A 72,089-nucleotide genomic window follows, 5' to 3' on the forward strand; every position below is an offset into this window, starting at 1 on the left:
ACCTCTCCAGCCTTGGCTTTGTTAATTTTAATCCGGATGTGCCTGTGCCTTAGGCAAAATCATACACATTTAGATGAGCATGATTATGATGGAACAGTCAATGGCAAAGGACTCCTTAAAAGAGAAACTCTCAGTGCATCTCGGGGTAATAACCTACCGCACATATCTTCGAGTAACTGACCGGTGGTCAGCGCATGACATACGCTGCACTGTTAATGAATGTCGCTTCCCTTCCTTCCCACCACTCCTGATACCATTCCTCCGTGAATCCTAGGGAATTTCGAAGCTTATGCTGTGCAGTGCTATTGGCATAGCAGCCTCTTGTAACATTTCCCACCTGGGACGTCAAATACATTGTGGAGTTTCTCAACCAAACCTTTCTGAACTGAAAGCATAACCTCTACTACTTATATCTCCATTTAACGTGCCGTTTTCTCCTAAGTTGGTTTCCAGTAGACGGCAAACTGATCTCTGGGTCCATCTATATTATTTTGAAACAGTCTCTTTCACATTCGTGATGCTGATAGGCTACAGGAGGCGGACTGTTATCTGTGGGCTTCTCTGCTGCTCGCTGCCCATTGTTTCACGTACAAGGAATAAAAACATCTGCTCCGTTACGTCTACACAAAGGCAAAAGGAAGATTAGAGCTGCCACCTGAGCCATTGTTCCCTATTCTGCTCATTTTCATGTTGCCTGACCTCCTTATGAATATAATAATTATTCTTGGATTTCTTCGAGCTGTCGCTGCACTGAAACAGATCCCAGCATCAGCCCTGCGTTCTGCTTACATTCAGGACCAGGGCTCTGATGAACTGCTCAGTTCCAGGAGAGGAGTTTCCATGGAAACTCTGACAAAGGGAAAGCAAAATAATCTTCTGGCACACAAGAATTCTGCCTTTCTTTGTGCTTACAGCATCCATGTCCCTTGAGCAGATCAGCTGGTTAGTGCTACCCTGACTCTCTAGGAATTCCTGCTTAAAATATATACATATAACATTTCTACAGATCTGAAAAATAGAATTTGATGAGGGTGATAAAAAGTTATTTGTCAAGAAGGCTCGAGTCATTTATTCATTCTTTACAATATGACTTAAAGGAACCAAAGCATATATTTAAGTAGCCACTGACTTTATATGCGTGGGCTTGATCTTCCAATCCTAAAATCCCTGAAATAGATCTTAAGAAAAAAAGCTTAGTGCAAAACAAAGGGATCAACAATACGACACAGTTCGGTGTTTTAAGACAAAGTGTTCCCTGAAAATACAGATCATGGGAGAATAAAAATTGAATGAGCTCTTGTAAGCTTGTGGGTCATACATCTGGAGCAATAAAAGCCGTGTGCATTCCTTTGGAAAGTGAGGTCTCTCTCGCTGGTTTGCAGGCTGCCTCATTTGTCCGTGTACCTTCTGTGGTACCAGACCTGTGCTCTGAAGCTGTCTGGGGGCAGGTCTGATTCAGGGGAGGGATACACCATCTCTCGAAGAGTTATCCAGCATTATGCATAACTATTGACGCGCTAATGCATTTACCATACGACACTTCTTGTCGCATTTCATTGCAACCATGTTCAGAAAAAAAAGAGTCCCTCTTTGATGTGTTCTTCCTGTTAAGGGGCTTTGAGTGGGTATAGAACACACCCAGACACCAAGTGCTCAGCACAAAGGAGGCGTACGACCTTAGAGGGACAATGGAGAGTGGGGGTGTCACTGCCTCTGGATGACAAAGGCAGAAATGGGTTTTTAAGGAGAAAGAGGGAAGTCTGTTATAGCATGAATTGATAAATCCTGATTGGACATGTAGCCAAATCATGAAATTTGATTTTTGGACCCTGTTGTTCCATCTCAGAAATGAATCAGTGGCCGGAAAAAGGGAATAGACCCAGGGCCTTAGCTTTAGGAATATAATCTACCGGTTTAGCAAGGAAAATAGAAGCCGCGTTTGCTATGCTTGAGACTGTGAGAGAGCTCCTCACTCCCTGCAATAGCTTCTTAATAATAGCCCATGTATTATAGACACAAGGGTTTCTGGTCTGTCAGATCCAAAAATGAAACAAAACAAATGGGAAAAAAACCACACATAGTAAAACAATGATTGACAATACTGCATATTGTTAAAGTGTGATGTTGAGACTTGATTTTTTTTTTTTTGATGAGAGTCTAGAGAAGAGACCTGTCATTCAACTTAGCACTGAATGTCTGTGTGGGGCAGGTTAGGTAGAGTCTGCAAAACAAGATGTGCTCATCAAGAGTCTTCAAGGATGTGAGATGTGAATTGTAATGAGAGTTCTTCCCCCCCCAGCCTGGCCCCAGTGCCACATCAACCCCAAATAACACACAAAGACTCTATTAGTTACAATGCTGTCGCCCAATGTCCAGGGCTTCTCATTGGCTCGTTCTGTCTTAAGTATTAACCCATGGCTTGTCTTTCGGAGGACAGCATCCTAATGCGTCTTCTCTTCCTGGGGATTACCTGGCAACTCTCCACTCTTGACTACATTTCCCAGAATTCTCCTCGACTCCTAGTCCCACCTATCTTGCTTCCCTATTGGCCAACAGTGCTTTATTTATACTAATCAGACAGACGTATACACAGACGGACATCCCCCCATCAGTGAATAGGGCAGACAGGCGGATAAATACATTCAGAAAGAGGAAACGTGAAAACACAGGGAGCTGGAAGAGGACTTGCTTAGGCACCATGTGTAGGCTTCAATGCAGACAGTACTGGAAGGGAGCATGGAGGTGGAAGAACGCTGAAGCCAAGGCCTTGGGTGGCGTTATGCGAAGCTAAGGAGTTTGTTTTGTTGAAATGTGGGTAAGCCACTGAGTGATTTCCACAGGACAAGAAATATTAAATCCTGTTACTGTGATGGACGAGGGTTCAGGAGGGAGAAGTCACCAATAACAGGGAGATCAACTCAAAGAACAAAGGGATAATGCTGATAAGGAATGTTTGTGGCTCTGGGTGGTGGTGGCGCATGCCTTTAATTCCAGCACTTGGGAATCCGAGGCAGGTGGATCTCAGAGTTTGAGGCCAGCCTGGTCTACAGAATGAGTTCCAGAACAGCCAAAGATACACAGAGAAACCCAAAGACCAAAGACCAAGAAAGAAAAAAGAAAAGGAAATAAAAGTTTGTGGCCCTTATGATAGCAGTCGTAGGCAGACTTGAGGACTGGTGGGAGTGGAAACCAACTATTCGGGTGGGTTAATTTAAAGACGTGAAAAGGCTGAAGTGAACTTTAGGTACTGGGGAAATGGCAACAAGTTTAAATGAAACTGGTTTTCTTAGGTTTGGAAACATTCCCTCTACGGCTCATATTAAAAGTATGGTCAGAAGCCCCTGACACTATTAGGAGGGGTCCTCTAGGAGGCAGGGTCTGTGAACAAATGTAGAACTTTGGGAGTGAGTGTTCCCTTGAAGTGGTCCAGCCTTGTGTGACTCCTGCCACCTTAGGTCACGCTCCGTGACATCACAGGGACAAACAAGCAGACTGAAATCTCTGAAGCTGAGAGTTTAAACAAGCCTCCCCTCCTTTTGACTGTTTATCTCAAGTATTTCTGACAATGAGAGAAAGCTAACCCACGGTACAAGAGAACTAAAACAGGAACTCATTGAGTTGAAGGCTGTGGCTTTAATTTCGCACTGCCCAGCTTTTCGGCAGCCGTCTCTCAGGGAAACTTCTTTATGTTTTGAAGTTAAGTGTCTTGAGATGGTTTAATGTGGTCGTTTACAAGATAAAATGAACCAATGTTTATCAAACATCTATGCATTTGCTCAGCCTATGTTCTTAGAGCATTCATCCTGTGTATGAGGATAAGGGATCAGAAGCGCGGGAGGCCTTGTTCTTGCCTTTGTAGACCGTCTAATGGATGTGAGAGGCCACTACAAGCTAGCTGCACTATGAGCAGGTTCATTACAGATTTAGAAAACTGCTTTGATGCGACAATGACGACAGAACTGAGAGGCCTTTCTGGTATTTAGCTAGAGTAAGCCCCTAGAGCCACAGGAGTGGCCAGGCCCTTCCCCTGAGGACCTCCAATTGCAAGGTCCCACCCACAGGACTCTCTAACTGCCCTAAATGCTGGACCCTGCCCCCACCCTAGAGAGTAAACAGCCCAGTCTCTGGACGTGAAATCTCACCAATCTCCACCCTGCAAAGTTCCATCCCCTTCGCCAAGAAACTCTATATAAGACCTGAATCCTGTTCCGTTTTCTGCTGTTTCTTGCCTGAGCAGAGGCAGTGACCCTCCTGGTTTTTTCCCTTCACAAAAATCTTTTGTGTGAAGTTTGTTGTGCTGTGTGACTTTGTGGTACTCCTTGGGTCCCAACTGCCAAGCTACCTCTCTGTGGGATGCTCCTTTACACTGTGTGAATAAGTGTCATTGTTATTGGTTTAATAAAGAAGCTGACTGGCCAATAGCTGGTCAGGTAGACGTTAGGCTGGAGAGTCAGCCTGAGAGGATGCTTGGAAGAAGAGTCTGGGAGTCTCTGTCAGATGCGGACAGGCAAGATGGGCACGCTGTGCTGAGAAAAGGTACCTAGTCATGTGGCCAAGTGTAGACAGAAACATGGGTTACTTTAAAATGTAAGCATTAGCTAGTAACAAGCCTGAGCTATTGGCCGAGTATAATTAATATCAAGCCTCTGAGTGGTTATTTGGAAGCGATGGCAGGAACAGAGAGAAACTCCACATATACCTTTCCATCTGATCTGTAATGCTTTCAGCTGTGAAAGGCCAGAACTCATAAGGGAGCCTGGGACAGCTAATAGGGCATGGAGGAAACTTCCGAGGTCAAGACAACAATAAACATAGAGCCTCTGAAGGGAGCGAGGGCTGAAGGGTAGTTCACAGTCAGCAACACTTTGTATATATTAAGCTCACAAGAAATAATAGATGGTATGTTGTAAAGGTGCCATGCTTTTGATGATGTACCGTGAAATACAAACTTCACAGAGTATCCGTTTTATTTATGTACCTTCTTAGTTAAGAATGCAAATATATTGCAAATGAGGAGTTCTCCAACGCAATGTTAAGGTTTATGGCTTTAAACCTTGGTCACAGGGCATTTATAATTAATGTTCCCCACCCCAGTTCTGGAAATACATTTTCTTCTTAAAATTTGTTAGAACCTGATGCACCATTAATAGGAGGTATGCCTTCCAGGGTGGGAGATTGATAAGAACCTTTTTAAAGTTTGAAATCCAAATAAGCATTTACAGAACTCTATTAGCCCTCATGCTTTTAGTTGCAACCTATCTTGTTAGTCATTCAGACATTTTTTGTGTGTGTGTACAGTGATAGAAGATATTTCATCCAACCAGGCAGTTCTATCTGAGGTTTAGGGTCCACATAAGTCCCAGGATAGCTATGAATGTGACCCAGTCAATACATTTGTAGATGACAATGTCATGTCACACTGTAAAAAAATTGGATGCCCCCTGGGTCTGGGAGTGTAAAGCTCAGGGGGCAATCATCTCAAACAATAAACCAAACAAATATTTCCTTCAATATAAATCATGTTAAGTATGTAAAAATTTATAAACAGAGTTAGGGGTATAGTTCAGTTGTAGAGTTTACTGCTTCTCAGAACCTCAGACTTTTGTGAATAATAAATGCTCCATAGAGAAATTGCTATCTTCTCCATCTTCATGTTCAAGGACCGTTTCTGAGAGTTTAATCTATTACAAGTAAAGATTATCATCATCTTTTGCCCAGAAGGGCACCTGAATTTGATATGAATCTTCCTAACATTCACTACTCATCTTAAAATAGAATGGACATTAAAAGTGAGCTGCAAATATACGGGAGCTCTAAATCAAACACCCAAAACATAGAAACATTGCATTTTTTCTAGTGCATTCTTTACTGACGTGTTAGGACATGTTGCTATAAGCTAACAGTTTAGCCATCGAAGGAACCGAGTGAAGATGAAATAACTAGGCAGACACTAGAACTACACAAAACAAGCATAGGACTACAGAGTGAATTGAATGGCAGTCTCCATGTTTGTCCAGCGAACCCTAAACAAAGAGCCAATGGAGATAAACAGTCTATTTAAGTGTGGCTGGAAAAACTCTCCCTCAGCCAGCCAGCAGCTGGCATGACTGTTGTCTTTCAAAGGGCATTAAATAGATGTCAAATAATTGAGTCACGGAGAAACAGGGATGACATGACCTACATTCTCGTTAACAATTTTTGAAACTTCTTCCTGGCCTGTTCAACAGTTGATACTTAATATGACTAATATTACATCAAAGGAAAGCAACAAGAAGTCGGTGTTTAAACAGGGTTCAGATTGTGATTTCCCTGGGAGATTGGCAGTGGTCCTTTTAAGCCAGGCAGAGTGCATTTCCTTGAAATTGCCCTGATAAGAACCCGAATGACCATGTATTACTGACGAGAGAAATACAAAGTTCACTGCAGACAATGTGGTACAAAGGTTGTCATATCCTAGGACAGACAGTGCCTTCCAAATTTCCCTTCCTGCCTGAGTAACCAAGGAAGCGTATCCTCACAGTTTAAAGGAACCCTATCCTCTCACTTTAAAGGAACCCTTGATGAGCAAGCTGTTCTTTGCCAGCATCAAAGCTGGTTGCCTAGTCTTCTCGTATCCCAGCTCCTGCTTCCTCATCTCCCCCTGGCTTCCACCCAGGTTTCATAAACTTATGCATTAATTAGAGTCCGCCAGCCTGCCAAAGTAATTTACCTTTGTTTTCCCTTGGATATGCCTTTGCCTCTTGGACTCAACTCTGTATCTTTGAGACCAACTTCATTCATTTGCCACATTTTAGCCTGGCCTGTGCTCCACCCTAACGTCGGAGAATTACAGTATGTCACGTAATATCACTGCAAAGAGGAGGATTTTAATACTAGAGGTCCTAATGCCAAATCCCAACACCCCTTCAAGTTAAAAATGTCCTCAGCAGAGTCTCGGGATTTTACAGGAGTTTTGAGGCCAGCGCTGTGGCTGCTCAGCTGCTCTGTTCTTTTTAAATCTGGAGCTCCAGCAAGAAACCCAGAGACTGCCCTGACTGTAATATAAATACTTCCATGCCGCTCATTACAGATGGACATTAATTAAGAACCGGAAAAGCAGCAGCCAGAGAGACAGCTTAGCCATTGAGAGCACCTGCTGCTCTTCCAGAGGACCCTGGCTTGAGTTTCAGCACCACACAGTGGCTCACAACTAAGTGTTGCTCCGGGTCCAGGGGACCCAGCTCTCTTTGTTGGCCTCTGTGGGCCAATGCACACACATGGTGCACAGGCATGCGTGAGAAATTGAGAGGCAGGGAACAGATATTGATGGGCAATAGCAGGGACAGGGCTTTAGGGAGGAGGTAGCATCCACGCAGGTAACACGGGGCGCGTCAGGGAGCTGCCTGCTCGGGAGATGCTCTACTGAGAAACTGAGGCGAATGACAGTTTAGACAGGAGCTGAGCAGTACTTTATCTGACATCAAACTGGATCTGCTTCCTCCAATAACTCCCATTTTCACAGTAACTACTGGGGGAGGAGGCAATGAGTCAGATTCTTTCCCCCTCCCCTGTGGAAGGAGGCCGAACTGGATCCGAGTCACATGCTTGGGGAATCACTATCTTGACTGATAGAAGAATGACTTTACAACTGTCTGGTTTTGATTCCAGAAGGCAAATGTCTACAGTTGACAGCTACGTTACTAGCTTTGGAATAGAGGCCTTCAACTTAACAGCTGGATGATGACGAACCAACCACTGGCCTTTTAAAAACTCCAGCCCCCAAAGGATGGACTACAATGTAACAAACATGAATTCTGGTTCCTATCATATTCACTGAAACTCCTTAGATTTATTATAAAATCACCGTTTTAAAGTAAAATTAAGCAGCTCACGTCAAGAAGACAAACCCGGGAATCTGGAGAATAGTGTTCATGTTTAGGTGTCAGGCTCTGCCCTGGGTCACAAGTACATTCCCATTCTTAGTCATTGGGAAGTCAGTAGTCACCAAGGATGGACTGCACACAATTGCTTTCTGTGCTTACTCTTGGTAATTTGGTGAATTTGCGAGAAGTTGAAAGCTTCAGTTTGGAATGAGGATTAGAGGAATGTACTCATAAGAAGCCAGCCACACCACCTTCAGGGGGCTCTCAACTGTTTACCATGCCACAGTCTGCTTCTTTATTAGATATAGACATTGAGTATTTTTTGCTAGTAAAGAGTTTATGTCCCCAGTTTGATTCTTCTTGACATCACTGGAGACACTAAAATGGCATAAAATCGGGATGTGACCTCTTGAGTTGATGTAGTTCATCTATTCCGTATCGATCCTTCTCCCGAACATTTTATTCCCTTTCTGTGCTCAGGTGACAAATGGGCAAAGGGGCGCTGTGCAAATGCTGCTGCCTTCCTGCCTGGAGACACCTAGCCTTTGGAGCCACAACCAAACCGTGGAGGGCTTTAACCTAGAGCCAAGACCCAGGGCCTGCGCGGCCTTCACCGAGGACACCTCTTCTGCTTTTTTATGGCATAAAAAATGTAATATGTAAAACAAAATGCAAATGAGATGGACTATAATAAAATGAAATTCCATCTCCGACGGTTTTGAGCATCTTTAGATCATAATAGTAGAGTCTAGATTTGGAAGCCTTGGGAAGATGTTTATGCTACTTGGAGGGGAAAAAAATCAGGAATAACAAATGGCGAAGAGGGAGAGAATGATTTGAGCAAGGAGGAGCATCGTGTGGAAGGCTACGAGTGGGAGTGTGAGAGAGAGAACAAGGTGTCTAGTGTGTTCCAAGCTCCAAAGTCGAGCCTGGAAAAGTCCAGCTAAATCGAGGAGTGGTTTCCCGTGCAGCTTCTTCAGCACAGGGATGGCTCCCGAGGGCTTCTTGCATAAGCAGGTACACAGAAATCCTCTCCATACAAATGTTCTGTGTGGCTACACAGAGGGACAGTACACGGTGTTTTTAGTATATCCAGTTGCAAATAACACTATACAACTCTGAGAACGGAAAAGATTTAAAATAGACTAAACACACTAATCCAAATCACTCTGTGCCTTGCTAAATGGGGACTCTAGTCACAGCTGGGGATCTCAGCTGTGTTCGAGGGCTGCTCTGTGATCTTGAAGTTTCCACTCTGAAGTCCCATATGGCTGAAGAACAAAGCGCACAGCAGTGGGCTCCTGTGTTTTGTATCTTAAAATCTGTGCTATGTTTCTGACGGAGAGGTCACAATGCAGATTTTATTTTATTTTAATTAAAGAAATCAGCACATAGCCCTTGTGTGTATTTACAGGGTACAGTGTGGTAATTCAAAGTGTTTCTTGTGTGATAATCAAATCATGACATCTACTATTTCTAACATTTATACATGTATTACTTTTTGTAGGGAGAAAATTCAAAATACTCTCCTAGGAGCCTGGAGGGATGATTTACTGCTCAAGAGCACTTGCTGCTCTTCTGGGGGATCTAGATACAGCTCCCAGAGCCTATAAATGCCTGTAACTCAAATTGCACATGGTGTACATACACACACGCAGGCAAACTGCTCATGTGCATAAAAGTAAAAATCAATCTTTAAAAACCTCTCAGATATTTAGAAAGGCATATAAATATTATATATGCTGGCTACTGAGAACCTTTTATTCTGTGGCATTGGGTAAGACTTGAGACTTGATAGAAAAGAAATACCTTTCGCCAACTGACAAAACAAGTAAGATATATTGAGAGAGTTGTGTTGTTGTGTGACATCATAGAAAGCGTAATCTAGCTTTGAAAACAAGTGAAGGCAGCTGCTTGAATGTGACCTTTCTGCTTAACGGCTGGCGTGGTTAAAAGTCCCTGAGACTCAGCATTCCTGTGAGTAAGCGGTGAACTTAGAACTTACACTTTCAGACTAAACAAAATAGTGCAGACAAACAATGCATGTTGCAGAATATAGCAATTAGAGCAAGATACCCCTGGCTCTGCCTTGTGTTCCTCAGAAACCACACCTACGCACACACCAGTAGCACAGCAAATGGCACAGAGGAACAGGAATCAAAAAGAGCAGAAGTACTGAGCAGGGGACAGAGAAGAAAGATTCTATGTGGCATTTCTTAGGCTAGTGATTGAAAGAACGTAGTTCTCCAGATATGTTACAGATTTTTGAGTTACACACATACTAAATAAGTTGTCATCACTCAGGGAGTTTATGCAGTCTCTATAATCTGTAAACTGTTTATTTTTATTAAATTTATTTTTTTACTTATATCTGTGTGTGTGTGTGTGTGCGCGCACACGTGTGTGCGCGCGCATGCTCATGTGCATGTATGTTCTCTCGTGAGTACACATGCATGTACCATGGAGGTCAGAGGGTAACTTTCAGGAGCTGTTTCCCTCCTACCCTTCTTCGAGTTCCAGGGATTGAACTCAGATCTTTGGGCTTGGCAGCAAGCACTTTTACCTGCTGAGTCATTTCACCTGCTCTAGCTTATATGTGATGTTTTTTGTGAGTCTATACTGAAGGGACAAAAAGACTACCTTGTATTTGAAGAGGCTCTATGCAGATAGACAGTTTTACTTTTTTTTTTTTTTTTTTTGGTTTTTCGAGACAGGGTTTCTCTGTGGCTTTGGAGGATGTCCTGAACTAGCTCTTGTAGACCAGGCTGGCCTCGAACTCACAGAGATCCGCCTGCCTCTGCCTCCCAAGTGCTGGGGAAATTTTTACTTTTTTTAAAAAAGCAAAACTCTAATCCCAAGGATTCTCACAAAACATACTACAAATGAAGGTATGAATAAATAATCTTGTATGGTACCTCAAAAGTTCAGCTCTGAAAAATGCTTCTAAGCTGCCAGGAAGTTGGCATTCTGAAATCTCAGATTTTCAAATAACATTACAAACAACAGTTGTGTATTAACCAATAATAATCACATGAGGACTTTAAGAGCTGAGGAAGGAAAACTTTCTTGACATCAGATGTTGTAGTCACTGCCGCGAGTGAATGAAGACTGGCTGGTTTTTTTTTTTTTTTTTAAAAACCCTAGTTCAGTTGAAAGGTACATTTTTAGATCATTACCCATCGGCCTGTGGTCACGGCAGCATCGGAACTCAGCTCGTTGATCTGGAGCTGCATACAGGATCCTAGCTACTATGTAGGAGTTTCTCTTTAGATAGATTTTAAGTCTTAGTTTGATCAAGTGTGACAAGCTGTATGAGGACTTACTAGCTGGGAGCTTTAGATGCAGTGCTTTAGACCCCAAGTCACAGGAGTGCTTGTTATATTCAAAGTCTCATTGGTATCGGAACTACGGGGGCGGTGGGTGTGTGATGACTATGAGGAGCGGCAACACTGCAGAGCTCACTAAACACTCCGCGGCAGCACAGTTGTAAATTAGATTCCAGGGTGCAAGGCAGATACTTTCTGCTCACGGCAAGAGGAAGAACTCCTTTTCTCCCTTAGGGGTGACAGGCTGTGAAACTATGTAAAGAAAATCATATATGCAGATAAAGACATCTCCAGTCAGGGGATGAGGACAGCAGCTAATCTAAGGACACATGAAGTGGTTTTTATTTCTTATAAAATTTAAGTCAGTGTGCCTTGACAGAGATAGAGAGACTGAGTTCTAGCATTAACCTTCACCTCTGCTCCGTTTACTTTTTACTCTCCCACACATCACTGGTTTGAAAATTATATTTCCTTTTACATGGCGGGGGGAGCATTCAGTAATTGGATCCCAATGTTCTCTTAAAGAAGGACTTCACTTTGCAGTAAAACAAACAAGTGTGAACATGCACCTTTTGGTGGGCCTTACCGTAGAAGTGAAGGAATTCGGGAAGACAACTGTTAGTAGGCACTGTAATACTCACGATCTTTTATTCTTTTTCTTTCTTCTTTCTTTGGGGGGTGTGTGTAAAACCTTTATCATTCTTTTCTTAATTTATTTTACACCCCGACAGCAGCCTCCAGGTGAGGCATTCTCCTCCTCCACCTCTGACACGTTTCCTCTAGAGCTCTTTATGATGTCCTTGTCCAAATAGCATGGATTGAAACAGTTACAGTAGACACGCATGTTTACTTGTTTCATTCCAAGTAATAAGAAAGGTGAAACAGACTAGGCCCCAGTAAACCCACAAGGACCCCTGTTCAAGAAACCATTGTCATTATGTCAATATTGATTGTTTGGTTTTAATTAGGAGCTACACACAAAGCTTCAGATCTCCAAGACTGATCCGGAAAGAACCACAGATGCATTCAGCTTCCTTCTGGCATGCTGGCTGTTACATTTTTGTTTTTCAGTTAACCATCCATGCAATTCCTATTATCATACCCAATGCTGCTCTCTTAGAGACATCTTGCTGGTTCAACAATTATTAAATGTTGCTTCATGGTAGCTATGACCACCTGGCTAGTCTGTGTTTTCCAGTTGGCAGATGGAAAGGGAGGGATGCTGGGTGAACAGGCAATGATAGAATAGTTTGACCTGCCATGGCATCCTGCCATGGTTCTTTTCAACCCCTCTCTTCTTTTGCTGGAATCTTCTGGCTCCCCTCCAGTCATCCATCACTGAACAGATAGTTTGGCAGTGAATGGAAAGGGTAGAAACTGTAGTGGAATTCAAGATTCAGCAGACAGACTCCAGCTTCTGTATACACTAGCTCCCAGGCTGTTTCAGTTGAAGACCTCTGCTCTCCCAGCCAACGTCTTGCAGGGTTTGCTCCTCCCTAGGTAGACATTTTTATTCTAATTGCAGAAGTCAGTTAACTTTCTCAGTAAACAAACACATTCTAAGGGAATTTTAAAAGGCGCGTGTCATTTCATTTCTGCTCTTAGGATAAGTGCAACACCCGCATATGGCCATATTTAGAGCAAGCAGGACTTGCGAGGGTACAGCTGGTCCTAGTCCATATTTCCCTGCAGTGAGATGTGGCTGTGCTTCTGTTTAGTCTGCCAAGTTACATTGCCAAGAGCAATGGCCAGTGTTTTCAGAGAAGGTTGACCTAATGACACTTGCCTTCTCGGAGCATTAGACTGAGATTGAATCTGTGCTTTTCCTTTTTAGATTTATTCACGGTATATGTATGGGTGTTTTGATCCCGTGTATGTATGTGCATGACATGTGCCCAGTGCCTCTGGAAGCCATAAAGAAAGCATCAGGTTGTTTGGAACTGGAGTTACAGAGGGTTGTGAGCCTCCAAGTGGGTGCTGGGAACTGAACCCAGGTTCTTTGCAAGAAGTGCTCTTAAACCCAGATCCTTCTCTTCATGGCCCTAAACTGTGCCTTTAAAGAAATACATTCTTTGGCTTTTTGCTGCATACATTAGCATTATTTCCTGCCTCTTTGATTATTCATTGCTATAATTATCAAGCTGTTCCTATTTGTTGACTGAATATCCTGCAGCTTCCAGGCTTCACATTCCAATATGCAAGAGCTATCATAATATATGAGCCAGACGATAAAGTAGGAAATATTGTAATCTATCTTCATGAAGAAGGCTTTAGACACAGAAAGTTCCCAGATCTCTTCATCAGAGTGCCAGCAGGTAGTGTATTATTCAGCTTTCATTGAAAAAAAAAAGTTGTGGACCTGTGGTTCTGGAGAATTAAACTATATATTAAATTAAGTATTGCTGTATAATCCTAGGAAGCATAGTTTTTGTTTCATCAGTTCTTGCTTATGCTACTTGCATGAATAATTTGATTGATTTTTACTTTATCTGCAACTGACTGGAACCAGTCAGTCCTAAATCTATCTGTGAGGTACCTTGTACAGGACAAAATGTTATTTTTCCTCAGTGCCGTCTCATTTGATTACAATTGCAGCCGGGCCTGGCCACATTCCATCCATAATTAATCGTCGCTTTGGTTTCCAGTTGCGGGAGGCGACTGTGCACTGCTTACACCCTCAGATAAGGCTTGCTGCGCCAGCTGGCAAGAGAATGGGGTCTTTCACACTGTGCTTAAGGGGCGCGGGGGCTGAGCCTGTCGGGGGCACTCGTTCAACCAAACCGTGCCAGAGAAGGTCCAACCTGCTGACAGTCTCGCTGGTCCCTCCGGCTTCCGAGGAAACACCGTTTACAAAGAGGTTTCATCTCATGATCTTCAGATGGGTGACAGAAAGTACCGTTGGCAATGATAGGAAAATGAATTCTTTCAGGGCTTTATTGAAGAGGCTGGATCACCCCCTCCCTCCTGGATACTGAGCTGACATCTCATCACCGTGACTGTTTTGTGGTAACACTGGAACACTGTTTACTTCATGGGGGTATAGCTGGACATTCTTCTTGGGGGAAGGGTAGTGCGTGTGCCAGATAAAAAGGACTGTTATCTATCCAAGCCCAATACCGAGGCTTACTTTTGAGTAGCGGGGCATGTTACTGTTGCAAAGAGATAGAGGTCACGATTTAGTTCCTAAAAAGGAACAAAGTTTTGCTGTAAAACATAGCCTTGTCTGTTCTGGCATTCATCGTGCATGGGAGCTGTCCTTGAACTTGCAGCAATCCTCCTACCTCAGCCTCCTTGGTAAGATTTAAATAATGCATCACTTAATTCACTTTCTGCAGAGCTTCCTTAGAAATGAACAACATGGCTGGTATCATCATGCATGCATCGTTACAGAACCTTATAAAGCACTATAACTTGAATCCATTTCTGATTACTCAGACAGAATTGAAGGCAGACTTTGAAACTTACCTGGCTGTGGCAGCCATGCATGTGACTCAGAGTGGAGTGGGTATGACACAAAGATCACACATTTACGACGTATTACACATAACGTAATGTCCTAGGAGGGGAAGTCCTGGCAAATTGCTGGCACATGGAGAAAATAAAGAAGGGAGGGAAACGGGTTGAATGATGCCGTTGGAAAAGATCCTTCTTCCATCAAGAGAAACTGAATATTTGTGTTTTTATCTGGATCTAGTTCTTACACCACCAATTGCAAAAAGTTTGATTAAAAAGATTAGCAACTAGATGTGCTGATTTGTGTCTGAAGCCCCAGCACTTGGGAAGCTGAGGCAGGTTACAAGGAAAGACTTTGTCTCAAAAACAAGTCAAAATAAAACCAGACCAAACCAGACCAGACTAGACTATGTCAGGGCAGAAGAGATCAGACCAAAACAAAACAAGACACAAAAAAATAACGAATGAAATTGTTTGTTAAAAGTCTAAGTATGATGGCATTGAAAGCAACAGTGATTCATTTGAGCAGATTAACGTGTTTGTCTTTTCAATACAACTGTCCTCAGAGAGTGAACCTGGTGTCAGTTAATACTGGAAGCAGATGGAATGCATTCACTTGATAAGCTGTGTCATTTTCTTGTACTCCTTCCCAAATTGCAGCCCTTGTCATATACCATGAGATGTGCAATAAGAGGGAAATGATTATTATAACCTGACACCTCCATTTACTCTGCTGCCTAGTGGATGATGCTAAAATGATTACAGTTGAAAAACTGTGTAACACTATTCGCCCAACAATGTATTCTGTAGTGTGATCACATTAAACCTAGATTTGGAATGCAAAAAATATCTTGCATTGCATATAACTGTGAAGAGAATTAAAAGCACACTTTTGTGGGAGAGGTAATGTGGATTAATTGTCATGAGCCTATAGAACATTTGCTAGCCTTTTTGTTTTTGTTTGTTTTGTTTTGAGTCAGGCACTCATTCTGTAATCTATGATGGCGGAGGACTCACCATATAGCTCAAGCTGGCCTTGAACTTGCGATATCTTCCTGATTTAGCCTTTAAGTGCTGGAATTACAGGTGTGAGCCACTGTGACTGCCATGCTTCTTTGAGGATGTAGAAAATAATGACAAAACTTTAGGATTTACTATTCAGGAGAGAAAAATAATATACTGACACAGGCATGAACATTATTTGATGTACATGCAATGTCATTTATTTTCTTTAAGCTAGATTTAATTTGATGTCAAACCCTTTCTTTTTTCTTTTTTATTATTTAATTTTAAATAGCTTGTTTTACATGTCATTCCCAGTTCCCTCTCCCTCCCCTCCTCCTGCACCCCTCCACCATCCCCCCCCAGCCTCCCACCCTATTGCCAATTCCTTCCAAATTGGGGATATCTAGAGGCTGTCATTTCACTTAGAGTAGGGTCCAGGCACTCCCCTAAGAGTCTAGACTGAGAGAGCATCCCTCTTTGTGTTATGGACACACGATGTCTGTTTGTATTCCAGGGATAAACACTAATCCCCTGTTCAGGGCCCCATAGGTTACCCAGGCCTCCTCACTGACTCTCACATTCAGGGGGTCCGGATCAGTCCCATGCTGGCCTCCCCACTGTCAGTCTGGGGTCCAAGAGCTCTCCCCTGTTCAGATCAGCTGTCTCTGCTGGTTTTGCCAGCCCATTCTTTGCCAATTTGCTCATCGCTTCTCTCTCTCTGTCTCTGGGTTCCATGGGTTCAGTTCAGTGTTTAACTGTGCAAACCCTTTCTTTAAAGTGAAATATAGCTGACAACTCATGCATAAATTGAAAGTGTTAGTGTGTGGACTTAACTTGGTGTGCACTGTGAGTATATCTCTAATTTTTTAAATACAAGGCACATAGTGTGCGGTGAGTACAAGCATCATCTCGGGAATGACGGTAAGGCTGCCTTGGGACATTTACAACTAGTGTTGTTGCAAAACTGGCTTGGGATATTTACAACTAGTGCTGTGTCAAGCATGGCTTCACGGTGTTTAAACAGTGGCACAGAGAAAGCAAGGAACTGGAGAAAAGCTGTTTTATTAGAAACTGTTGTGAAAGTCCTAGGAGGGAACAGGCTGCAGGTGCTTTTAAAGAGGAGCAGAGTGGGGTGTGGGGAGGGTGGAGGGAGGGGAGGGAGGTAAGGGGAGAGGTCAGTACCCGTCAAGGCTTCAGGATATGGGAAATTAGCTTTTGTTGCTGGAAGAGAAGCAGAAACACAGAAGAGGCCACAATTAGAGGAGTGTAGACACTTCTAAACAGTGAAGTATGCGAGCAACAGCGTGGGACGGGAGGGTATTTCTACCTGTGGGACTCTGTGGAAGCATGGTTACGTCCTCTTGTACTGGGTAACCTTTGAAGACATTTTGTGATAACTGAGAAAATATAGAATGGTCTAGAATATTGTATAATTCACTTAGGTTAAAGTTGATGCCTTAGGGCTAGAGGAGGAGGTGGTGTTATGCAGGTAAAATGTCTTTATTTTGGGAAGAATAACTCTGAAGAGAGGCAAAGTATCCAGAGCACAGTGCTTTCCTCAAATGGATGGCAAGAGAGGCAGGTTGCTCTGTGGTGGGCGACGAGGGAGTCATGAAAAATGTCACAACCTTGAATGCAAGTGACGGGTTTATGGCTTGTTTGTTTGTAATACTCTTTTAAAGTTTTATTGAGCTTATACATTTTAAATTCAAAGTGCACAACACCATCTCTCACAAACTAGCAGGTGACAAAATAGTGTCAGAGAAGATGCAAGATGAGCTCACACGGGTTTAAATGCTTCCTCTTAGGACAAATGAAAGTGTAGCAAATATGACAGAGATACAAGTGTGTTGCTGATTTCCATACATTCTTAATTTAGAGAGCATTTGGGAAGGCAGTGTTTACTGACACACCTGGAACAAGCATACAAAGCCTATAATTTAGGAAAAGGCTAGCCTATCTGGATATACGTTGGGTTCAAGAGTAGATACTACAGGGTTTAGGCATTTGTTTAACTCTGTAAAGCTGTGATTCTTTGCCTGTCTAAAACACCTGATGATCTAAAAAAGAGCTGAATGGCCAATAGCGAGCTGGGGGAAAGGCTAGGCAGAGCTGGTAGGCAAAGAGAATAAACACAGGAAAACATCTGGGTGGGGAGATGAAGGCTCAAGATATATTAAGGAAAGGAGGACATCAGGGGTCAGCCACCCAGCCAGACCCAGAGTAAGAGTGAAAGTAAGATATACAGAGGTGAGAAAGGAAAAAGCCCAGAGGCAAAAGGTAGTGGGGGAAATTTAAGTTAGGAAAGTGGCAAGAAACAAGTCAAGGCCGGATGTTTATAAGTAAGGAAAAGTCTCCGTGTGTGATTTATTTGGGAGCTGGGTGGCAGGCTCTCAGAGGGTAATAAGACTACAAAGCAACCAATAACAAAATATGACCAATCCTGGGGCTTAATGAACAGCCAGCCAGTCTAGTGCAGTTGGTGAGCTCCAGGGTCAGTGAGACCTTGACTCAAAAATTAAGTGGACAGCGATAGAATACACTTGACCTGTGGCATCTGTGTGTGCATTCATGAATGAGTGCATCTCCCCACACAGGTACACACACACACACACACACACACACACACACACACACACACACACAGCTCCATCTGTGCTTGAAATAGAACACTTCTATCTCCTAGACAGTGTGTGTATATATGTTGTATGTGTGTGCATGTGTACATGTGCACGCACAGACATGTTTGGGTTTGGCCATGTCTGTGGAGGCAAAAGGACAGTTTTGAGTGTCATTTCTCAGATGTTGTCTACCCACTTTTTTGAGGCATGATCTCTGATTAAGCTGGTACTCACCGAGTAGAGAACATCAGGGATTCTCCTGTCCTCCCCTTCTTCCCGTCCCCACCCCATCCCCAAACCCTGCATTTGCAGGCATGGCTCTGGGATTTGGTTTTTAAATAAGGTTTCTGGAAGACTGAACTCAGGTCCTCAAGCCTGTAAAACAAGTGCTTTACTGACTGAGCTACCGACCTAGGTCCAACAATTTCTCCTTAAAATGTAAATTAAGCAGTTGTCAGGTCAAATATAAGCGAGTAGGTAACTAGGCAGAGAGTTCAGATGACTGACACAGAACACATTCGATCTGAACTCAGAGATTTGGACTTCTAAAAGGACTTCTCCAAGGACACAGAAGTGTGTGCTGACACCTTCAGCAGATTCAGTAGCTAAGTTGATTTGCTCGAGTTTAAAGAGTGTCTCAGTTTGTAACAATGAAATGAACTTTGACCATGAAGTGTATGATGTGGTAATGTCCTTGCTCTGGGGGAAATGAGGGGCCAAAGGTACTGGGGGTGTTTTCCTTCCGAATAGAACTCAGGAGACTCAAGCAGGGAAAAGAATAGCTGAGGACAAGAGCAGAGTGGCCAAGACTGATATCTGTGACCTCTAAGAATGTGGAGGCTGTAGCCTGTTTTCTAGAAGTTTCCTCAGCCTGGTTTTACTTCACCTCTCTCTGTTTCCAGTGTTGTACAAAACATTATAAGCATGCTAGCTTTGAGTTGCTTTAAATTAAGCAGGAAATGCATGTCTGCTGTATACTTTCTGTCTAGGCACATACATTTATGCAAAACAGGAGATGTTAGGTTGACAGACAACAGAGTCACTGACTACTCACGATTGCATTCCCCGTTAGCACCAGAGATTATGATTCCGTGGGTATCAGCTGGAGACTGAGAATATGTTTTTTAGGGATCTATTTCTGTTTAGGGTGCTGGGGATGAAGGGGAAGTTCACAAGGGTCTCACGCCAACAAGGCAAGCGTGTTGTGATTGAGCTATCCCAATAGCTCAGGAATCTGTATTGAAACAATTGCCTTTGCAAAGTTCTTATAAGAAACAGGCCTGCCTACTCTTTGACTCACCAGGGGCTCTCTGCAGAAGATGGTTTCATAGACCCCGCAGTTCCAGTCACCAGCTCTCTCTTCACTCCCTCACCGTGGAGAACCAGCCAATTCCGAAGCTACTTGCCTTTTTCTAATGTGACACTTTTGCTTTGCTCAGAGAGACTGTGCTCTGCATGTACAGCTCCTTAGCAAGTCAAAGGTTCAACCTTATCCTAGGTATGTTGGAGGAGCGTTCTCTTCCCAGCACGTGTCAAGAGAATCTGCTTTCTGCTTTGTATTTTTCTCGTGTTTCTTTCTAGAGCTGAAACATAGTTCCGAGCCACCTTGGCAAACTGGTCCTCTGAACCCAGCTGGATTTCCTTTCCTTGTCCGGATTCCACGAACTTTCTGCTCTACTGTGGGCTGCCCAGGGCTGGCCTTGGCACCTTTTGTTTTATGTGGCAAAGTTTTTATGAGGTTATGCAGAAATGAGAGAAACAAGGGCAGTATTCATAAGCCAGCTCAGGGCTATTACAGGGTTTCAGATATGGGTTTATTTTCTGGAATCACATTTATAAGTTATGAAGCACTGAAAATAAAACTCAAGGGATTTGCTAAAAGAAAATGCCTCACATTTGAAGAGTCACTTAGATTGCTATTCACATGTGTTTGGTTTTGATAGGTGTCTCCTATCATGGCTTGGTCTCACCCATGGTCTGCTGGGAAATGGAATCTCTCAGAGGTGGAGCCTACTACTTGGAGGAATTATGCCATTGCAGACTTCCCTTGAAAAAGATATGGGACACAATCCCTTTCCTGCCTCAGTTTCCTGACTATCAGGATAAACAGAATTCTCCTACTGCAGGTCCCCGCTGTGATGCTGTGATGAATTGTGTCACCACAGGCACAAGGGACCAGTGGCTATGAGCAGAAGACTCTGAAACATGAGCCAGAACCAACTTTTCTTCCTTTTGGGTAGACTATTTCAGATGCAGCATTACAATAATGGAAAGTTGGTGGACACAGTGTGGAAAGCAGGAAGAGCATGGAGCATGGTGGCCCACATCTGTGATTCCAGAACTCAGCATGCTAAGGCAGGAGGATTGCTGCGAGTTCAAGCAGCCTTGGGGTAAAAATGGGCAACAAAATGAGAACCTGATTCAACCTGTCCTCCTGTTCCTAACCCCCATTCCAAAAAACAAACAACTCCCCAAACAAAACAACAAAATGAAAAGAATAAAAAACCCAAAGCATTATTTATTTATATAATTCACTCTATCGACCAGCCTGGCCTAGAACTCACAGAGATCTGCCTCTTCCTCCCAAGTGCTGGGATTAAAGGTGGGCACCATCACTGCCTGGCTACACCCCAAAGCATATTAGAGCAGATATATTTCACCAACACCGAAAACTTTTGTCCTGTGAAGGATCCTGTCAAGAGAATGAAAAGATAAATCACAGAGTGAGAGTGAATGGGTGTTTGACAAGGAACTTATCTAGAGAATGTACACTTTCAAGATGTTTTAAAACCCCTACATTGATGAAAAGTCACAATCCAGCTCAGAGAATGAACCAAGATAAGATACACATTCTATCAGAGGCTGTGAAAACAGCAACGCTGAGTTTCTCTCTAGCCAGTAGAGAAATATGTCTGTCACCACACTTCAGAAGAGTTCACCTGAAATCTGGTGGCTGCAGCATATGCTGGGAAGACTGGGGTAACCAAATCACTCACACATAGCTTCTGGGAGGCAGTCAATGACACTCTGGAAAATAACTGGTCAAGTTCTTATAAAGCCAAGAGTGACTCTAGCCAGAGAAATGAAAACTTATACATTCATGCAGATATTTACACATGACTGTTTATTGCCGTAGCCAAACACTATAAATTGTCCAAATGCCCTTTGGCATGAGTGTGAACTGTGATATAGTCATACCAAGGAGTACTAGTGAACAATAAGAATGAATATACTATTGATCATTTGTATGAACCTTGAGGAAATTACATGAAATGGAAGTAAGCTAATTTTCAACAGCTTTATTCCGGCTAATTCTACTTAAAAAACCAATGCTAAATAATATCACAGACAGGGAGAACAGATTACTAGTTGTTAGTGTTGAAGAGTGGGCAGTAAGCATGATTCCCCATGTAGGAGTGCTGCAGTTAATTTCAATGTCTTAAAAGTTATTACAGTTCATGGAGTTGAATTTTGTTAAAATGTGTTTGATTTGGGTAATTAGACAGGTAGTTTAAAAATAGTTTATGACTTCCTTAAATACCATAATTCCAAAACAATTGTAATGTAGACAATCCGATGCCAGTCTCAGGGAAAGTCTCGGGAAGTCCCACCCCTGTGGGTGGTGATACTGCCAGTTATTGGCTGGGGGTGCGGGCAGCAGAGTTGGTTTTCTCCAATGGTGTGGCTTCATGAGCACTCAGTGACAAAGTGCTTGCTGACAACACACAAAGCCTTGAGTAGGGGGTCACAGGAACTGAAACATAGAGATCTTATAACATAGATCAATTTTAAATCCTTCTACTTTTTATTTTTACTTTAAATAGAATTTAAAATGTACTTGGTAGAACAGAAAAAGCAGGAAAGCGTTGATCTTGTTCATGTAAAACATAATCCTCTATTAATATATTTGATTAACATTCCAGAAATACATCTCTTATAATGAACGGGGCACAGCTGTGTTTGAATTTCACTTTTATGCATAGGGACTTTTGTAAAAAGGAAGGCTAGTGTCGCTTCCTGTCACACAGAGTGTGTATTAAAAGGACACACATTTTCTTATTCTTCTTGATGTTTTTGGTTAGAATTCCCAATGCCTGGCTTTTCTTGGGCCAAATCAGAATGAAAACATCCCATTCTGGCAGATTTTCTGACAGTGTCTTGAACTTCAGTGTGCAAATGGAATTGATCTCTGGTTCACAATTTAAATGTCACAGTTTATAAACTCATTAAGAACGGTGTACGAGAGGCTGGCTCCATTGGTAAAGCACTTACCACACAAGCTGAAGACCTGTTAGGACCCCTGGGACCCACATAAAAAACTGTACCAGCACAGACACCTATGATTCCAGTGGGGCGGAGGCAGACACAGGAGGGTTCCGGGGCTCCCTGCTCAGCTAGTGTAGTCAAATTGTAGTCAAATTCAGTTAGCAGCTGTGCCACACACAAAAAAGTAGGAAAACCCCTCAAAACAAAACAAAACAAAACAAAAAACCCCCGAATACAAAACCCCAGGCATGGTGGTACACACCTTTAGTCCTAGCTCTTAGGAGGCAGAGGCAGGTGGATCTCTGAGTTGGTGGTCAGCCTTGTCTACACAGTGAGTTCTAGGACAGCCAGGGCTATGTAGAGAGGCCCTTCTGAAAGAAAAGGAAAGAGAGAGAGAGAAAATGAGAGAGAGAGAGAGAAAGGAGGAAGGGAGGGTAGAAGGTGATTGAGAAAGTCATCTGACACTGACCTGTAGCCTCCACACACATACACATATAAGAATGTATACACATGTACACACACACACATATATAAGAATGTATACACACATATACATACACATATAAGAATGTATACACACGTACACACATACACACACGCATACACACACACACACACACACACACACACACACACATGAATGCACATGGCTCAAAGCAGGAGGCACACACATATCTCAGAGAATTCCTAGAACTGGTTGTCATGGTTCCTGTGTATACGTGTGCACTTTCCAAGATGAGATTCGGTTAACACGTAAATATAAAATCGGTTTCTTTGTTTAAAAATTCTCTTCATGGAAAGGATAAGGTGTCATACCTGTACTTAGTTGCTAATCTATTTTCCAAGGACATTTCGGGTATGCATTTTTGACAGGTCTCAGTTTGATGAGGGTCCTAACTTCTATCTGCAGTGTCAGGAACCATCTTAGTGCTAAAGCTTGCCCTGTAATCCACTCACCAAAGCCTGGCATCTGTGCTGTTCCTTTTCAGAGAGTGCCAAGTACGAGAAGCAGCAAACCCACTGATGAAGCCATAGTCTTTTCTTCTCTGAATTTCACTGCTAACTTGGGGTGTATGTTTATTATCGTTCAACCAGTATATTTAAAAAGAATTTCTCAGTCACTTGAGAGTCAATCATTTGAAAGTGGCATTAAAATAAAAAATGTAGGCTGAGACTGGTGGCTTACAACCTTCTTTAATTCCAGCACTTGGGAGGCAGAGAGGCAGGCAGGCAGGCAGATCTTTGAGTTGGAGGCTAGCCTGGTCTACAGAGTGAGTTCCAGGACAGCTAGAGTTACAGAGAAATCTCACGATGGACCCCCTCTCCCACCAAATGCAAAGGTCACAGAATCCGCTTCTCAGGTTAGGGTTTTTGTTAATAGGAAGATGGATATATTTTCGTGCACCTCAGACCTAGAAGACAGGCTCCACTGTAAAGGGATCTCATATGTTTTCTCTCTTCCTTTCTGGTGCTTGAGGCAGGCTCTCGGGTAGCCGAGGTTGGCCTCTGGCTTGGTTCATAGCCAGTACTCCAGTGCTGGAATCAAAGTTTGAATTTTGTTTCTGTTTTTGTTTCTGCAGTTCTAGGAACTGAACCCAGGAACCTGGTACATATGGGGGCAGGGCTCTACCACTGTTTTATCCCCAGCCCTTTATTTTTGTGCTTTCCACAAATATGCCTTTAGTTGGCTTGGTATCTTTCATCCAGGAGCAGAAAGCCTATGGTCGTGTGCTTGCTTTGGGGAGACTTGTGTGTGCTCACAGATAAGCCGCTCAGCCCAGATGTCCTCAGATAAGGTTCAGTGCAAGCTAGAACTAGTTATTTGGCAAGCACCACTGTGTAGAAGCTCTGACAATTTCCTGGAATGCATTTAATGCCTGGATCCTGGGCTTTCAAAGATGCTTCATGGCCACTGTAAATGTGCCCGATGGACTCATAGCATCTGTTCCTGCATCTGCACAACTATGACCTTTTCAACGTCAAACTGAGACCTAATCACTTTTGGCTACTTTTTTGCTTGAGGCTATGCTTGACTCCTTGTGTGTTACATGTGAAATGATTTCAGGTGTTGCAAGAGCGATTTCAACAAATGGTAACATATTTGTGTCAGTGAATACTCAGCTATTGTCAGACTTTAAACTCATAGTCTGGCAACATTATTGATTAAGTTGAGTAGAATACAAAGTATAACTTTTTTTTTACAGTGAGACTACACACTGTTGTGTGAAGATGGGACAGACAAGTCTGAGGATATTTTGGGGGGACTACACGCATTTTGTGAGATGGTGTTGACTGTGGGGTGCACTAGAAGAGGGCAAAAGCAAGCAGGCAGATGACGATAGCACTTATTATCAAAGGTCGTGCTTGATGTCGTGGACTGATTTAAGCTTACTTCAGACTATGAGGTAAATATTACCAACTATAGTCTGCAGTGACCAAGTCTCTGGGTGAGGAAGCCAGAGCTGAACACAAGTCTCTGCTTCCGAAGCTACCAACCTTACTCTTCGGGGGGGGGGGGAGAAGACAGAGTATGGCCAAATAGACCTTGTGGATTGGGGGATGGCTTTCAGATCTGCCCCTGACCGAACAGGCGTCAAAAGTGGCTGCCTGGTGTTTCCATCCTAATTATGAGATTAAGGGCAGCTAGTCGCAGAACTCAGGGGATAGTGGCAGCGCAGGTGAGGTTGGGATGCACAAACCAAGAGACAGCAGCAAAGAGAAGGCCTCGGCCGATGCTCATGAGTTCCTTTTAGAAATACACACGTGTTTCTAGTTTAACTGAGTTTTGCCTTTTCCAGGTACTAGTTATGGACATTACACGCAAGAGAAAGTGGAGAGTTCTTCCTCCTTTTCCTCAGGTCTCCTGAGAAAACCTTCCTTCACAAACCCACAGGTGTCACATGAGCACACACAGCTCGATCTCACCACTCACGCCCCACAGGTACATACGCTTAGATGTACCGCTTCATACCCCACACATACTTACTCACATGTGCACCCTTGACCCCCCAAGGTGTCTCACACTTGTACACGCCTCTTCATATACCACTTACACTCAACCCACACAGGCACCACACGTAACTCCACAGGCACCACACGGGCAGACCCGCCAAGCCATACACCACATATATTCAACCTACACTCACATGCTCCTTCATAGGCAACACAAACTTACACACGGCACTTTACACATCGCACAATCACACTTACCCAACAACCCCCGCCCCCAGTACTACAGGTGCACACACCATATATACATAACTAACACACACTTCACACTCTACAGACAATATGCACGTGCGGGCACACACACACACACACACACACACACACACACACACACACACGACCACACAACACTCCTTGCACCATTGAAATGCATGTTACCTCCACAGCTGCACATTTACACAAATAACATGCACAGATGTATCTCAAAGGCACCAAACACTTACAATCAACACTGCACAAAACATAGTTACACAATTTGTACATGTGCCCATGCATCATTCATATTTCACAAATACACACAGGTTTCCACACAAAGCCCCCCCCCACCTTTCCACACACAAGCCCATGCCTTGGAAACTCAGAAACAAAGGGAATGGGGCTGTCTATTCTAAGTTACTTACCGTGCTTAATGTATCAAAATGGATATGCTGTTGTCTTAAAGTTCTGTTTCCAAAGTATGGGGGAACATTAAGAATGACTTAATGAAAAACAGCCTTGGCTTCCATGCAAATTCTGAAACAGAAATGCCAGTGAAAGCCGGGAATGCGTGTATTTAATGTACCTCCTGGGCTCCTAGGATTTTTTTTTTCTCATTTTGAGCTGTACTGGGGATGGAACCTAGGACTAGGCACGCTAGGCAAGTGCTCTATTGCTGAGTTACATCCCCTGTCCTCCTTTTATCTCTTTATTTTGGGAGAGTCTCACTGAGTTGTTCAGGATGGCCTCAGACTTACTCTGCAGCCCAGGTAAGCCTTGAGCTCAGGACCCTCCGCCTAAACCTCCCGCATAGCTGGGATCACGGGCCCGGGCCTGAGTCACCACTAGACCCTGCAGGTAAGGTTAGTTTCCTTTAGACATGCTGGTGCCTTGAGTGAAGAGGAAGTGGATTCCGCATACTGATTGCTTGTCAGGACCCCTCCCCTGCAACACCCTCTGCCATCTAGGCTCTGCCTTAGATTGGGTTCCCTTCTAAAGTGGGTGAGGTTAAAGTGGGTGTGGACAGTAAGGGCGTGGCCCCTGCCTCCTCACCCCGTCTCTAACTGTAATTCTACAAGCAGTGCACTGTCTCTTGTGACCTGGAAGCTTACTGGGGCTAAACCTGATCTCTAAGAAACTATCTGGATCAGAGAGTGCACCCTGGTTTACAGGGGGCTATGACCTGGTGTGTGGTAGTCTTGCCCTCACCCTGGTTTCAGGACTGTGGGACAGGGTGGGTAGAGAGGACAGGTAATGCTGCTGTTGCTGGAACATTTGGGCTTTTGAAAGTGACACTGAAGGCCTAGGCCTCTCCACAAGACCCCCTATTTGCTCTTCAGTAATCCCCTATTGTACTTGAGTAATGAAGGAGGGAGGAGAGAGGACATCACAAATCGTCTCAAACTCACCTAATTTAGTATCTACCTCAGGGTGACCTTGAACTCCTGATCCTGTATACCCCACCTCCCAACTACTGGGATTCAGATGCGTGCTGCTTCATCTGATAGAAAACTTGTCTAAACACTAGTAATACTTTTTGATGTGCTATGGTAAACAGAAGAGAACTTGTTATTCTCTGGTGAAAATGATTATGTGAAATTATATCCATGGAGGGTAAGTTAAAATGTGAATTGGCCTGTTAGTTGATTCCAATATTCATACAAATATGTGGCATCCATAGATGTTGTGAAGCTTTTAATATTTTCTTGTTTCCTAAATTATAAATGCTTGTGACTTATGTTGCTATTCTAAATTATCACTTTTATCCTTAATTTTGTATTTTTTTTCCACAGAGAGATTCAGTTTATATAAACTCAACTCCTAACTCTACCTGGGTTTGTTCACAGAATTGTAGAAAAAGCATAATTGCTTTGTTATTGCCAAATTCCATCAAAGAACGCTTTATCCAGGGGAGATAAAACCTGGCAGCTGTGTTAAGTTTCCTGCTGACTTCTCAGAATCCAAATGCGTAGACTGCAGCCTGTGCCTGTCAGTGTGAGTCAGAGTCCAGTGAATGTTCAAATGATGTTCCATGGCCACCTGGTGACAGCTTGATGATTTGGGTTCCATGTAGCTTTGAGGAGAAGAGAGAAAGGACTGGTCAGTTCCGTGGAGTGCCTGGTCTCTTTGGTTAACACAGCGTGTGTGTTTTAACTGCTGAGACTTATTAGTCTTCTTTTGTGGTGTGTGTGTGTGTGCATGTGTGTGTGTATCTGTGTTCTGGAGAGTAAGCCACTCACAAGTCCATTTTTTGACCTGGAAAACCTACTGACAGGCAGGCTTGGGGCTATGGTGTAAGCTCCAGAGCTCAAACAACCGTAAAGAAAAGGAGAAGCTTTTTGTAGACTCCTGGTGGAACGCATGGAGATCCCACTCCAGTACACAGCGGACACAATTTCAGTTTTCTCTGTTCAATAGACTCCTCTCCTTGTACTTGGTGGGAATAGAGATCCCATTTGTCAAGAAAATTGCTTCATGACTGTGACATGTTTTAGTACTGGTATTGAACTCAGGATCTTTTCCATTCGAAGAATGCACCCTGACATCCAAGTGTCCTTCCAGCTCTTCGATTTGTGACTTTGAAAAGAAAATCAATTGCTATTTTTGCTGTTATGACAGTCCCAAACTTGTGAGTGTTAGCATTCTCTAAAGGTGCGTGTGTGTGTGTGTATGTGATGCACAAGGATGATGTGTGCCTCAATTATAGGCATTTTTGCCTTGAGATTAAGGAAATGAGTTAAGAAATTATATCATCTTGGAATAAAAACCAAATCATTAACTCCTAGTAATATTTGGTCTTACCTACTAGTGTGTGTGTGTGTGTGTGTGTGTGTGTGTGTGTATGTGTGTGTGTGCTGTCTTCTTTAATTGCTCTGTCTCTGAGACAGGGCCTCTCAGTGAGTTTAACCCCACCAATTTGCCTAGGTTGGCTAGCCAGTGAGATCCGGGGATCCACCCATCTCTGTCTACCCCAGCACTAGGTTACAGACATGGAACTGAGCCTGGCTTTTGTTTTAGTCTTAGGTGTTCTGTTACTGGGATTTGTTATTACTGGGGCTAGAAGTCAAAGGCCACCCACTGAATAGCCCTATGTATAGCTGTGCATAGTACTAAGAAAGAATGAACAATAGGAACCCTAATTAAAACAATTATTTCTACATTTTACAGTTGACCAAAGCCACCAAACCCTGTGCAGTTTCTTCAGAGTCCTTCTTTGATCATCATCATCACACCCCCCACACACACCCCCACACCCCCACACACCCACACACCCCCACACACCCACACGCACCTACACCCCCCCACCCCACCCCCCCACCCCCACACACACCCCCACACACCCCACACACACCCACACACCCACACGCACCTCACACCTCCCCACACCCCACACCCCCCACACCCCCACACACCCCCACGCACCTACACACTCACCCCCCCCCCCACACCAAGCTTTCTCTACCTCTTCCGCTCTCTCCCTAATATGGAAACTGGGGCACTAGGTTTATATAGCCCTCAGAGAGCACAGATTATTTTTTAGTGTTCTTGCTAAGTGACTCAGAGATAAGTACCTCAGAGTGATCTCAAAGTTCAGAGGTCCAGAGACACAGCCTTCTGGAAATTGGCACAATGCCAAAGATAGCTGGAACTTTTTTCTTCTTATATTTTTGGTTGTGAGCCTAGCCATCTCTCCAGCCCTTCTTTTCTTCTTTGAGACAGACTCATACTGCAGTGTGACTGGGCTTCAACTAACTATAACTTTGTCATACAGTCCTACATGTATATGTCTATATAGTACATATGTATATATATATATGTATATAATTTAGTCATACAGTCATATATATATATGATACATAAGTAAAGGTATACTTGTATAACAGAATCACCCATAACTATGAAATGCTGAAATTGACATCTTACCAAATTTCCTTATGGTCTGCTCTGAGTAGTTTCTTGCACAGTCCATTCAGACCATCCTTATTTAAGTATTGAGATGTATTTAATTCAAGGAGGAAGGTTGGATTTAGTGTTTCCTTCCATTCAAAACAAGTGCACCACATGTAGAATCATGAGGATAGTCCATAGTGGATTTGACTTTTGGGGTTCATCTTATGCATTATCTTTTTGAGGCATTACCCGATTAAGAGAAAAAGTTTATGGCTTGAGCCTTGACTTTGTGTTGTAGAATCTGTTTAATCCGAGTGGAGCCTGGTGCCCCAGTGTTGCCAATAAACAAGCAAACACCTTTAATGTCCACATTTACAGAAGGAATTAAGGAGAGACTGTCTTAGGGCTTCTATTGCTGTGAAGAGGCACCATGACCCTGGCATCTCTTATAAAGGAAGACATTTAATTGGGACTGGCTTACAGTTCAGAGGCTCAGACCATTGTCATGGCAGGAAGCACGGTGCATGCAGGCAGACATGGGTCTGGAGAGGTAGCTGAGAGTTCTACGTCTGGATTGGCAGGCAGCAGAAAGAAGAAGTGAACCACTAGACCTGGCTTGAGCTCTCATCTGAGACCTCAGAGCCCATCCAATAGTATCCAATAGTGATGCACGTTGTCTGACAAAGTCTCACCACTCCAACAAGGCCACATTTCCTAACAGTGCCACTCCATATTGGGAGTCATTTTTCGTCAAACCACCACAGAGACCAACAGCATTTCTGTGATTTTACCATTTTTTTTAACCCAAGCTTCTTTGGCTGAGGAAATATAAATCAACAAATCATGGTACAGATCACTGGCCAATTTTCTTTTTCCTTCTCTTATGTTAAAGTGATTTTTGTCTTTTCCCCCAAAGACTCTATTGTTAATAACAGTGAAAATAATGGCATTTCCTTTTAGGCAAGTTGTATGAATTGCCAAAACCCACTGTGGCTTATTCTAATTTGCATAGGTCATGACTAATGCTTTGTTAATGTTGCAGTTGAGAACTATGGCAATGTGACCCTATTTTCACTTGTGGGACTGATTGGAGTCCACAGATCAAGGTTTCTGTGACCCAAATATGAGGGCAAAATTTCTTTCAAAATACTTTTCAAGAAATGGTAGAAATTCATCTTTTTGTATAAATGTGAGGGTCAGTTAGACTTTGAGTATTATAAAGGTTTTTCGTATCTTGAAAGTAGAATTTAAAGAACGTGGTAGAAGACATTTCTAGTTCATGTTTTATTAAAATCTAGAATTATCAAGCATAACGTTTTTTATAAAAGTTCAAAGAGAAGAAAAATTTCAAACAAAACAAAATATATTTATCTTACTAAAATAGTATATACCGATGATGATAGAATTATAATTGGACAGAGATGCTACAACATAGCTTAAAAATTAATTTTCAGTGTTTTATGTGGCATGAGGCCATCTTTTACCCAAACAAATGTCGTGAAGTGATTATAGTCCTTATTGCATCCAAAGCATTGAAACGTCAGAGTCACTGACAACACATTGTGTTCTGAGGGAATAAAATGACGTTTGGGTTTTAACAGAGTCTTCTGTTATAGACAAAAAGCTCTCTTCCTTGCTTCATCATGGCTTCACACACACACACACACACACACACACACACACACACACACACACACACACACAAACACACACCACACATCTCCCAGACACCACAGACACATCATACATACACATATACCCATGTCAACACCATCAGTGAATCAAAAGTATGGAAGACACTTCACTTGGGAAATTCATTCTCTCAAAAATTGATTAATTAGTTATTTGATGTTGTGAGAAATTCATTCTTCAGCAAGCCTCAACTCTCTTGTGTTTTGACTCTCTGTTCTAACCTGGCACTTCTGTTATTATCTTTAGTTGACTCATTTCTTTACTTCCAGCTTGAGGACTGGATCTCGGAGTTCTTTTGGCTTTGAGTTCTTCTAATTACAGGAGTTCTTCTTGGACTGATGTCATAAATGCACTTCCTTGGGGCTCTTCCCCAGGGATGTAACCTTCTCTTCCATATCCCTCCACATTCAGCATTCCTGTGAGGACTTGCCTGGATGTGGTAGCCAAGGCAGCTTTAATTGACTGAGGTCCAGACATAGGAAGGATGGGGGAGTCATGTACTCAGGTGCTTACTTTGAAGGACTTAGGCTCTATTAAGGAGTAGAACATCAAAACAAGGAGGATTGTTGAAATCTGTCCAATGGGGTTTGCCCGTTTTTGTAGACTAAAACTAGGTAATTGTCTCACACACTACTTTAAAAATATATTTGATTTTCATATTCAGGAGGAATGATTTTTGCTACATAAAGAGACAGTTTCTCATGTCAACGAAAATAGATTTTACACAGAATTTATTCAGAGTCATACTGTAGTCATTAGTGTTCAAGAATTTAGAAGAGATCTCCACATAGCCTTACAAGTTAAATCTGAAAATATAGAACTGCTTTGGGGGGGTGATTGTAAAGCAGAAGAAGGGCTAGTTACCATCGCCAGTAATAGTCATTGACTCACCCCTGTAGTTGTTTCCCGAGCTTTAAATCGTGATTTGAAAATCGTGTGCTAGCTCAACCATTCCCTTTACAGAGAAGGGTAGCTTCACAGATAATTTTTTAATCTTTCCAGGCAAGTTTGGTAGCGATGTTGCTCAAATCCTGTGTCTCACACTTGCACTAGAATTTCTTTCATTGAGACACATGTTTTCCTATATGTCTACCTACTGGTCATAATGTAAATACTGCTCAATAGCATCATTATATATGAATTTTAAAAGATTTTTCATATGTCCCGAATTTCCAGACAGTTTATAAACTCTCAACTTCAGAATAATTAATTTAATTTTTTTGAGACAATGTCCCATGTGGCATAGGCTAGTCTTGAACTTGCTCCGTTGCTGACTTTGAAAACCTGGTTTTCCTAACTTCACGTTCTGGAAGCTGTGATTTCAGGCATGTGCCATCACACTCAGCTCATTTAATATTTTAAAGAACTCCAACAACTCTAGTTTATTAAAAACAAAATTCCATGATCAGAATATCTTTTGTTATTCCCAATTAAAATATTTCACAGATGGCAAGGATAATATAAATTGCTCAAAACAGTTCCTGCATACATCCAAAGCTCAAGTTAGCTACTGCTTGGCAGTGTTTAGTTGATAAAGAACAAAAGCCACACTGTTTTAAGCTCCTTATCCACTTAGCTGTCTGAAATGGTTTTACCGCTTGGGCAGGGAAGCCTGGCTGAGTGAAGGGAGTAACCACAGAAAAGTTCTGTAGAACCCAGTGTGGAAGAAGGAGAATGTTTGGTCTTGTGACAGCTGTGGAATCTGAGTCGAAAATAAAAGCACTGCTGGTGATACCCTGTTGGCTTAGGGAGTGCCTGCCCAACCCTGGAAGTTATGTCTTTGCTTTCTGTCTTTAGAGCTTTCTAGCCTTGTCCTAAAAAAGAAAGTGTTGAATGTCTACAGTATAAAGCGCATAGCTTTATACTCACTGTGCCGCTCATCTCCACGTGGACATTTCTGCCTCTGCGAAAATGAAAACCTTGTGTTGGTTCAACCTTTTTACTATACAGACAAGGTGTTTTTGCGTGTGGGGTGGATGCTTGCTTGCAGGCCTTTCGAAACAAAGGTTCACTTAGCTTTGGGTCCCGTTTGTTTTCTAGGAAAACAGATTCCCCAGAATCTGACAGGACATCCTCTCTCCTATTTCCTGTGAGTTATGCCTTCCCAAGCCACTGACTCATTTCTTGACATGGAGATGTAAACCCCGCGAGCAGCATCCTTCTGTCTGAGTAGGTGTGACTAAATTTACGATGACAGCACGCGTGTACAAAGCAGGTGCGTCCAGAAGAGTCACTGACCCTCAGGGTCAGTTTGTGAGCCTGCCCAGTCACACATCAAGTTGCTCATTGCACACGCTGCCTCACAGTGGGCTTACCAGTAAGAGAGGTCAGATGGAAGGCAGGTGAGGCGACCAGTGGTGAGGCATTGCATCACTGCAGACATCCCCGGAGGCATAAACTTCAGGTGTGAGGTCCACAGACAATAAACAGAGCTTGGCCTGTCTTACAGGAGTGGGGAGTGGGACAAACACAGTGATGTTCAAACTCTTTGCTGCCTTTTCCTTCTGGACATCAACCCCTTTCTAGTCACCCCCACCTGTCCTCCTCCCGGGTTCTCCCTCTTTCATAATCTACCGGATGGGCATTAGTCCTGAGCAATTTTGAGTCAGCTATTTTTAGTCGACTATTCTACATACCCTGCCCTCTGCTAGAAAACTGCTCAACTATTTTGGGTTATCGTACTCAAGTCTGTCAATTAACAATGATCCATATGGGGGAGGAAGGGGGTCCTTGAATGAAGTGATACTGGGCTCAGGAGTCACCTTCCGGTTTCTGTACAACATTCTTGAACTACTTGAGCTTTAAATTCCCTTTAAAATGTAGATATTGATTTAAGACTCACAGGACCATGCTGAAGATAAAGTGAGAAAATATATGTAAAGGGACCAGTGTTCAAGAAGGTTCACTTTCAATTTGCACATGATCGCGCACAGATTAGCAGGTCCTGGATACCCAAGAATTTGGCAGAGGGGATTCTGAGTGTGAAAGACACCCATGAAGTGAAGACTTCCTGGGAAAAATGCCTTGGTGATAGCTCCCCAAGTTCCGTGTGTGAACACATCTGTGTATGAAGCAGCAGTTGTAGACACATTTGTGTGAGCATGAGTACCAGTCTAGCATTGCTGAGCCTCCATTTGTCCAAAGCTGCCTTTGGACCAGGAAACTGACTCATTCAAAAACTTTGACTGCCCTCTGGCTTCCAGGTAGATTTAACCACTGGGGAACTGCAGCACACCCTCTTGATGTAATTCTTTTTCTTGATATCTTAAGGTAGATTGCTGAAGGTGGTGTGTTGACAAACACAGCCAAGGCTGCTGCGCCCCTGAGTTTCCTGCTGAGTTGGAGAACCAGGAAAGGAATGAGTTGACCTCTCTGCTGGATCCCATGGGGCTTCCTGTGCTGTTTTTGGATGGTCCTTTATCAAGGCAAACATCACTGGGTAACTCCTTTTCAATTCCAATAACTACTTCTTCCCTTTGTGTTTTTGGATCTAGAGTGTAAATGTGTCACTAGCTCGACATCCTCATGTGACAGTGTTAAGGATCTTCTATACCTGGACCTTTACAAATAGACTTTTGTAAATAAACTCTCCTCAGACCATCCTAATTTGAGCATGTCATTTGTTTCCAGTAGGAATCCTGGTTTATACACCATGTCAACAAAGTGGAATTGGAGAATACCAGTTCAGAGGGTTAGTATACCAGGCTTTCCAACACTCACAATTGTGTTCTATGGGATAGGTTTTGACTTGAAGTATTACTGAATAACAATGCTATTGTTTAAACCTCTTCTATAATATTGCTTAATCAGTGTTACTTGGAAAACATATCCAAATTCCAAAGAGAAGGGTGAGGAATGGTCAGAGGAGGGGACACAGCTGTGTGGGCTGCATTGTCACATAGGCAGTAAAAGGATATTTGAGGAAGTAAGTTTGGATTTGTCTTTGTGATTGTGATCCTTACTTGGGATGAGTGTCACCTTCAGTCTCTCTGACTGCTGCCCCTCGGGTGTAAAGCTCCCTCATGTCTTTTGTACTAGGCTTTGGGAAAGTGCCACTTTGAACTATTGAAACTCAAAGACACCAGTAAGACAACATTTGCTAATCCTGTGAGTTCAGCCCTTGTGCCTGGAAAAATTCAAAACATCAACAAATAGTCAGAAGAGATTAAATGATACTAGGGGTCTGGGATGATAGTGGTTTTAGTAGTTTTAATGATAACCAGGAGATGAGGCTCTCATTAGGCGAATCTGAAAATCCCAAGATCCAGGAAGGATTGTTTTAGATAAATGGGTAAAGAGAAGTATATGTCCCTATTTTTAACAAAAGACCCATCAATATGGCAAAGCAACATTGAACAAATTAATTTATAGTCTCCTCAAGGCTTGGGCATTTTACTTACACTTGAACTTTGAGTATGTCTTCTACCTCATATTTTTTTGTTTGACAGTTGTTTTAGGATGGGATTTCTCTTTTTCTGGGACTCTTCCTTCCTGCTCACACACTATTCTTATGCCAGGACATGTTTCACAGAGAACTAGCAATACTAACCATTTGCCTTCTGGTTGGCATCACATTGACTGGGAACCTAGCAAGTCCAGTGCTATGGACTCATTACACTTTTTCCCCGCAGGGCAAATGATGCAGTTATACCACATATGGGAACACAGAAGGAGAGGATTAGCTGTGTTACTGATTGCAAGTAATGCAAGTAAAACAGAAAAGACTAGTTTTTACACAGTAGCTCTAAAGTGTTTGTTTTATTAGATGACATAACACTCATTATACAGGATGACCTCAACCACTGTTTGCTATCTATTTCCTAAAATGGTTTTCTTACCTTCCCATGGGGAAAAAATCTACATTTCATGTTGACTGAGGAAAGACTACTTAAAAAATTTCTTTAGCTTGGTTCCCCCAAATCTTCTTTTATGTAGACTTTTTTTATTAATATATGTATTTAGATGTTTAAAGATCCTTTAAGAAAATTAGTCTCCCTCCCTCCATTCCTCCCTCCCTCCCTCTATCCCTTCCTCCTTTCCTTCTTCCCCTCCTTCTTCCCCTCTGTCCTCTCTCTCTCCTTTTCTTTTCCTTTCCTTTCTTCCTTCTTCTTCCTCCTCCTCCTCCTTCTTCTCCTCCTTCTCCTCTTCCTCTTCCTCCTCCTCCTCCTCCTCCTCCTCCTCCTCCTCCTCCTCCTCCTCCTCCTCCTCCTCCTCCTCCTCCTCCTCCTCCTCCTCCTCCTCCTCCTCCTCCTCCTCCTCCTCCTCCTCCTCCTCCTCCTCCTCCTTCTTCTTCTTCTTCTTCTTCTTCTTCTTCTTCTTCTTCTTCTTCTTTGAGACAGGCCTTATGTATCTCTGACTGGCTTCAAACTCACCATGTGGGTGATGACAACTGCTAACTTTTCATGCTCCTGCCTCCACCCTCCTGAGTTGAACCACCATGCATGGCATCTTTTATTATAACTATCCTCATGATATCCCATAGAAATTTTGATTTTTTTCAGGTCACTAGTGGTATGTAATGTTGGATACCCTTTCATATCCTCAGACTTCTTTATATATTATTTTGAGAAATGTCTATTAATGTTATTTGTAAATTTTCATTAGGGTGTTTGTCTTTCTGTTAATGAGTTCTAGGCACCCTTTAACAGATACATAATTTACAAATACTATCTTCTATACTGTGTGTTGTTTCCATTTTCAGCTACCTGATATGGCAAAAGAGTTTATGAATTTGAGAAAGTTCAGTTTATATACTTTCTCTCTATTGCATACATTTATAGTTTTAGCTCATACGTTTAAGACTGTCACCCACTTTGAGTTCATTTTCTTCTGAATGACAAGAATATATACAATTTCTTTTGTACAAGGAATACCTGTATTTTTACATACATAAATGAGAACTAAACAAGAAAGAAATGCCTTCCTATAAGATCACTTAAAATCCTTAATTATCCCTGTATTTGATGTAGAATGAATCAAAAGGCACAAAGACAAGGTTTTATGTGCCACTTACATAATGTTTTAAATTCACTCACAGACATGGTGCTTCGAATGGACTGTTTCATAATGGTTTTGCTGAAGTGTAAGGAGGAATTTATATAGGGTCTTAGAACACAATAGGAATGGAAATCTCACTTAACTTACTTCCCGGTTTTGGTGCATAACAGCACTTATTTAGCTTTTCTTGTGTTGAGCTCAGAAAGCTTTCTCCAGTTGACAAGCAGAAAATGTTATGGTAAACAAGAGTAATACAGAATAAATAATTTTTACTGGTTTGGGAATATCTATTTACTTAGCTGCTCTTATACTGGTTTGATTTATACTCATGTACTTAGATAGAAAACAAATATGCAAATATATTTGAAGACACCAAACACTACCCTTAGAGCCACTGAAGGAGGTTCCCTGAATATTATTCATTCAGGTCTGGCTGTTTGCATGAATTATTGAAGGCCACCAGAGAATACAAAGACATTGTACTTCAACAGCAGTCCATCATAAGGTAGCCTGGACTTTGCTAGCTAATATTCATTTTAAATAAATATTCTCTCAGTTATTGATGACATTGGCTTCAGAAAGAGTTTTGGTCCAATGACTCTTTCAATAAACGAGCACACAGTCATGCATGCACACACACAGTCAGACAGACAGACACAAAACATTGCATTTGCTTATCTAATCATCATATTCTTCCTTTTTCTTTTGAAAGGAGTCATAATGTTTTCATCTTACTTTCACATCTGTTACAACTAAAGGGAGGGATTCCACTGTAATTTGTTTTTCTTGGCAGCCATGAAGGTAGGGTGAGGCAGACTGATAATTATGCTCAAAATATTAGTGGCTACCGGACGATGAGGCAACCTGTGTGGGCTTCAGCACTCATGATCTGCTTGTTTCCTACACATTTTTCTTTTTAGTTATTATGTCCTTTTGCATACTGTTAAGTGCTTTTATTTGGGAGGAAAGAAGTCAGAAACTCCTAGGAATGGAATTGTGATGAGTCTACTCTACTTATTTAAAAGGGCAAAACCAAGACAAAGACCTGAGATGGCTTTGAAAAATGATCACAATGAATTACAGCCTCTGACAAGAGTTTAGTTCTCCACTAAGGATGGCCCCTCCTTGTATGGTCTGTCCTTCTGTTCAAGGCAGCTTGCCCAGAATGTACAATCAGATGCCTCACTGTATCCAGCCTTCTCTCCTTGGTTCTTGTTCTTTCCCCGTAGGTAGCCTGCATCATTCTCTCTGGGGACTCTGCTGTCCCCGTGAGGCTCACGTTCTTCTTCAGTACAGGGATCACTCCAGCCTGCTTCTATGAGCCAACTTACCTTACTCTGGGCGCTCCTGTTGCTCACTCGTTGATTTTCTTAGTCATCAGCTTAATCTGCAAAGTTGGTTTGGAGCCAGGGAAGAGGGGAGGGGAGTGCCATGACAAGCCCTTGGAAACATTATCTTTAGACAGGTAAATTCTTGTCCTCCATGCAGCCAAGCAAGGAGTAAAGACCCTAAAAGACTAAGAGCTCTGTGACTCACAAGATATTCACGAATTCCAACAGCCCCAGTAAAAGGCTTTCAGACAAAGCAGTGGAGAAACATTTTTCTCACTGAATGAGTGTCCACATGGGGGAAATGTTGAAGTACATACAGACATTGTACCCCGATGTTTCTGCTTGAGAATCTGGGATAGAGAGTGGCTTTGTTGCCCCAATCCCAATCATCTTCTAGTTTTGTAGGCAGTTTTTTAAAAAAAGATAAATGTACTTCAATTCTTTTAGTTTGTTTCCTCTAATAGCTTTTGCTATTCTTGATTAATTGATAATCCACTTAATTTATGGAAATTAGTTCAGATAGTGCTATATGATAGCTCACATCAAATCTTAAAAAAAAACAAAAACAAAACAAAACAAAACAAAAAAACAGAAAAAGGCCAGACAGCTCTTGGTTTTAAGGAAATAAATACTCTAAGATTAGTATCTGGAAATGTTATCACAGAATTACTAATATGTTAATAAAACTGGAATTAGGCTACCATAAATACTAGAGAGGTGTATTGGAGGACTCGTAATACCATATCCTGGAATCTGAGATATTTGGAATGTAGATAGGGTTTTGACAAATAAAAAGTTCAGTGACATTTTCCTGTATGCTGCCCTCACAAAGAGTCCATGTTTGAGAACCCAGTTTTGATTCACACACACAGAGTCCGAAGTGTCCAGCATTTAAGAAACAACGTCAACTTTGTTGTTCTCTTGTTCCCAAATTGGAAGACTTCAAAAATGTCTAAAAGCAGTGTTAAATGATTTGTGTTCAATCCATAAACACAATATGTAATTAGTCAGTACTTAGCATACAATTAGCTAAATCACAGTTATTATCATTGAGCGTCTTAGTAAAATGGTTACATTAGATACAGTTATACATGTATATAATATACATGTGTTATATAACAAATGTAATACTATGGTATGTATATATGTTAAGTAAAAATTAATATATAGAATTGTACAATTTTGCAAATTATTGTGTGTACGAAAAACTCATGGGAATATTCTTGGAAGAAATATCCAAAGGTTATTGTGGTAGAGGGATGGTGAGTGATACAGCTTACATTTATTACTTTTAACCAGGAAAATACTATTTTATTACAGTACAACATATTTTCATTAAAAAGGAAGTCTGGGTATTGAACTTGGGTCTTCTGGAAGAACAGTCAATGCTCTTAACTGCTGAGCCATCTTTCCAGCCCCCCAATTTATTAAAATGGTGTGGGGATGGCCAGAGAGATGGCTCACTGGTTAGGAGCATTGGTAACTCTTGCAGAGAATCTGGGATTGATTTTCAGCACCGACATGGTGGCTCACAACTTTCTGTAACTCCACTTCCTGAGAATCCATAACCCTCTTTTGGCCTCCCCTAGGCACCAGGAAGTCAAGTACAGACAACATGCAGTCAAAATACCCATACATGTAAAATAAAGATTAAAAAAAGAAAAAAAACAGTGTAGGGAAAAAGGGAATGATACATAGAAAAGCTAAAAATAAAATGATAGAGACATTTATACTGAATAAATAACAATTAAAGAAAAAAAACATTTAAATGGGAATAAAAGACTAAAACCTGCTTTCTGTAATATGTCATCTGTGACTTTAGAGAGATTTCGCAATCTCTAGACTTGTCTCCAGAAAACTTTGGCTTACTTTAAGATCATGCTGTAAAGTGAAAACTGGCTTTGTTGTGTGTGTATATGTGTGTGCATGTAATATGTATGTATGTGCATGTCATGTGTCTGTGAGTGTATGCACATTGCATATATGAGTGTGTGCATGTTGCACGTGTGTGTGAGAATGTGCACGTCGTGTGTGTGAGTGTGCTTTGCAGGTGGTTTGACTTGGCCAACGTTTGTCCATCACACACACAGGATTTCCACAAACTGTGTTGAAAGCAGCTGGGGTTTTATCCAATTTCCAAGCAATTGTTTTTGGGTTCCTGTTGGGCTAAAAGACAAAGGTATTCACATGAAATGCCCAAAGTTGGCATTTAAACTGATTCTTCTATTTTGTTCACTATAAGATAGACTTCTCCAAAGGAAGAACAGTAATCTGGCAACCTTGTAAGGCTTCCTTTTGAGTAAGTTTGTTCTATTTGTAATAAGTAAATAGTCACATCATTCTTACACGGGAATAGCCAGCAAGACACAAGTAAAAACTGAGGATCATACACACCTGAGTTACCAGCTGATACTTTAACTGCATCATCTTAAGATGTCATGAGTGACATTATCATTTATAGCTTACAACTCTTCAAGTATTCTGTCCCAGAGAATAATTACAGCTATGCTATTGGTAGGAATTTAGTATTGCCTTTTAGAGTGTTTGCATTTTCTTTTACTGATATTGGGTCTCAGAAGTATTTCTATTGGAAAATTTTCATGAATTACAAGAAGTAGTTCACATTTTGAAATATAGTAGAAAATGGTCAGCCATGAAAAGACATGTACAGGTAGCAGATTGAACAGGTTATAGTTAGGAATACATGTATATGCATATATGCATGCAGTAACTATTAGTGAAAGAAGAGGCCATGGATTTGAAGCAGAGTTGGGAAGGATGTATGGAGGGGTTTGGAGGGAGGAAAGGGAAGTCACTGAATTACAATCTCAAAAAATAACTAGCAGAAATGCAAAGTCTGTATCTCACAAATGCACAAAATGATAGTAAAAACTATACAATTATTTTGGTGCTAATAGTAAAAATATGATGATTTAAATTCATGAACATTTTATTTCTTTCCATGAGCTTTATTTCTGAGTGGTTTCCAAAAACACAATGGTCGAAGTGGAATGAAATAGAAGCTATGAGTTATCTAATGAAAGCAAAGCCTTATGGTTATATTTGCCACCAAACTAATTTAAGTGACATTTCCTCAGTGTGGATAAAGAGCAACCATAGTTTGCAGATGTATTCTTTCTCCCGCCAATTTCCTAGCACAGCTATTCTCCTGAACTTACTCTACTCCATTTCAGACCATCTGAGTCTTTGTTCAAAGCTCACATTTGGCCCCTCAAAAACCCTCAAAACATGTTAGCCTGTGGTGATCTTTCACTAGAGATGCTGCTTGCATTGAATTTTCTCTGGAGGATGTTTTCATCTGAACAACAAACTGAGCTGGCTTCTCTGTCTCAGGCCTTTGACACTAAAATCTATTTGATTTGACACTAAAAGCTGTTTTCTTCAGGAAAAAAGATCCAGGATTTAAACCACCACAATTTCCTTCCTCAACAACACAAACATTACTCACCGAGTTCTAGAATCACTGACATTTAGACTCCATTTCTAGTGGAAAACACCTCAACAGGTTTTCAAGATATTTAAATGTTCCAACAAAAGATTTCTCATGGATTCTTTTTTTTTATTGTTGTTTGCACCAGAAATGAAGTATGATTTTATAAAGAAAAAAAGGGAGGTCTTAGAGTCAGCTTTACCCAGAGTGTATATATGTGTTCGTGCACACGCACACACAGTCACACACATTCATGCATACTTACACACACATTATCTCACACGCCCATGCTCTCACATTCACATTCTGTCACATACCCGCACACACACACACTCAATGCTCTCACACACTCACACACATGCTCATATTCTCTCACTCACTCTAACACACACTCATGCTCACGACCACGCTCACATTCACATTCTCTTACGTACTCACACTCTCACACACTCAATGCTCTCACACACTCTAACACACATTTCTCACATACGCACACACACACACTTTCTCACACTCACACTCACATTCTCTCACACACTCACACACACTCATGCTCACACTCACATTCTCTCACACAGTCACACACACTTACATTCTCTCACACACACTTTCTCACACACTGGCACTATCTCACACTCTCATACATGGTTTCCAATAGTGAATACTTGGGGAAAAATGATGTAAGTGCTTTGTTATAGGATTTTTGTGAGGACTGTTCACTAAAACTGTGTACTCTCTTCCCATTTTCCCTTTTTAGATATCTTTTACATGTTCCAGACAGGGTACCATTCATGACAGGTCAAGATAGGAAGTCTAATGGCAGCATACAGCATAGAAGATCCAAATAATCCAAACGTGGCATTTGAAAATCAGAATATAAAAGCATACACACTTTATAGGGCTATACAAATCATGGTTTAAATAGACAGAGATATAGGCATAACATTACTAATGAGAATAGTGGTGGACTATAGCTCATCCATCAGAATAAACGATTAACACAGACATTTACATTGAGCATGGCATAGCCAATTGGGTCAGGAACATGGCAACTGAGGATACATTTTGCTTGCTTGGCCATAATAATAATATCCTTACAGTTTACATGGTTCTCTCATTTATTTTCTCAGATAACAGTAAGACAGGTTTTACCTTGCCTTTAGCAAATAGGAACACAAAGACTCTCAGTGGTCACATCCATTCTGCTGGGTCACTTACCAAGTACACAACAGAGCCATGCCTCAACCCCAGGCTTGCCTGCGTGCCAAACCCGTTCTTCCATGTAACCCCGTGTGGGCCCAGTCTTCCACTGAAGGTCAGGAGCCACAGGCACTTGACGCATTGCCAGCGGTTCCGAGAGGTTGCCCCGTCCTTGGAGCTTCCTCCCGCTGGCTGGCACAGTCGTACTTGGGACTGTCCTTGCACTGTCCCATCCACACAGTGGGGGGTTTTCATCGTGATGTTCCTAGAGACCGGAGGAGAAGACAGGCCGTCAGATTCACTCAAGGCTTCAGTCAGTGGGTTTGTACAGCGAGGGAAAAATAACCAGCGTGGCTGATGCTGTGTGGGCTGCAGAGACTCAGAAGTCCAGCGCGCTTAATGTTTGGCGTCTCAGAAGACATCACCGTTGCTTTTCATGCTCCCTGGGAAGGACAGTAATTGACTGTGTGGGTTGAAGGCTGAGAGGCGAGAAGCGAAGGACTTTGTGCTAAAGTCAGCATAGAGCAGCAGTTGGGGGCTCCGGGTCCCATATCAGACTTAGTCCCTTGCTTTCTAACCCTGAAACCTTGACATTACCTAACACCTTGGCAGTTTTCTTTTTCTGCAGAACGGGGACTAAACTAATGTCCCTATACGAAACCTCTATCAAGAAGAAGGAACTCTTTTCTGGGCCATGATTACAATGGTGACTCATAGTGCGCGCTAAATAAGCATTCAGTGTCATGTGACAGGGAAGACCCTTTCCTGCATGCAAACAGAAGAGGCGTGGCCTCTCTCTATGATGCCCACGACAAAGCTGGCACTGCCAGAACACCTTTATGCCAAATATGCTCAGATGATTTTACTCGGCAGTAGACTCCCAGGCACTGACCAGAAGCAGACACATGTGCGCGATTTACATATGTGCTCTCCTAATACCTTCTCTGCCAAACGAGTGTGGGGTGAATGATTTGCCAGTCAGTGTTTTAGCTCAAAGAAAACCTCCCTTTTTCGATAAACCAATAAAAAAGCACATACTTGTTTCTGATTTTTTAAAAGACCACCGATTCTTCCTGCTAAGGACAGTGTTAGGAACACCGACCAGGGAAAAGTTTGTGTACTGGTCTGCAGATGCTGTCTTTCCATGTCTCCTTAAGAAAGAGTTACATAAAAAAAACAGATCTTTTTCAGATTTTTAAAAAATTTAAATTAGAAACAAGCTTGTTTTACATGTCAATCCCAGTTCCCTCTCCCTCCCCTCCTCCGCTGAACCCCTATCTCTCATCTCCTGTCTGCTCTCCAGGGAGGGTGAGGCCTTCCATGGGGGATCTTCAAAGTCTGTCACATCATTTGGAGCAGGGCCTAGACCCTCCCCCATGTGACTAGGCTGAGAGAGCATCCCTCTGTGTGGAGTGGACTCCCAAAGTCCATTCTTGTACTACGGATAAATACTGACCTACTACCAGAGGCCCCATAGATTGCCCAGGCCTCCTAACTGACACCCACATTCAGGGAGTCTGGATCAGCCCTATGCTGGTTTCCCAGGTATCAGTCTGGGGCCCATGAGCTCCCCCTTGCTCGGGTCAGCTGTTTCAGTGGAAAAACCTAGTCTTCTAAAGGAAGCTCCCACTCTGCACGTGTCTGTTTTCTCAGCCACCTTAGCACTCAGCGACGGGCAGCAGACAGTGACTACTCCGGCCTGGGAATTCCCTGGCTTGCCTTAAGGACCGAGTATGAATCCAGCTGTCTGTATGCAAAATGAATAAGCTTAGCTACCAGTTTCTAGACACACAAGCAGATTCACTACTGTCTCTCTCAAAGCCCTTCTCCCCCAAGGATATTGTTACATCTGTTCTCGTTCCAACACAAACCTGGGCACTGTCCTTGGCTGCTTTTCCCTATTTTTTTCTGTGAATCTTTACTTTTATTCACTACAGAGTTGTAAGTATATTTTGTATACTACATGTGGACAGGAATATGAAATTGCCGTGTCCTCTTGTGATAGATTGTCTTTATTCTCAATCATTTTTTGTAATTTTTAATTTAGGTTAGAAACAATCTTGTTTCACATGTCAATCCCAGCTCTCTCTCCCTCTCCTTCTTCCCCACCCTCCCCACCAGGTCCCCCAGTCCCCCACCCAATCTCCACTCCAATCCCCAGGGAGGGTGAGGCCCTCCATGGTGGATCTCCAGTAACTGTCATTTCATTCAGGCCAGGGCCTAGGCCCTCCCTTTTTTTGGGGTTTTCCAAGACAGGGTTTCTCTGTGTAGCTTTGGAGCCTGTCCTGGAACTCGCTCTGTAGACCAGGCTGGTCTCGAACTCACAGAGATCCGCCTGCCTCTGCCTCCCGAGTGCTGGGATTAAAGGCATGCGCCACCAACACCCAGCTCTTCTTTTCCCTCTTAAACCTCCCCAACCATCTAGTCATTTGTTATGCTAGATCTTCTCAGTGGTGTTTTCCTCATCTAGTCCAGAACTGGCTTGTCCTTGCTACCTTCTTGATGGGGATTTCCAGTAGTTTTCTACTTCTCTCCCTTCCAAGTGAAACATATTGCCATCCCTTAGACTGCCTGTCTCCATTAGGGCAAAGACTGTGCTTCATTTTTTCTAATATAAGTTTAATGACCTCTCAGTGCTTAACACACAGTAGTCACTAAATGCTCACATGCTGTAACACCGACATCTGCAGGATTTAAGAAACGAACCCTCCCTCCCATGACTCCATGCACAACCACTACCACTGTTCTTCAGAATGTAAGACTGAGCACATTACTTCCTAGCTAGAGCGTTTTCGTGTTTTGTGTTTGTGTTGACCAGGGTTCGCCTGAGACGAAGCAGCACATGTTTATCCACGGCACCTGATGCTCGAAGGAAGGCATTGCATGCTTGTCGTGGATTCTCAGGGTCTCCACCAGCTCTATTTTGTCACCGCCGCACCGTCACCACCACCACCAACATCCCTTCCCCATCATTATCATCATCGCCACCGTCAACATTGTTCTGGGGCTGATGACTGAGCCAGTGTCTTACACAATGCTAGGCGAGAAATCTGCCACGAGCTAGATACAATCCTCTGTCTGTTCTTCAATGACATTTATGGCTGTTCTGGTCCATTCACCATGCACTCTGGGAATCTTGACACTGGAAACTCCCTCTGCCGATCCCTTTATCATTTAAAACCCAATTTTAACATTCCCCTTTTCAGAAAACTTCCATGACATTTCTTTTCTTGACTTGGAAGATTTTGGCCTCTGCAGCTTTTCCTCTTCGTGTCCCCCACCATTGAAATGACCACTGTATTCTTGCTTCATCATTTGCTTGAGACAAGGGTTGTGTTTAGTCATCTTTCTGACCTGCATCGCTGGCCGAGAGAGATGCTCTCAACAGGTGGCTAAATAATACTGCTTCCTTCACTTTTTAAAGAAAGTAAATGAGTTTGTGAATTTTTTAAAAAAGTGTGTTTTCATGAAGCTTTGTGGTGAAATTTCGCACAAACTTTCATGTGAAAATAAGTGAAGTGGTTTGAGAAAGACCATAGTGAACCTGCTTGTGTGTCTAGAAACTGAGTGCAAGGGACAATCTATAGCAAGCTTTGTGGGAAAATAAGTGAATTTGTATGGTGGATGCTATGAGGGACCATCTGTAGTAAGCCTTATGGGGTTTGGATTTCCTGGTATTGGGGTCTATCTTTCACATTTCACAATCCTATTTTATGTCACAGACCAGATTCTAACACAATCTTCATTGTTTGAAAACACGTTTACTTTTCTATGTAAAAGTAAAGTTGAATTGTTTTAGGTATAATGAGTCTCGGATATCCTTTTCCTTTATTAACTAACACCCGGTAATGTAGTTATGTTTTCCTTTTGGCTTCAACCATCCCCGCCACCCTCTAGGGGTTTGAAGTTGTTTGAAGGCAAACTGTGTTAATATTTGCTAAGGAAGCAGAAATAGTATGGTTTGTTGATATTTATTTCTTACAAAGAACTGACTCACATGCTTACGGAAGTCGGTGAGTTTAAGGTCAGCAAAGCTGATGTGCCAAGTTGAAGGCCATCAGAGAGAAGATTTCTCTGCTACTCTAGACACTTGACTAGTTGAAAAAAGCCCACTCACATCATGAGGGTAAATCTGCTTTAGTCTACTGATGTTAACAGCATCCCAAAACACTGCTATAAAAATATCTAGGAAGGGGCTGCAGAAACAGCTCACTGTGGTTCAGAGTAACACACTGCTTTACTAGAAGACCAGCACACATGCCAGGAGCCTCACAGCTACCCACACCTTTAGTTCTAGCGGGTCTTGTACCCTTTGTTGCTCTCCACAGACAGATAGACAGACAGACAGACAGACAGACAGACAGACACACACACACACACCTCCTTAAAAATCCATAATGATGCTTAATTAAATATCTAGGTACTTCATTGCAGGTCACCATATGAGGCAGATTCTGGGCTATAATCACTTGTGTTGGTCTTTAGTCTCAAATGATCTCTTTGTATCTCTGTCACTTCTCTCTCAAAGGATCTGTGTCCTCTGGAGTCTCCCAGACCCATCATAACATGCGGTACGCTGCAGAAGAAGAGATGTCACTGAAACGTGTGTTTGGATGAAAGAGAAGAGCTAGAGTGAGTCATGGAGTGAGAGCCGTTCCATCATGTTTCAGTGTGCACCTCCTTAATCTTTTCCACGTGTAAATTAAAAATGGCCAGAGCATCTGGTGCGGGTGTGGAGAGCAGGAGTTGAGGTGGAGGGTGGATCAGGAGCAAGCTTCACAGTTAAGGTGTCAAAGTTCCCCATGCTTAGAATCAGCCCAGAAACCTAAATCTCACTTTCGGGTGGAAATTAGACCTTACTTAACTTGTTAGTTACTTTAAAGCCCCTGGGTGTGGTAGCACGCATCTATAATTCTAGGACGTGGGAAGGGGAGTCGGGAGGATCAGGTGTTCAAGCCCAGCCTTGGATCACAGTGAGCTGTGCTGGAGGCCAGCATGGGCTACATGAGATCCTGTCTCAAAAACTGACAAACTAAAAACAACAAACAAACAAACAAGTGAAAAAGGTTAGTCACCCTGCTGAGGGGCGTGGTTTCTGTGTGTGTCTTCAAAATGCTATCTATTCCTGATGTGCTTGTCATGTCACATTTTACAGCTGCAGTAAAAGGTGTAAACAGCTTTGGAAAGTAACTGCCCTCTTTTCTCTACCTGAGCAATGCCTGTTTTCACCCAGTTGAAAGTTGTCTCATAGAAAGAACTTGAAATTTTATCCCTGACTCATTCTTTTACATAAAGCGGTAGATTTGCTGGACAAGCAATTGGTTTTCTCTGCATTTCTTTATATTTTTATTTTATTAACCCCAGAGAAGCAAAACTAGGAACTGGATAGATGGCCAGGGGTAAAACACTTGTTGCTCAAGACTTGATCTGGATAGATGGCTCACGGCTAACAGCATCTGCTGCTCTCACAGACGGAGGCCTGGGTTCAGTTTGCAGTACCATATGGTGGCCCACAATTGTCTGTAATTCCGGCCCAGGGGATCCAAAACCCCCTTCTGACCCGTGAGTGAACCATTTATACATGCGGTGCATATACATCCATGCAAGCAAAACCACTCATACTTACAAATGTAACTAAAACAAAATAAACAAAAAACCCAAACCAACTCCCCCTCTCCTCCCAAAACCACTGAGATTCCCTAAGGCAGGTGAATGCTATTAGGACAATCTGGCCTAGTGAACGTGTTGAGTGTGACTCCAGATAGCTGTATTCAGAGAAGGGACAAGGGCATGCTGGTTTTGCTGCTAGCTTGGAGTTCATGATTCTCAGACATACACTTTTCACATGTTTTTAAAGTGATTTCTTTCTTTATATAACTCAGTTTTCATAAGACTTGTGTGCTTCAAGCCATTATATGTAGAGTTTGTAATAGAATTCCACAAATTACAAGGCCACACTTTTCAATTGTACTGTTTCTTGAACCAAGTCTTGTCTAATTTGCCTTAGTCATGGGTAAAATAACTACCAGCTAAGTACTAAGGTACTTACTTTTGAAGAATGATTTCATCAGCAAGAAATGCTGCAATGAATTTTGTAAGCTCTTATATTATGTAAGCGGAGGGTGCTCAGAAGAACTAGGAGTACTTTCTTTCTGCCAAGACACAGGCATCAGCAGCATCCTGTCTACGAACACAGTAATTAACTTACATTAAGCCTCTGGCAACTCCTCTGATTAGCTGAGTTATAGCATTGATTATATTATTTTGAAGCAATAAGGCCCTGCTGTTAGGAGGCTTTTCTGTGCAGAGTCGTCAAATATAAAAATAAATTAATTTTTTGCAAATGCAGACACTGTATAACCACCATACAGAATAACATCTGTGTATTGATATTAGCATCAATGTTTTCCAGCAGCCACCTGTTATGCCCATGCAAAGGTGGCCATTGTTATCACCCTAGTCACTGTAAGTTACACTTGAACTTCCTTTAAATACATCTTTAAATACATTTATAAATGGTGGGGATGTAAGCCAGCGATACACTTCTTGCTTAGCATGCATGAGACCCTGGATTCAGTCTTCAGCACCACACACAAAAAAGCTGTATGAAAATTTTAATCTGACAGTTTGGGCATGGTGGTGCAACCCTGTAATCCCAGCACTCAGGAGGCAGAGGCAGGCTGATTTCTGAGTTTGAGGCCAGCCAGAGTGAGTTCCAGGACAGCCTGCACTATACAGACAAACCCTGTCTCAAACAGAAGCAAAAACAAAAGCAACAAAAATTAAGATGAGGACTTAGTCCAGGAAATGTACAAAGAAATATCCAAAGGGAAATAATGGACATAAGAAGAAAGGCTAAATATATTTTACTCAGTAATAAATTTTAAAAAAGGAGAAAGAAAAATTGCAGAGTAGATAAATCTAAGCTGCTTAGATGATTCGTCATAGAGTAGCAAAAGTTAAGATTACAAACTGTGCAATTATATCTTATTTTTCATTCTGAGACTTCTTTGCCGGAATATGAGATTTGTGCCCCAGCTGTGTGTGGAGACACATTAACCCTTCTTATTATTGTGCAGCTCAAATATCTCACAGCTTATCCATTTACACTTGATAGGCAATGAGCTGAATTCAGTTAGAGATACAACTTCTACATACATTTTTGTGCATTTCCTTCAGTGGAGAAATCACCTTCATTCCTGGTGTTAGGCTTGTTTGACAACACCACAAAGTGATGCGCACTTCCCTTCTGAGCAGCTAAGAGTGGGGTTTCCAGAGGCGCCACACGCTTAGTGTTGCTGTGTATTGTCAGTTGTTTGTCTCGAAAGTTCTGTTCTATGTGTCCTGAGAGACAATTGTAGTTTAATCTAAATTTCCCTGGTAGTTCATGTCCTAGCTCTTTACACATGCTTATTATCTTTAATAGTTAAAATCACACAAGAGTTCATTCTGGTCTTTAGCCCTTAGGACTTCTTTTTTTTTTTTTTTCTTTACATTTTAGCTGTTCTAAAGCTTAATTTATATTTGTTGAATGTAGAGATGATTTGCAGGTAGACTTTGGATTATTTCAGAGTTTAGGAGCTAAAATATCAGAAATGTGATCTGATTTTGAGCAGTTTTCCTTTTCAGTTGGAGACGTGAACATAATTAAATGGACTATCGTCTGTCAACTCCCATCAAGAAAGCACACACGTAGATTTTCCTGATTTGTATGTGATACTTTTGTCAGTTTGTAATCCATGTCAGAAATGGCACATTGTTTTAAATACTATGTGGATCAAGGTTATTAAGGTTATTTTTATTTTATTTTTTAAATAAAATTTTATTTGACTAAAAATAATCTTATTTTACATACCAATCCTAGTTCCCTCTTCCTCCCATCCTCCCATGTCCCATCACAATTCCCCATCTCACTCCTATCCACTCCCCAGGGTGCGTGAGGACTCTCATGGGGGATCATTAAAGTCTGTCACATCATTTGGGACAGGGCCTAGCCCCCCTACCCCCATTCATCTAGGCTGCAAGAGTGTCCCTCCACAGGGAATGGGCTCCCGAAGCCCATTCGTGCACTAGGGATAAATAATGGTTCCACTGCAAGACACCCCATAGACTGCCCAGGCCTCCCAATTGACACCCACATTCAGGGGGCCTGGTTTAGTGCTTTGCTGGTTTCCCAGCTGTCAGACTAGGATCTGTGAGCTCCCCCTTGCTCAGGTCAGATGTTTCTGTGGGTTTCCCCAGCATGGTCTTGACCCCTTTGCCCTTCACTCCTCCCTCTCTACAACTGGATTCCAGGAATTCAGCTCAGTGTTTAGCTGTGGGTGTCTGCTTCTGCTTCCATCAGCTACTGGATGAAGGCTCTGGGATGGCAATTAAAGTAGTCAACATTCTCATTAGAGAGGAAGGGCATCAAAGGCAGCCTCTCCACTACTGCCTGGATTCTTAGTTGGGGTCATCCTTGTGGATCTCTGGACATTTCCCTAGTGCCAGATTTCTCTTTAAACCTATAATGACTCCCTCTATTAAGGTATCTCTTTTCTTGCTCTCTTTCTCTATTCTTCCCCTGACTAGATCTTCTGGTCCCTCATGTTCTCCTCCCCCTCTCCCCTTGGTTATTAAAGGTTAGAAGTTATTTAAGATCAGAGTGTGATGCTTTCAGAAATCAAGAATTCCCATCACGAGCCGTATTCAAGTAGAAATGGATGCTCATTGGCTAGAGAATAAAAACAGGGTTTCAAATTGAAGTATACCTCTGACTAGTTTATACTAACTTTCCTTTAAACAATGAGATTACTTAATTTTATGAAATGGGGATTCTTTTTTATGATACAAAAATACTAATTGCAGGCCTTGAGAAATGGTTCAAAGGTTAAGAGCAATGGCTTTTCTGTCAGAGAACCTGTGTTCAATTCCAAGCACCCACAGGGCTGCTCATAAATACAACTCCAGTTCCAAGGAATCCAATGCCTTTTCCTGACCTCTGGGGGCACCAGGCATGTACATGGTGGATATATACACACATGCAAGCAAATACTCATATAAATAAAGTAAAAAGTATTTTTAAAATTGAAAAAAATTCCAAAACCAACCCCCCCAAAACACCAGTTGGGCATTGATGGGGGAAGTCCTGTACATTTGTTAATAAAGCACTGTTGGCCAATAGGAATCTAGATGGGTGGGACTAGGAGTCCAGGAGGATTCTGGGAAGGAGAAACACAAGAGAATTCGAGATGTAATGCGATGGGGTAGGAGCCCGGAACTATTCTCCGGTAAGAGACATACTTAGATTAACAATTATGGGGTAATTACTTAAGTCAGAGCTAGCCAGTAAGAAACAAGCAAGGCCAACAGCTTCATAATTAATATAGCCTCCTGTGTGTTTATTTGGGGACTACAATGCGGCAGAGCCCAGGCGGCTGGCGGGGGATAAACCAAAGCGGCTAGCAAAGATAAAGCTTCTCTTAACAGGGCATCTTTAAAAGATGCTATGATATCATGACCTCAGCCAACCTTAATGATGACTCTGGGTAATAAACTATACATTTTAATTTCTATTTTATGGGTAAAGAAAATGGAGGGATGAACTTGTTCCATCTGGCTAGCTTCTAAAGAGGCAGAGTCCACAGCTGTCTTGGTGTTGACCTTGTATTGTGGGATTATCTTTCTGTATGCTGTGAATATGTATTGCTCCCATTGGTTAAGATTAAAATCTGTTTGGCCTATGGCAAGGCAGGATAAGGTTATGCAGAACAATCCAACTGAGAGCTCAGATGAATAGGGGCATAGTCACAGGAGATTTGAGCCAGTCACCCAAGAAGATGCCAGCAGACCAGTAAAGCCACGGCCATGTGGCAATACATAGATTAATAGAAATGGGTTTGTTTAAATGTAAGAGCTAGTTAGTAATAAGCCTGAACTATAGGTCAAACATTCTGTAATTAATATTAAGCCTCTGAGTGATTATTTAGAAATGGCTGTGGATAGGGTAGGACAGAAAATCCTCTGTTTAAAGCCTTAGTTCTCAGTTACTGCATTTTGGAAGCTGGAATTTATAATCCCCAAGGAACAGGTTTAGTAAATAGATGTCCCACTACAGGAGCAAGGGTTTGCTGAGATGCTTGATATCAATTATAGATGTCTATGATGAATATGCACATATTTGTGTCTAACATGTATAAACCTATGTATACATATTCATTTGGATTGTTTATAGGTAAGATATACAGTTTTGCAGAATAACATATGGTGCATTGTGCAGGAGATGTGTGAAAGCAACAGCTGCAGTAAATTTTGCGTTTACATCATGAGGACTTCAAGAGTTTGGAGAGAAGCTGACTGATGGATAAAAGTGAGGCAAAGAACGCACTGTTGCCAGAATGAGTACAAAGGTTGGTACTATTAGGTCAATGGCTTCTTGGGAGCCTACTGTTGACTGTATATTGTGGCTGAGAGACACAAAGTGATGCTTTTACCAACACTTCTCTGTGCATACATTCTACATGACATTTCTTGATAGTTAGAGGACAAAAGTATTCACGGGTCCCTAATGGCAAAAGAAGAAATGAGCAAAAAGCTATAAGAAGATTGTCAGTCATTTGCTGTTTAGCAATAATGTCAATTGTATAGCCCAAAACCTCAGTTACTTCGTGTAAAAGTCCCCGAATATTTTTATTGTTATTTTACTCTGTTTGTCTAAGTTCTCAACTGTTGAATATGGATTCAGTAATTCAGGGCTATGCTTTGGGCTTTCTGTTTAATCGAGGAGTTTAGATTTCCAAGGAGGAACTCTTTGTGCTGTCTGTAGGCATTGAAACCCAGACAGAAGATCCTGTCCCTCTGTTTCTGTGCTCAGTGAGCTGCTGTTTCATCGCTTGCCAAGTCATGGCCACCTGTGGCTCTGCCTGGGCAGCCTTGTCCTCAGCAAGCCAGACATTATGCTCACAGGAAAAGCCTCCGGAAGCTGAGCTATAAAGCGATCATCTCACATGACCAGTGTTGTGATCATAAGGATCTGCTGAACGCACGAGCTGACATGTTTGCTTTGGGCAGACACACTGTCCATTGCTTTTGTTGGCAACGCTGCCAAGAGCTTTTGCACACAAACAGTTAGTTGCAAGTCATCTAATTTTCCACACAGGAAAATCAGCATAGAATAGACAGTCCTCTGAAGATTTATCTTCTCTTTTCCTGTTGTTTGTACTTTGTTAAACTCCAGTCACTAAAGGACCAGTGACTGAGGCCTGGGACCTCTCAGGGATGTAACACTTAGTCTCAAGGCTTCTCTAAATGTGCTAAAATAGCTTCATTAGCTAAGATGCATGATGAGACTGTATGACTCAGTGAGTAATCTCACTGAAATTGTGGAAGTACAATTAACTAGTTCTTCTAGAAGATTTTGATGCCTTGTTTCTGTCTGTTCTTGGTAGTGAGGAATATGTCTCTATCTTTTAAAATGGGATCATCTGCATTTTGAATGAAATGAGTTATTTAACTGTGGAAAAGACTATAGATTATCCTCATCTGTAAAACTGTTTAAACAAAACTTTTCAGGCTAAACAATTTGCCTTGGCAGAGCTTTCAGGAGACAACCTGGCAACTCTTTTGCCTTTGGGGAAGTTTCTGACACTGAATTATGCAGGTCTATCTCAATCTGGTATCAAATGGCATCTAGTTCAACTTACATGTTGTCTCTATGGTCTATTTTCTATTCACCTCTGAGTTTCAGTATTCTTATGTTTGAAAAATGACAAGTGTAGTAAGAATAACATTTATTAAACCAAGACACACACCTATAATGTCAGTATGCAGAGACAGAGGCAGAGACAGAGAGGCAGAGAGGCAATCTCTGTGAGTTGTAGGCCAGCCTGGTTTATATAGTAAGTTATAGGGTAGCCAGAGTGGCATAGTGAGCTCAAAAAGAATCAAACAACAATAACAAAATATTAACAAAAGGCAAACATCCATACCATGTATTTTATAAGCCCCGGTAAGTTGTTTTGACCTTACAATGAGCTTCCTACTGTCATTACACATGCTTTACTGATGAAGAACTCAGAGGTACAGAAGTTAAGCTGTAAACTATCAGATTTAGAAAGTGGAAGAACTGGTTGGATTGTGAACATAGGATGCTGCCTACAAAACTCAAGTACTAAGCCATTATTATGATACTGCTACCTTCTGATTGCTGCCTTCATATTGACTTGGATAAACATGTGGATCTAACAATGTCTTCTCCTGGGTATCTTTACCTGTATGTCTTCAAAGACAAAAGGTGAAAGATAGCATCTCCTTGGAACCATTTACTCTCTGTGTTACTTTCTCTTCAATTTTCCAGTGATCAACTCTAACTAATCTTGTACTACAACTTTCCAGCCATATAGAGCTTTTTCTACCTTTTCACCATTGGCACCTGAATCAGGTGATTTTTTTTATGATGGTGTTACAGTATCCTTGAAGGCCACTGAACCTTTGAACTCCAGCTCAAACTTTCGTGGTGACACTAGAAAGACAGACAGCTTCACCATTCCTTAAGGGCTAGTCAAAAGAATAGAATACTTCTGGTCCTGGGTGGCGACATTGGCATCCTGACCTATTCTAAGGATTAGACCATTGCATACTATATTTTTCCTTCCTTAAGAGTTAATCCAGCTGGGATGTCAATCACCTGGTCAAGAGACCATCACCTAGGAAGGTTAATTCACCTAAAGCCATGCGAAAGAGATGGGAGGAATAATTATCCCCTTCATAAGATAACATACTTTTTCTTACATGATGTAGTCACTTGTGATGCTGCCATCATTTAGCTCTGCTAAGTCTATCCTCCTTTTATAAGTTACTTAGACCTCCTTTTCCTTCCTTCTTTTTAATCTCTTTTTTCCTTCTTCCAGATACTAGCCAGACCCTGGACATGCTTTCTCTGATGATCTGGACTCTCTCCCCCTTTCTCGGAAGCTCCTACCTCCTTGCCATGACACTGCTTACACACCATATAAATGCTTGATGACATCTATACCTACCTAAAAAAGCATGCTTTCTCTTCTCTATCTTATTCGCTAGGAAGTCACCAAGATTTACAGCTTGCCCTATTGCTTTTCTTTTAAATACTAATAAAAAAGCTTTCAAACTTCCTTCTGAGTCCATATTAAGTTCTTTTATTAATGAGACTAAGAGCCCAAAGAGAGGACTTCAAGTTCTCTGGTAACTATAGTGTGCATGGGAAAATGACTGGCCACACTCCTGTGCTCTTGTCCTCTGTCTGCTAAAGGTGTCCCTGTTGGGACAACAAAAACTGCTTTCAGACATTGCCAAGTATCTTTTCTTAAGAAGGACCATGCTTTAGAGTAAGAAAAATGAGATGTATTTGATGGGCAGGATATTGATTATATTATTATATTATATTATATTATATTATAATGGCTCAGTGGCTAAGAGCACAGGCTGTTCTTCCAGAGGACCTGTTTTGATTCCTAGCACCTACACAGGTACAATTAACTGTAACTCCAGTCCTAGGAGACCCAACATTCTCCTCTGGTCTCCAAGGACATTGCACACATGTAACACTCATGCACATAAAGTAAGAATAAACTACATTAAAAGAAAATTTAAAAATTTTGGTGCTTTTTTATTTTGTATGTGTGTGTGTGTGCATGTTTGCTAACATGTGCATTCATACATGTGTACATGTTAGCAGAAGCCAGATGAAGCCTTAGGTGTCAAGAGCTGAGGACAGGGCCTCTCACTGGCTTGGAACTCATTAAGTAGACTAAGTCAGCCAAAAACCCCTCAGCTAGCCCAGTCCCATCCCATTTAGATTTAATTATCACTACATTTGAAATTCATATTTTTGCCAGTTTCTTTAAATATCAATTTTCTTATGTGTTCAATCCATCTTTTACTGTTTTAGGGAGGAACTAAAATAAGGATGATCCATTGTGGTGGTTTGAAAGACAATGGTGCCTGAAGGAAGAGGCACTATTAGGTGCTGTGAAAGCCAAAGTTACATTTTAAGTTTTAATCACTATGCCTAAGAAATCCATGATCTAAAATGCCTCTGATCTGCAAGCCCCTTGCCCAAGGAGAGATAGTTCCTGAAATGCTGCAGGCTATTGTTCATGGGCGCTAATAAGACACATATTACTCCCTTAAACAAGTTTGTTTGACCCATCTACACCAGATGTGCTCTGTTACAGTTACACATAGGCTGGAGGTTCATAGGCAGGAAATATGTCAGAATGTATGCTTGCCCCTGATTGGACCCAATGGGAAATACTTAAGCTGCCACAAAACCTGATTCAGGGTCATTTTCTGGAAACCCAGAGATAGACCTGGCCAGAGCCCACCCACATAGCCATTATTTAATTAAAGCTTGCTTCAAATTTGTCTTTAAAATGTTTTATTTTCTATTGGTGGGATTAACAGTGACTTCGTTGCTACAGGAAGCATATCACTGGAGGCAGGCTTTGAGGTCTCATATATGCTCAAGCCATGACCAGTGATACAGACCACTTCCTATTGGCTGCAAGTCAAGATGTAGGACTCTAGGTTACTTCTCTAGCACCATGTCTGCCTGCACACCACCATGTTGCACCATGATGATAACGGACTAGATCTTTGAAAATGTAAGCCACCCTGATTAAATGTTTTACCTTTGTAAGAGTTGCCGTGGTCATTGTGTCTCATCACAGCAATAGAAACCCTAAGAAAGAAGTTGGTACCTGGAGTGGAGCATTGTTGTGATAGGTTGGACCATGTGTTTTTTGGAGGAATTTGGTCTTTGGTGCTTTGGGTTTGGAAAGCAGTGGGATGCTTTAAGCACTGCTCAATGGGCCACACTAGTAGGAACATGGAAGACAGTGGTGCTGAGAATTATTTGAACTGTGGGGGACTAGCTCAAGAGATTTCAGAGGAGAAACCTTTTAGTACATTGCCTAGAGATCTTTCTTGTGATATTTTGGTGAAGAATGTAGCTGTCTTTTGCCTTTGTCTGAAGAATCTGACTGAGCCTGAAGTGAAGAGGTTTGGACTAATTCTGTTGGCCGAGGAAATCTCAAAACAACCTAGTATAGACTCTGTCATGTGGTTATTAGTGTTAACTCTAATGAAGATTTATAATGAAAAGGAGCAAGGTGAGCAGGGTAAATTATAAAATGTATAATTTGAGGAGAAAAGGAGCATCAGGAAGGAGAATGGAACTAAGTCCTGTGTTCAAGGAGACAAATGGATTAAGTAAGAAACGGAATAAAGGGAGTGGTGACCCCAGGGCAAGATCCACCCAACTAAGTTTCCAACTTGTGAAAAGCTTAGAGTTGGGTGTAGGTGTAGTGGCATGCATCTTTTGTCCCGGTACTCTAGAGGCAGAGGTTGGCGGATCTCTGAGTTGGAGATAAGCCTGGTCTGCAGAGCAAGCTCCAGAACAGTCAAGCTTAGGCAGTGAAGGAAACCACTGCAAACAGGAAGCCTGTGAAGTTGTAATTGAACAAGGGGTTCACAGTCTAGCCTAGCCTTGGCAGCTTTGGCCACGTGGCTCTGACTTTAGACAGAAGAAATAGATTATGGAATATTCCTCCATGACTAAGGAAACCCATTGAGACCAGGCATGTGTCAGGTGTGTCTCTGAATGGAGGCCTAGAGAGGCCATTGTGTGAAGCCATGAAGAAGCATCTCCGATGTTAGAGATGTCAGAGTTGTGGGATACCTGCCAAGGAACGCTGCTAAAAGGGAGTAGAAACAGCCCAAGAGAAAGAAGTATGTTATAGTCAATAAAGCTGAAAGGAGCTGGAGATCTGAAGATTGCTTTGACCTAAGACATGGAGGCACAGAGTTTGGAGTTTGCCCAGCTGGTTTTTTGTCTTGCTTTGTTCCAGCATTTCCTGGCTATGCTCCCTTCCTTGTGTCTTGGAACAGTAATGCATATCTTGTGCCATTATATGTTGAAAGTATGTGATCTGTTTTTTCCTCCTGATTTTATAGGGATTGCAGTTTAGAGATGGCATGGATCTCAGAAAGGACTTTGAACTTTAGACTCAAGTTTGAGACTGTTACAGACTATGGGGACTTTTATAGTTGAACTGAATGCATTCTTGCTTTCTGATATGGTTTCAAGCCTTTGGGGGCCAGAGAGTAAAATGTGGTGATTTGAAAGAAAATGCTCCCCAAAGGTAGTAGAAGTATTAGGAGGTGTTGCTTTGTTGGAGTAGGTGTGGCTTTGTTAGAGGAAATATGTCACTATTGAGGTGGGCTTTGAGGTATCATATATGCTCAACCCATGCCCATTGTCTGAGACCACTTCCTGTTTCCTTTGGATTAAGATGTAGTATTCTCCAGCACCATGTCTGCCTGAATGCTGCCATACTCCCAGCTGTCATGTTCTCTGCCGTGATGATAATGGACTAAGCCTCTGAAACTGTAATCTGCCTCCTCAATTAAATGGTTTTTCCTTTGTAGGAATGGCCGTGGTCTGCTCACAGCAATAGAAACCCTAACTAAGACACCAGGAAATGTATTTTGTACTTTATATGTGAGAATGGAGAAGCAGTAACTAAAGGTAGCCTGTAAAACATTAGATAGCAACCCATTCCCCATTGCTTTTGACATGTATGACTTCTTTAGAGAAGACAATGGACATCAAAGTGATTTGGGACCTTGGGAATATGTAATGCAGTGAGACCTAAAATACAGTTTTATAGTTAAATGATGGAGGTATGTATGACATCTGTACAGCCACTGAGTTATAGAGAAAGCAGGACCTACTTAGAGCCAGGACAGACTGGCAGACGTTTTACTAGAAATAATGATTTATTTCTCATTGTTGTAGCTTCCGTCCCTTCCCCTCACCATAGCACCTCAATTACTGGGGAAGAAAAGCAGCGCAGGAACCTGAGTACTATCCCCAGGACAAGGACATTTGTGGAGTCTTCGGAATGTAGATGGCAACCTTTTCTCCCTTCCAGTGACAAACAGCTGAGTTTCCACTAGGACATTCTCTCTGCTGAAAAGCGTGCTCACATCATGACCTCCTTCCCAGAGTCCCACACAAGAAGAATTTGCCTGGCAGGAAAGATGGCTCCAATACGTGGAGGAACAATGAAAACCTAGCAAATGCTGCTAAGAAATGATTGTCTCGAGAACAGAAGATTCTGTCTACATCTGCAGATGAATTTGTAGATCTATTCATCTTTGTGATACACACACGTACCATTTACATGGCCTTTCATCTGGTACAAGAAAGGAATGTAAAGCATACATTAGAACTTAGAAGGTGTAATTGTTATTTTTCTTATGTATCATTTCCAGGCTGGTTATGGTAAAGATCCCAAGATAGTTTTTCGAGGAGGGTGTTGAGTCAGTCAAAGTTAAATGAGATTTAAATTTAAGAATCCACTTGGGCGTTGGTGGTGCACGCCTTTTATTCCAGCACTGGGGGAGGGGGGGGGAGGCAGAGGCAGGCGGATCCCTGTGGGTTGGAGGCCAGCCTGGTCTACAAGAGCTAGTTCCAGGACAGCCTCCAAAGCTACAGAGAAACCCTGTCTCGAAAAACAAAAACAAACAAATAAAAACAAAACAAGAATCTAAAAGGGAATTATGTGTCTTACGACAAATTTCGAGCATACAGGAAACAAAATAGAATACATAAAATGAAAAAGAAAACAGGCAGAACTGAATACAGTAACTAGGACAACAGAGTTCATTTGGGTTGAAAACGGAAAAAGGTTCAAACACAGAAACTTAAAGAAAAATAAACATGCGGATACGAAGAAATGAGAATTTTGGAGGTAGTGAAATCATCCTTAATGGTTTTGTTCATTAATCACGAGGGGAAAAGTCTCTTAAAACTCATCCAATTTCAGTGGGTGGGTATCTGAATATTGTCTGAGGCTGCTTTAATTTACACCAGACTTCTGTGAGGTCGTCTCGAGGAAAGTAATTCTGGATGACCTTTCATCAAAACTAAGCAACTGTGAACAAAAGGCATTTGGGAGGCAGAATAGTTGAGGGGATTAGTGATCTGGTTTATTAGTTCTGCATGAGCTTAATGAGTTCATATTCTTTGGTGGCGGTAGTCAGGTCAGTGGGCTTCATTCCTGAGGCGAGTCTGCTGGAAGGCGCCAGAGCAGCAGGAGCCAGGCCCCCACATTAGCCCACTGAGGCTCTAAATGTCAACCAGCGTGATGTGCTGGAACGGAAATGGAAGATTCTAAAGGCTAAGGCTTTCCGTAAAATCATTAATGTTGTTCATTTATTTACAGATGAGGTCACTGCAGAGTAGTTTTAATCAAGTATTTGAAGTAACATATATTTCAATACTATTCGCATCCTTTAAAAGAAGTTCAGTTTCACCTAGTCTCCCAAAAGACCCTGAAAAGAACACTCATCAATCCAGTGCCCCCAGTCAAACTACTCGGAATAAGTCCACTACAAAATCAAAAGCTTGTGCCACATATGAATGCAACTTTCATAACTCTAAAGACTAAAAACATCTTGAAATTCTATGTTTTGTGAATATATAGGTAGTAATTGAGACTATGGTAGATATATTTTCTGTACCCTGTGTGTGTGTGTGTGTGTGTGTGATGTACAGTATATTAATAAAAATACTTTCACTGTGTAACATACAGGGAAAAGGGTTTTCTATATACATTTTACTCTTTCATTTGCTAAGTTTCATTTATTTACGTATTTGTGATATATGAGAATAATAAGCAATGTAATATGTTGCATAAACAACTATGCAGAGTTATTTACTCTTGCATAGGTACTGTTTGAGGAGGTCAACTCTCCACCTTCACAGGGCAGTTTTTACCAAGCACATGTGTGTGGTGATTTTCAGTAAGCAGCTGGGATGGTATTGCCCTCCTCATTTTATCTCTCTCTACAATAGTGGCCGTTTTTCATCTAGAAGGTTCTCCTAAGATGGACTGGTTCAAATCATTTAATAGCAATGCCCCCCAAATCAATAATCAGAAATGCAAAGAGCAGTTTGCTTTTCCGGACCTTCATTGACACGTGGCAGAGCCAGAACGACATTGGCTGAAACTCATCCCCGCCCAGCCAGCTGTACTGCAGAAATTTGCTATAAAATGAAGAGTCCTGAGTAGAAAGAATAGCAATTAAAGTATGTTTTTGTTTATTCCAAGATGCTGAAATCAAAGCCTGCAGATAGCTAGCTAGCTGGTCATGAAAGAGCTCATCTAAAAACAATGAACTAATAAAGAGCTCTGAGAGGTTCTGCTGACATGCTGTCTTCAACTGTGGAGTGTCATATTTTCATCCTTCTCATTCCTACAAGATTTGATAGTGACATCTTGGACAAGATAACTCTCTAAGCTTGCCTTTAATTCAGAAGAGATGACTATCTAACATTTTCTGAAGCAAAAGTACCTGGGTATGTGGAAATTCAAAATCCTGTCACTGTAATTTGTTGTGGCAGAGGTACAAGATGAAATATAAAACACAGAAGCCATCGGTTGTGGTGGTGCTCGCTAGTAGGATTTGCTGAAGGAGGTAGAGGCAGGAAGATCACAAGTTCGAGGCCAGCCTGGGCTACAAGAGCTAGTTCAGGACAACCTCCAAAACCACAGAGAAACCCTGTCTCGAAAAACCAAAACCAAACCAAAACAAAAACCCAAACCAAAACAGAAACCATGTTTCCTTATCCAATCATTATTTAATGGACATCTAGCATGCTTCAATTTTCTAACTATTATGAATGAACATGAATTGATGCACAGGTATCTCTGTAATATGGTATAAAGTTCTTTGGGTACATAACTAGAAGTGATATAGTTGGGTTTTATGGTAGTTTTGTGAGAAACCCTTGGACAGATTTCCAAAGTGTGTAAGCATTCACTCCCCTGCCGTTACATTTATGACAATATATGTCTTCTTCTTCTTCTTCTTCTTCTCCTCCTCCTCCTCCTCCTCCTCCTCCTCCTCCTCCTCCTCCTCCTCCTCCTCCTTCTTCTTCTTCTTCTTCTTCTTCTTCTTCTTCTTCTTCTTCTTCTTCTTCTTCTTCTTCTTCTTCTTCTTCTTGTTCTTCTTGTTCTTCTTGTTCTTGTTCTTCTTGTTCTTGTTCTTGTTCTTGTTCTTCTCCTTCTTCTTCTTCTCCTTCTCCTCCTTCTCCTTCTCCTCCTTCTCCTTCTCCTTCTCCTTCTCCTTCTCCTTCTCCTTCTCCTTCTCCTTCTCCTTCTTCTTCTTCTTCTTCTTCTTCTTCTTCTTCTTCTTCTTCTTCTTCTTCTTCTTCTTCTTCTTCTTCTTCTTCTTCTTCTTCTTCTTCTTCTTCTTCTCCTTCTCCTTCTCCTCCTTCTCCTTCTCCTTCTCCTTCTTCTTCTTCTTCTTCTTCTTCTTCTTCTTCTTCTTCTTCTTCTTCTTCTTCTTCCTCCTCCTCCTCCTCCTCCTCCTCCTCCTCCTCCTCCTCTTCCTTCTTTTCCTCACTACTGTTCTTAATAATAGTCATTCTGACTATGGTGAGCTGGAATCTTAAATTAGTGTAGTGGTTTGGATGGAAATGGCCCCTACAGGCTCATATGTTTGAATACATGGCTCCCAGTTGCTAGGACTGTTTGGGAAGGATTAGGATGTGTTTTCTTGTTGGAAAAGAGATGTCATGGGGGACAGGCTTTGCAGGTTCGAAAGACTCAGTGCCCTTACTAGCATGCCTCCATGCCTCCTGCCTGTGATTTTGAGGTGTAAGAATCAGCTGTTTCTGCTGACATGTCTTCACTCTGCCATCATGAGCTCTAACCCTCTGGAACCATAAACCCAACTAAATGCTTTCTTTTATAAATTGTCTAGGTCATGGTGTTTTATCACAGCAATAGAAAAGTAAATAAGATAAATAATTTTAATCGGTATTTCCCTGACTGCTAAGGATAGTGTACTGCTTTTAAAGTATTTTTTTGTCTCTGTTTTTCATCTTTTGCGAGCTCTCTGCTTAGTTCTATAGCCCATTTTCTATTTTTTTCCTTAGTGTTTAGTTTTTTCAGTTGCTTGTACATTGTAGACACTAATCTACTGTCAGATGGATAACTGGCTTTTTTTTTTAACCCGAGGGCTGTTTCTTCACTTGATTAACAATTTTCTTTGCTGTACTTTGATTCCATAAAATTCCATTTTTCATTGTTTGGTTTATTTCCTATGTTACTGGAATCTGTTTAGAAAGCCTCTGTATGTGCCTATATGTTGAAGCACACTGCCCACTTTCCTATATGTTGCACACATTAGGTCTTCTGCTGAGGGTCTTGAATCATTTAGAGTTGAGTTTTGTGCAGGGTCACAGACAAGGATCTAGTTCATTTTTCTGTGTGGTGATATCCAGGTTTTCCAGCACCATTTGTTTAAGATGCCATCCTTTCTCCAATGTATGCTTGTCACACTTGTCAAAAAGGTGGCTGTGGTTGCATGAACTTATACATGGGCTCTATATTCTATCCAACCGGTCTACACAGCTGTTTTTGTGCCAGTACCATGCGGCTTTTATTACTGGAGTTGTGTAGCATAACTCGAAATCAAGTATGATTCTATATTTTTTTCAGAATTTCTTTGGTTATGTTTGGTCTTTTATATTTTCCTATTAATTTTAATTCTTTTCTATATCAGTGAAGAATGATCGTGTAATTTTGAGTGAGACTGTATTGAATCTACAGACTTATTTGGTAGAAATTCTCACAATATTTATTTTTTCTCATCTATGAGCATGGAAATCTTTCTGTTTTCTGGTGTCTTCTTCAGTTTCTTCAGTGTCTTAGTTTTCATTGTAGAGGTCTTTTGTTTTCTTGGTTAGGTTTATTTCTAAGTATTTTATTTATTTTTAGTTACTTCACCATCATGAATGGGTTCATTTAGTTGTAAAGAAAATTCAAATTATAAATTTTTCAAGTAAGTAGAAGGAACTGGAAAAATTTATCCTGAGTGAGGCCTTCTAGGATCAGGAAGACAAACCCTACATGTTCCCCATCATATGTAGATCCTAGTTTCAAACCTTTAGCTCTGTGTACGTGTACTTGGAACACAAGTGGAAGCCAGACAAATAGATGGGGTCATGGTGGTTGGGGGAATGTCTTTATTTTATTTTATTTTATTTTCCAGTTTAAATTTAGATACGAAACAAGGTTGCTTCACAAGTCAGTTCCAGGTCCCTCTCCCTTTCCCTCCCCTCCTCTCGTGCCTTCCCCCCAACCCCCCCCTCATTCCCCCAGGGAGGGTGAGGCCCTCCATGGGGGTGTCCATAGTCTGTCATTTCATATAGGGCAGGGCCTAGACCCTTCCCCAAGAGTTCAGGGTGAGAGTGCACCTCACATTGTTCTATGGGAGTCCAAAGTCCGTGTGTATACTTGGGATGGGTACTGATCTGCTGCCCAAGGCTCAATAGATTCCCTAGGCCTCCTCACTGACACCCCCATTCAGGGGGTCTTGATCAGTCCTATGCTAGATTCCCAGGCTGATGCCTGGGATTCAAGAGTTAACCTTTGTCTGGTCAGCTGTTTCTGGGGGTTAAACCAGCCCAGTCTTAATCCCTTTGATCATCAGTCCTCCCTCTCTGTTACTGGCTTTCTTGAGTTCAGCTGAGTACTTAACCCAGGGAGTCTGCCTCTTCTTCGATCAGCCACTAAATGAAGTTTCTGTTTCCCAGACTCTCTGGCCATAGGATTGTTGACTGGCACTCTGGGGGAATGTCTTAACAGAGCAGAAAGAGTAGACTGTGAGTAGAAGGAAAATAAAGATGGGTATACTGTAGTCATAAATTATACATAGATTACAGAAGACTTAGAAGCCAAATTATTTTTGCCTTTTCAAATATCACTAAAATACTCGTTCATTATATTGTCTATTTTCTGTTTGCAAGAGGAGAACGATGTCAGGAAAGTTTCAACCCCTTAGAGTCCAGTGCACAGACACATGAGAAAGTGGTGACAAGGCACAAGAAGAGACAAATGATGTATTTTGCACTACTTAATTGAGAGCTGAGTATCTAAATACCTTCAAGCCATTCGCTGCCATGCTCTGCCCATCATTATCTCAGCCACAGATCAGAGAGGGAAGGAAGGGACCACTTTTCAGTTCATTCTGCAAGCGTTCTAGAGGAAGTCCTGATGCTCCGATTACAGTTTGGGCACCTGATGGCATAGTGTGAACAAACAGCAGTAGCCATGCATGTCTGACTCATCCCTCACAGGTACTGATTAAGGCCCATCTGGAGCGCTGAATGGGGATGCATGCTTTGGGGGCAAGGAGGAAGAACACTGTATTTCTATGAGGGTTGTAACTAATTGACACAAACTCGGTGGCTGAAAAGAACATCCATTTCTTGTTTTGTAGTTCGTGAGGTTAGAAAGGCTGAGGTCTGACATGCCATCAGGTGTTCTGGAAAAGCCTGTGGGGGAAATCCATTTCCAGTTCCCAGAGGTTGTGGATGTGCCCTGGTGGGTATGGTTACTTCCTGTATCACTTCCGTCTCCTTCTCCCTTTGACAGGTCCACGTTGCAGGAGACTGCCCCTAATCATAACTGTAATATGCAAACTATGTTCGGATAGTTTTTGTATACAAACATTGTTTATTTTTGCCCCACTGGACTCTACATTGTGTATCATATTGCGATTTTACTAATGAAACAATTGGTACTAGCTGGCTTACAAACCCTGATCACGATCACCAAGTTCTTGGAAGAACTGTGACATCAGTGGCAGTTGTATACTTTGGATTTGTTTCTTCAGGTGTCACTGTAAACACCACATTGCAGGGATGAATCAGATATGTTCTGGTCACTGTCACAGGATTGAATTCATGTAGCAAAGCACAAATCCCTAGAGTTAGAATTTAAATGGCTCATTTAGTTACAAACGCAATAGTCTTTTTCTGAATCCATGGAAATACTAATGTATTACATTGAGCATATTGTGTCAAAGAAAAGAAATTCAAAGGAAATTAGACAGAAATGCTAGCAGAATGATGGAGATCCTGAGAAATCCAGGAGAATATTTCAATTGTAAACTAAGAAATGAGGAGCCCAACCTGATTTTGTGTTACACTTTATTTTCTCCCCACATAAGCTCACTCTGTTTTCATTCTTTCTGTGGAGATCTCATTCCATTCTCTGTTCTCCACATTTCCCCCATTCAAACGGTTGGCCCAGACTGAGAGCAGCATCCCTTCCTGAAAGTGAGGCCCACTGCTGGACAGTTAACTATGCTTGGAGGATGGGTGATTTTCTTTAAGTACCCATATATCTTAGCAAAGGTGACAGTGAGAGTCTGTCTTAGAAAGGCAATCATCATAATATGGGAAAGTATTCCAAAAGCTATCCTTGTACAGAACACTTTCATGTTTAATTCGTTATGCTTGCCTCTCTCCTTCCTACACAAAGATAAGACTAATATATAAAGTTGGGTACAGAGGCTCATACTTGCTATCCCAGCACATGAGAGGCTGAGGCAGAGGGATTGGGGGTTCAAGTCCAGCTTGGGATAAGTCTGATGCCAGCCCCAATTAGGTAATGAGGTCTTGTCTCCAAACAAAACAAATGAAAACAGGAACCAATAAAGAAGATTCCTAGATAATCTTAATCCTGTGTCCTAAGTGTCTTTGGCAGTAGGGGCTTACCCTCAACCTCTGAGGGGCAAACAAGGGTTATACCAATAGTATGTATTGTTTTGTAGAGTCACTGACTTACCTAACCAACCTCAGCAAAGGATGTTTCTTGTTCTGGTAAGGGGTTTTTTTTCATCTATGGTTCTTTTGGTGAGCATTGTCAGACTGTGTGGCATAATTTCCATATATATATATTTCATATAGTTTTGGGTAAGAAATCAAATGATATGATTACTTGAGGTGTTATTGAACAGCCTTGGTGTTATTTGCCTTGCCAACCTGAAAGCCTACCCCTTTCATTGTAGCGTCTGTGATACTAGAAAATACTACATAAGCTACCAAGAGAGGGAACCAATTAATAGTCCTATCCAGATGCAACACTTGGAAGCCAAAAAATGGCCAGCATTGGCAAGATAGCCTAGCCATAAAGGTGTAAAAATGGCACTCACATGTCATTGGTAACTAACAGCTATCTAATGGCATTTAAGGCTCATTCAACAGGAAGGAAGTCATGTCTGGTAATAGAAACCTAGCCAAGTTCTCAGGGATAGTTAGGTCATAGACCCCAGAAAAGAATTTATTTCTGTCACTTGGCTAGACCAGCATAATTCCTTACAACTTTCTAAATCTTATTCTTTTGGAGCTGTGGACTGAACCAAGGGCCTTATGTTTGCTAGGCAAGTGCTCTACCACTGAGCTGAATCCCCTCTAAATCTTATTCTTTATACCCATGGAGAAGTACAGTTTCTCCAAAGAAGCTGTTCTTTACAGGAGTGGAGACTATCACTAAAAGCCACAACTAGTCGTAATAAAGAAAACAATGGATCATGGGGAGCCTAGTGCCAGTGGCTACATCTATATTGCAGTTCCCGCATCTATGCTTAGGGAACAGTGCAGAAGAGGGGATGGAAAGATCATAGGGGCCAGAATACCAGGAAGTCTGCAGTGAAACAGTTTCTCATACAAATGTCTGTGTAAACAAGACTGGAACAATGGCAGTATCAATAGACATTCTAATATGGAAGGGGCAAATTTTATACATCCTACCCCTAGGTAAAGAACTGTATGCAAGTAATGACTTCTGAGAGAGGGAGAATTAGCCTCTCCCAAAGATGAGCCCCATATTGGTTATCCAATACCAAGCGGTCATCCTGGAGACCATATATGCATAAACAAGAAAAATGAACTCAGCAGGTTGTTTTTGTATATTTGCGCATATATACATATTCATACACATATTTGTACCAATAATAAAGAAAAAGAGGCTATCAACTCAAAAGTGATGGGGGAAGGAAGGGGCTGGAAACAGGGTACCTGAAAGGGATGAAGGGAGGAGAGAGAAGGGAGGAAGGAACACCATGCTATTTCAATTACAATGTATTTTAAAAAGGTCATTGTATAAAGTTCTTGTGTAATCTTCTAATTAGTTCTTTGGGATAACATTTTTGCATTTAGAATTTCTATGTCATAGATACTAACAATGTTATGCTCTGTTGCTCTTCAGAAGTCATGTACCAACTTAAGCTTCCATGGAAGGGAGATGAGGGGAGGGAATGGGAGGAGACGAGGGAGGGGCAATTGTGGTTGCTATGTAAAATACATTAAGAAATCTGGGAGCAAGAGAGATGGCCTTCCTCGGGGAAGAGCACACCTGTTGGTTGTTAGTGCCAAAATGTCAGTCCTGGAAACACACGTACAATTCACATTACACGGACTGACAAGGTCACATTAGGAATATATATGTATATACACCTACATGTATGCATGCAATTATTGTTAGTGAAAAAAGAGGACATAGATTTGAAAAGAGTGTTGAGGGGTACGTGGGAGGGTTTGGAGGGAAGGAAGGGAAGGGAGAAATGTTATAATTACATTATAATCTCAAAAATCAAATAGAAAGGAGATTTATGGGCTGAGGATCTATGCAGCTGTGTGGTGGAGCTCTTGCCTAACGTGTGTGGTCTTGAGTTCAGTTCCCAGTACTGCAAAAGAAGAAAAGCTTAAGAGACCGTGACTGTTGGTGCTCTGCTCTAGCTAACCCCGCTTCTTTCTAATAATTATTCAAACCACAGTCAGTTATTGTTACATTAATCTAGACTTGGCATACTCTTTATGGTGGGTTTTAAACAATTTCCCGAGTAAATACCATGATACCAATGTTCAAGTGAAAAATGACTCATACATGTACATTTGCTACATAACTGTGCTTTGTGCCAAGGTATATGACAGGGGTCTCACAAGGTTACACGGCATTTGGAAAGTTTCTGTCACCTGGAGATATGGCCATTACAGCACCACAGAGCAGGGCATTTTTTCACATATCTGCAGTTGCCACTGCTGTTAAAACCATTCTGCTGACAGTTACATAAAAGAACTACCCATGCTCTAATGTACACTAAAAAATACTTCGTAATGTTAAGGGAGTTTTATTTGTGTAGGTATTCACTCTACCATGCCTTTAATCATTATTTTAGAGTGTAATTATCTCAACAAAAAGCCTTTATTATAAAACAATGTACCCTGTAATGCTGGCAGCTGCTTCATCTATCTTTTGTTTATAGAGTTTGTGTCAAAGGGACTGATCTTTGCCATCTAGGTTTTTGTATGTAACTCTATGATGCTCAAACAGTGATGATCTTTCTTCATGACACACTTCTCAGTCTGCACCCTGTATTAAGAAGTGCATGACTGTGCATCCTTTGGGTGTATCCCCAAGAGTGGAACTGTTGGATCTTGAGGTAGACTGATTCCCATTTTCCCGAGAAACTGCCATATTGATTTCCAAAATTGCTGCACAAATTTACACTCCCACCAGCAATGGACGAGTGTTCCCCTTTCTCCATCCTCTTCAGCATAGAATGTCATTAGTGCTTTTGATTTTAGCCATTCTGGCTGGTGTAAGATGGCATCTCAGAGTTGCTTTGATTTGCATTTCCCAGATGGCTAAGGATGTTGAGCACTTTCTTAAATGTCTTTCAGCCATTTAAGATTCCTCTATTGGGAATTCTCTATTTAGTTCTATATCACACTTTTCAATGGAATTATTTGGTGTTTTGGTGACTTGCTTCTTGAGTTCTTTGTATATTTTGGAAATCAGCCCTCTGTCAAATGTGGGGTTGGAGAGGATATTTTCCCATTCTGTGGGCTGCCTTTTTGTCTTGTCGACTGTATCCTTGGCCTTACAGAAGTTTGTCAGTTTCAGGAGATCCCACTTAATAATTGTCAATCTCAGTGTCTGTGCTACTGGAGTTATGGTCATGAAGTGATCTCCTGTACCAATTTGTTCAAGGGTACCTCCCAATTTTCTTAGAGGTTTAGTATGGCTGGATTAATGTTGAGGTCTTTGATCCATTTGGACTTCAGTTTTGTACATGGTGATAGATAAGGATCTATCTGCAGTCTTCTACATGCCAGCATCCAGTTATGCCAGCACCATTTGTTGAAGATGCTTTCTTTTTTTCATTGTATAATTTTAGCTTCTTTATAAAAAATCAGGTGTTCGTAGGTGTGTGCATTAATATCTGGATCTTCAGGTAGATCCCATTGGTCTATCTGTCTATTTTTGTGCCAATACCAAGCTGTTTTCAGGACTATAGCTCTATAATAGAGCTTGAAGTCAGGGATGGTGATGCCTCTGGAAATTCTTTTATTGTACAGGTTTGTTTTGGCTATCCTGTTTTTTTTCCATATGAAATTGTGTATTGTTCTTTCAAGGTCTGTGAGGAACTCTGCTGGGATTTTTATGGGGATTGCGTTGAATGTGTAGATTGCTTCTGGCAAGATTGCCATTTTTACTGTGTTGATCCTAACTATCCAAGAGCATGGGAAATCTTTCCAATTTTTGGTATCTTCTTTAATTTCTGTCTTTAAAGACTCAAAGTTCTTGCGATACAGGTCTTTCACTTGTTTGGCTAGCATTACTCCAAGATATTTTATATTGTTTGTGGCAATTGTAAAGGGTGATGTTTTGCTGATTTCTTTTTCAGCCCATTTATTGTCTATATATAGTAGGGATACTGATTTTTTTGAGGTAATCTTGTATCTTGCCACCTTGTTGAAGGTGTTTATCAACTGTAAGAGTTCACTGGTAGAGTTACTTGGGTCATTTTTGTAAACCATCATATCATCTGCAAAGAGTTGAAGTTTGACTTCTTCCTTTGCAATTTGTATCACCTTGATCTCCTTTTGTTGTCTTATTGCTCTAGCT

The 72,089-nt window shown here is 41.7% G+C and overlaps 1 long non-coding RNA gene across 2 annotated transcripts; it reads left to right on the forward strand.

Moving 5' to 3' along the window:
- The first annotated feature begins 31,709 nt into the window (after positions 1-31,709).
- On the forward strand, positions 31,710-56,426 carry LOC121139503. 2 transcript variants are annotated; one of them, XR_005876454.1, is made up of 7 exons: positions 31,710-31,825; positions 33,361-33,535; positions 34,591-34,759; positions 34,951-35,011; positions 47,828-47,931; positions 53,513-53,687; positions 56,187-56,426. It is a non-coding gene; the product is annotated as an uncharacterized LOC121139503 (long non-coding RNA). The 2 variants fall into 2 exon arrangements; XR_005876453.1 differs by lacking the exon at positions 34,951-35,011.
- The last annotated feature ends 15,663 nt before the right edge of the window (positions 56,427-72,089 follow it).

This window comes from Mesocricetus auratus, unplaced genomic scaffold, assembly GCF_017639785.1.
Source record: "Mesocricetus auratus isolate SY011 unplaced genomic scaffold, BCM_Maur_2.0 Super-Scaffold_15014, whole genome shotgun sequence".
Lineage (NCBI taxonomy): Eukaryota > Metazoa > Chordata > Mammalia > Rodentia > Cricetidae > Mesocricetus > Mesocricetus auratus.